Source organism: Papio anubis, chromosome 11 (assembly GCF_008728515.1).
Source record: "Papio anubis isolate 15944 chromosome 11, Panubis1.0, whole genome shotgun sequence".
NCBI lineage: Eukaryota > Metazoa > Chordata > Mammalia > Primates > Cercopithecidae > Papio > Papio anubis.
Window position 1 is genome coordinate 44,982,359 of NC_044986.1, and position 72,089 is coordinate 45,054,447.

Genomic DNA, 72,089 nt, shown 5'->3' on the forward strand with positions numbered 1-72,089 from the left:
TATTTCCTTATGGAAAAGGCTCAGCGAACTTGAATGATTGTGGAGGGGATGATTTTTGTCAAGCCGTATACTTCTGTTTTTCCATGTACACCAAGCAACAGTTTCATACTAGAATTTCCCATGTGTTTTATTATAGGAAAAGAAAACACTAGTCTGGCCAAATTACAGTTTTTGATAAAAATTATAAACATGTGTTTTGTTTTGTGTTCCGCATTTCCTTGTACATTTCAGTTGCATGAATCAGCATGTGTAAGTGCAGTCATTTCTGGGGCAGTGACAAGATCAGTGTCAGGATATGCCAGTCTGATATGCCATAGTCACCAAAGAGGTGTCTCCCTGTGAAGCCTTTGGTGCCCTGCCAGCCAGCCTTCCCCTGCCAAGACTCAGATATCCTTTAGTACCCTCCCCATTATGTCTACAGCCCCCTTATTTATGCCAGGAAATTCTTCATAAATGAGTCTTAGCCAAGTTTATATTAATTACATGTTGTAAAATACCCCAATTTCTGCAGGGCCCAATCAAGTGCTTCATAACACTTGACACTCCCAGTCACCAAACATATATTCATTGATCATTGACTCTGTGCCTGGGTGATTGTTTTCCAACCCTATATAAAGAAATAAAAACAAATTCAGCAATCAGCAATGCAAAACTCAATGTCTGGCATTCAATATAAAATTATTAAGCATGCAATAAGGCAGGACCCATAACCAGGAGAAAAATCAATCTATAGAACAAATTCTCCAATGACAGAGGTGACTGAATTAGCAGAAAATATGTGAAAATATTTTTAAAAATATATTTACTCAAGAATTTAGATCTATCAAACTTTTAACCAAAGAGACAGAATAATAATTACCATCTTATATTAATATTATATATAATTTTATTATAACAGATAACATATATGCAGTATATTACATATTTATTATACATTATTATCTAATCTTTAATACATCATAATTATATTTTAATATATTGTATATACTATAATTATAAATTATATATCATGTTATATAATTAATATAATCAAATATATAATTAATGTAATTGTTATACAATAATAACAAATAGTAGTAGTAGTTTACTATTGCTGATAACAAATTACCACAAACTTAGCAGTTTAAAACAATATACATTTATTATCTCACGTTTCTGTGGGTCAGTAGTCCAGACATGGTATAACTGGGTCCTCTCCTCAGGATCTCCCCAGGTTACCATCAAGGTGTTGACCAGGATGCTCGCGCAATGGAGGGTTACTAGGGAAGAATGGGCTTCCAAGTTTATTCAGGTTTGGGCAGAGTTCATTTTCTTGTGGTCATGTGACTGAAGGCCTTGGTGTTTTGCTGTTTTATCAGCTGGAGGCCACCCTCAGGTTCTAAAAACTATGCTCAGTTCCTTGTAAGGCAGTTTTCTCAACATATCTGTTTATTCCATCAAGCTAACAAGGAGAATAGTTTGCTCCAATCTGCTAAGATGACGTGCAGTGGCGTGATCTTTGCTCATTGCAACCTCTGCCTCCCGGGTTTAAGTGATTCCCCTGCCTCAGCCTTACAAGAAGCTGGGATTACAGGTGTGTGCCACCATATCCAGCTAATTTTTGTATTATTAGTAAAGACAGGGTTTCACCATGTTGGCCAGGCTGGCCTGGAACTCCTGACCTCAAGTGCTCCTCCAGCCTCAGCCTCCCAAAGTCCTGGGATTACAGGCATGAGCCACCAAGCCTGGCCGACTTCTTGTATAATGTAATCAGGATTGACATCTTATCACCTTTGCCATATGATATAACCTAATCAAGGGTGTGACATCTTACACCTTTGCCAGTTCTGTTGACTTGAACAAAGTCTCATATCCCACCCACGTTGAAGAGGAGGAGATTATACAAAGGCATAGATACTAGAAGATGGAAATCACTGGGGATCATTCTAGTGTCTGTTCATCTCATTATTGTTATGAAAATCCACTTGCTTAGAGAAAGGAAAGTACATTTAATTTTTTAAATATGCCTCCATCAATCTAATTAGGTCTTGATAAATTTCCTGAGGTGCATCCTCTCCAAGGTAAAAATCCACATGATTGTAGTGTGGAATCAACTTGTAATAAATAAGGTTGGCAATTTGAGGAAGTAAATTTTTGACATCCTTGGGATCAGCCACAATGTCCTGTCCACCATTCCATATTGCTGTTGGAACTTCCATCTTAGTAATGTTGTATAAAGGAGGTGTAAGCTAAATGCAATAAAAGAGAGAGAAAAAAGTTTTTACAGAAAATTACATTATAGAAGTAACATTAACTATCAGCTGTTGAGCAAGTTCTTTAAATGCTACAAGTGTACAATTAGTTTACACTTAATGGTATATAAACATTAAAATGTTAAAAATACTTGAAACCACTTTTGTGCACTAATATGAATTGTGAATCGAAAAAACAATGATTGTATTTCTGACTTGCACGTTTGGGAAAATAAGAAAAGATTCTAGAGGAAGAGGGTTCTTTTTTCCATGGGGGATCATCTTTCTAGTCAGCATTTGATCTCAGAATGTGACCTTTTCAAGCAAAATGTCGGATAGGATAAATATCCTTTCTCCTAGGCACAAATCTGGGCTCAGTGGCATTATCAATATTTGGGAATCAGCAGACTCTTCAGGGAGCATTGAGACCAATGCATGAAAGACATTTGAAGTATGATGTTAAAAAGGAGTCAGTCTGTTACAAATAACTAGTGACTATAGTACTCTATAAACTCTCAACAAATTTTCCCTTACTGCTTCTTTCTTGTATTGATTCAACACAATCTCTGGTCCAGGTAACCAGGTCTGGCCAGTTCGTCCTCCATTCTTCAGGCTACAGTGATTGTATGAGAGATAGGCATGTGACTAAAACTGGGCCAGAGGCCACTCTAGAATGCTTTGCCATAGCCATTGAGAATATAGTATCTTTTGGTGGAGGTTGGGGTGAGGGGGCTGTTGGAAAAACTATATGAACTAAGTACATCTAGTCACCACTGTTTTCTCACAAGAGACAACCGTATTCTGAAATAGTGTGTGTGTGGCATATCCCCACCCCACTCCTGCCACGTACATCTAACTATAGCAGCTGTGGAGAAAAGTCAGATATTTCACAAGAGTTAGAATTGAGTTATACATTTTCATTATTATAGTTGTTATAGTAGTTGTTATGGTGACATTAAAAATTCCCACATTAAAAATTTTTTGGCTGGGCATGGTGGCTCAAGCGTGTAATCCCAGCACTTTTGAGAAGCTGAAGCAAGAGAATCGCTTGAGCCCAGGAGTTCGAGATCAGCCTTCACAACATAGTGAGACCCTGACTTTATTTTTAAAGGTAAAAGAAAAAAGAAAGAAAAAAAAGAATTTTTTTCCCCAAATTTCTACATCCTAGATTTGAAAAACCCAAGTATCATTGAAGACTACTTTTTCAGTTTAAGCTCAGTCTATCGGCAAGAAGCCAAAATCATTATTGGATCTCCTCACACACTTGGGAATAAAATAACAATAACAACAATATACATTTCCCTTTAATATAAAACTTTCTCTTAAAGTTTTCATAGATCTGGTGACACACCAGATCGAAAGTAGTACTATTTGCTAGGGAATGGTGTGCCCTGGCAGATACTACTACTTCCTAAAAATGATACTTCTTACTTACATATTTAATGATCCAAATAATGGTATTTTTTAAAGTGGCTAGTAAATGACATCCTAAAGAACTATTAGGCAGTCCTAGTTATTAAACATAGATAAGAAGTCAGAGAATATACTTTAAAAACAAACATGTTTTTTGTTTGTTTGTTTTTTGTTTTTGTTTTTCTGAGAAGGAATAAGTGTAGTGGAGAAGACTAGACTTTAAATCCAGGAATCCTGGATCATATTCTGGTTGATTTTATTCCCCTTCCAACTTTTATTTTAGATTCAGGGGGTACACGTGCAGGCTTGTTACATAAGTAAATTGTATATCATGGAGATTTGGCTTACAAATGATTTTGTTATCCAGGTAATGAGCACAATACCCAATAGGTAGTTTTTCAATCCTCACTCTCCTCCCAGCCTCCTTCCTCAAGTATGCCCCAGTATCTATTGTTCCCCTCTTTGTGTCCCTGTAAACTCAATGTTTAGCCCCCACTTACAAGTGAGAGCATGTGATATTTGGTTTTCTGTTCCTGTGTTAATTTACTTAGGATAATGGCGTTCACCTGCATTCACATTGCTGCAAAGCACATTATTTCATTCTTTTCCATGGCTGCATAGTATTCCATGGTGTATATGTACCACGTTTTCTTTATTTGGTTCACCTCTTATGGGCATCTAGATTCCATGTCTTTGCTGTTGTGAATGGTGCCACAATGAAATACGTGTACATGTGTCTTTTTGATAGAACAATTTATATTCCTTTGAGTATATACCTAGTAATAGGATTTGTAAGTCAAATCACAGTTCTGTTTTAAGTTGTTTGAGAAATTGTCACATTGCTTTCCACAATGGCTGAATTAATTTACATTCCCACCAGCGGTGTATGTGCATTCTCTTTCTCTACAACCTCACTAACATCTGTTATTTTTTGACTTTTAAATAATAGCCATTCTGACTGCTGTAAGATGGTATCTCATCATGGTTTTGATTTTCATTTCTCTAATGATTGTTGATATTGACCATTTTTCATATGCTTTTTGGATGCATGTATGCCTTTTGAGAAGTGTTTGTTCTTGTACTTTGCTTACTTTTTAATGGCATTGTTTGGTTTTTGCTTGTTTGCTTAAGTTTCTTATAGATTTTGGATATTAGATCTTTGTCAAATGCATAATTTGAAAATATTTTCTCTTATTTTTAGGTTGTCTGCTTACTCTAATAGTTTCTTTTGCTATTCAAAAGCTCTTTAATTTAATTAGGTTCCACTTGTCAACTTTTTGTTGTTGTTGTTGCAATTACTTTTGGCATCTTTATCATGAAAGTTTTGCCAGGTCCTATGTCTAGAATGGTATTTCCTAGGTTTTCTTTTAGGGTTTTTACAGTTGTAGGTTATACATTTAAGTCTTTAATCCATCTTGAGTTAATTTTTGTATATGGTAAAAAGAAGGAGTCCAGTTTCAATCTTCTGCATATGGCTAGCCAGTTATCTCAGCACCAATTATTGAATAGACAGTCCTTTCCCCATTGCTTGTTATTGTCAATTTTGTTGAAAATCAAATGATTGTAGGTGTTCAACTTTATTTCTGGGTTCTCTAACCTGTTCCATTGGTCTACGTATCTGTTTTTGTACCAATACCATGCTATTTTGGTTACTGTAAACTTGTAGTATAGTTTGAAGTCAAGTAATGCCTCCAACTTTGCTCTTTTTGTTTAGGATTGCCTTGGCTATTCAGGCTTCTTTTGGGTTTCGTATGAATTTTAAAATAGTTTTTCTAATACTATGTCAGTTGTCATTTTTAGTTTGATAGGAATAGCATTGAATCTGTAAATTGATTTGGACAGTATGGCCATTTTAATGATATTGATTCTTCCTATCCATGAACGTGGAATGTTTTTCCATTTGTATCATCTCTGATTTCTTTGAGCAGTGTTTTAAAGTTCTCATTGTAGAGATCTTTCATTTCCCTGATTAGCTGTATTCACATTTTATTCTTTTTGTGGCTATTGTGATTGGGATTATGTTCTTGACTTGGCTCCCAGCTTGGACATTGTTACTGATTTTGGTATGTTGATTTTGTATCCTAAAACGTTACTGAAGTTATTTATCAGTGTAAGGAGCTTCTAGAATGAGACTATGGGGTTTTTTAGATATAGAACCACATCATCCATGAAAAGAGATAGTTTGACTTCCTCTCTTCCTATTTGGATGCCATTTATTTATTTCTCTTGTGTGATTGCTCTGGCTAGGACTTCCAGTACTATGTTCAATAGAAGTGGTGACAGTGGACATTCTTGTCTTGTTTCAGTTCCCAAGGGGAATGCTTCAAGCTTTTGCCTGTTCAGTATTATGTTGGCTGTGGGTTTGTTATAAATGGCACGTAATATTATTCTTTTCTTTTCTTTTTTTTTTTTTTTTGAGACAGAGTCTTGCTCTGTTGCTTAGACTGGAGTGCAACAGTGCGATTTTGGCTCACTGCAACCTCTGCCTCCTGGGTTTAAGCTATTCTGGTGCCTCAGCCTCCCAAGTAGCTGGAATTACAGGTGCCTGCCACTACACCCAGCTAATTTCTGTATTTTTAATAGAGATGGGGTTTCACCATGTTGGCCAGGCTAGTCTCAAACTTCTGACCTCAAGTGGTCCACCCGCCTCAGACGGGATACAGGTGCAGAATGTGCAGGTTTGTTACATAGGTGTACATGTGCCATGGTGGTTTGATGCTCCTATTGACCCATCCTCTAAGTTCCCTTTCCTCACCATCCAACCCTCAACAGGCCCTGGTGTGTGTTGTTCCCCTCTCTGTGTCCATGTGTTCTCATTGTTCAACTCCCACTTATGAGTAAGAACATGTGGTATTTGATATTCTGTTCCTGTGTTAGTTTGCTGAGGATGATGGTTTCCAGCTGCATCCGTGTCCCTGCAAAGGACATTATCTCATTGGCTGCGTAGTACTATGACTGCATAGTATTCCATGGTGTATGTGTACCACATTTTCTTTATCCAGTCTATTATTGATTGGCATTTGGGTTGGTTCCATGTCTTTGTTATTGTAAACAGTGCTGCAGTAAACATACATGTGCATGTATCTTTATAGCAGAATGATTTAGATTCCTTTGGGTATATACCCAATAATGAGATTGTGGGGTCAAATGGTATTTTTGATTCTAGATCCTTGAGGAATAGCCACGCTATCTTCCACAATGGGTGAATTAATTCACATTCCCACCAACAGTGTAAAAGTGTTCCTATTTCTTCACAGCCTTGCCAGCATCTATTGTTTCCTGACCTTTTAATAATCGCCATTCTGACTGGCATGAGATGGTATCTCATTGTGGTTTTGATTTGCATTTCTCTGATGATCAGTGATGTTGAGCTTTTTTTCGTATGTTTGTTGGGATGGCTCTTATTATTTTGAGGTAAGTTTCTTTGATGCTTAGTTTGTTGAGGGTTTTTAACGTGAAGGGATGCTGAATTTTCTTAAGAGTCTTTGCTGTGTCTATTGAGATAATCTTGTGGTTTTTGTTTTTATTTCTGTTTATGTGATGCCTCAAACGTGTTGATTTGCATATTTTGGACCAACTTTGCAACCCAGGAATAAAGCCTACTTGATTGTTGTGGACTAGCTTTTTGATGTGTTGCTGTATTAGGTTCTCTAGTATTTCATTGAGAATTTTTGCATATATGTTTATCAGGGATATTGGCCTGAAGTTTTCTTTATTTGTTGTGTTTCTGCCAGATTTTGGCATCAGAATGATGGATGCTGGCTTCAAAAAATGAGTTATAGAAGAGCCCCTCCTCCTCGATTTTTTGGAATTATTTCAGTAAGATTGGCACCAGCTCTTCTTACATGTATAGTAAAATTCGACTGTAATTCATTCTGGTCTAGGGCTTTTTCTGGTTGGTAGTGTTTTAGTACCGATTCAATTTTGGAACTTGTTCTTGATCTGTTTATGGTTTCAATTGCTTCCTGATATAATCTTTGGAGGTGTTATGCTTCCCAAAATTTATGCATTTCTTCTAGATTTTCCAGTGTATAGAGGTGATAATGATAGTCTCTGAGGAATTATTGTGTATCTGTGGGGTGGTGGTAATGTCCCCATTGTCATTTCTGACTATATTTATTTGAATCTTCTCTCTTTATTAGTCTAGCTAGCAGTCTATCAATTTTATTTATTCAGTCAAGGAACCAACTTGTGATTTTGTTGATCTTTTGTGTATTTCTTTGCATCTCAATTTCATTCAGTTAAGCCGTGATTTTGGCTGTTTTTTCTTCTGCTAGCTCTGGAGTTGGTTTGCTCTTGTTTTTCTAGTTTCTCTAGGTGTGATGTTAGGTTGTTAATTTGAGATATTTCTAACTTTTTGACGTTGGTGTTTAACACTATAAGCTTTCCTCTTAACACTCCTTTAGCTGTGTCCCAGAGATTCTGGTATATTGTATCTTTGTTTTCATTAGTTTCAAAGAATTTCTTGATTTCTGCCTGTATTTCATTATTTACCCAAAAGTCATTCAGGAAAAGGTTGTCTACTTTCCTTATAATTGCATGGTTTTGATGGATTGTCTTGGTATTGGTTTCTACTTTTATTGTACTGTGATTCATGAGTGTACATGGTATAATTTCAGTTTTTGTTTAATTTGTTGAGAATTGCTTTATGGTTGAGTGTGTGGTCGATTTTAGAGTGTGTGCCATGTGCACATGAGAAGAGTATGTATTCTGCTGTTGTTGGGTAGAGTGTTCTCCAGTTGTCTGCTCAGTCTATTTGGTTATGTGTCAAGTTTAGGTTCCAAATATCTTTGTTAGTTTTCTGCATCAAAGATCTGTCTAGTACTGTTAGTGGGGTGTTGAAGTCTCTCACTATTGTCGTGTGATTATCTAAGTCTCTTTGTAGGTGTCTAAGGGCTTGTTTTATGAATCTAGGTGCTCCTGTGTTGGGTGCGTATATATTTAGGAGAGTTGTCTTCTTGTTAAATTCAACCCTTTATCATTATTTAATGCCCTTCTCTGTTCCTTTTGATAATTGTTTATTTAAATTCTGTTTTGTCTAAAGCAAGATTAGCAACCCCTGGTCTTTTTTCTTTTCCATTTGTTTGATAGATATTTCTCCCTCCCCTTTCTTTGAGCCTACGAGTGTCATTGCATGCAAGATGGGTCTCATGTAGGTAGCATACAGTTAGTTCTTGCTTCTTTATGCAATTTGCAATTCTTTGCATTTTAAGTGAGGCATTTAGCCTGTTTGCATTCAAGATTAATATCGATATATGTAGATTTGATCTTGTCATTGTGTTGTTAGCTGGTTGTTATGTAGGCTTGATTGTGTAGCTGCTTTCTAGTGTCAATGGTCTATGTATTTAAGTGTGCTTTTGTAGTATCTGGTAACAGTCTTTCATTTCCATGTTTAGCATTCCATTAAGGACCTCTTGGAAGGCAGGTCTGGTGGTAATAAATTCTCTTAGCAATTTTGCCTGAAAAATATTTTATATCTTCTTCACTTATAAAGCTTAGTTTGTCTGTATGTGAAATTCTTGGTTGGAATTTCTTTTCCTTAAGGATGTTGAATACAAGCCCCTAGTCTCTTCTGACTTGTAAGGTTTCTGCTGAAAGGTCCACAGTTAGCCTGATGAGGTTCCCTTTGTAACTGCCCTTTCTCTCTAGCTGCCTTTAATATTTTTTCTTTCACATAGACCTTGGAGAATCTGATGACTGTGTGTCTTGGGGATGGTTGTCTTATATACTATCTTGCAGGGGTTCTCTGAATTTCCCAAATTTAAATGTTGACCTCTCTAGTGAGGTTAGGGAAATTTTCATTGTCAATATCATCAAATATGTTTTCCAAGTTACTTGCTCTCTCTCCCTCTCTTTCAGGAATGCCAGAGAGCTGTAGGTTTGGTGTCTTTATATAATCCCATATTTTCTCCAGATTTTGTTCATTTTAAAAATTCTTTTTCTTTATTTTTGTCTGACTGGGTTCACTGAAATAACCAGTCTTCAATCTCTGAGATTTTTTCCTAAAATTCTGCCATACTATTCTGCCATTAATACTTCTGATTATATTATGAAATTCCTATAGTGAGTTTCCCAGCTCTATCATATCAATTTGGTTATTTCTTAAAATGGCTATTTCATCTTTCAGCTGTTAAATTATTTTACTGGATTCCTTAGATTCCTTGGACTGAGTGTCAACTTTCTCCTGAATTTCAATGATCTCTGTTGCTATCCAGATTCTGAACTATGTATCTGTCATTTCAGTCATTTCCATTTGGTTAAGAACCATTGCTGGAAAAGTAGTGTGGTCATTTAGAGGTCATTTGCCTTTTCAAATTTCCAGAGTTCTTGCACTGATTCCTTCTCAACTGTTTTGGCTGATATTCCTTTAATCTTTGAAGTTGCTGTCCTTTGGATGAGGCTTTTTGCTCTTATATTCTTTGAAGCCCTTGCTATAAGTTGTGTTTAGTTGACTGGCTTCATTTCTGAATGACTTCAGGGTGCCAGGGCTCAGCTCAGCACTCCTGGGCTGTGTGCTATAACCTTGGTAGGTGGGACCATGTGCAAAGCTTTGTTCTCTGGCCACTACTGTACTGGAGAGGCTGAGATGTTCCTCATATGCTGGCAACAACACTCTGATGGGAGGTGGGGCAAAAGCACTTCATCGTAGCAGTGGTGGTGGTAAGGTTTGCACACATGCATGCTTTCAAAGCAGTCATGGCAGACTGCAAGTATGTTCACACTGGTAGGGGCACATCTGCAAAAGCTCCCCTATGGCTAGGCAGAATCTGCCAGTGAAGGAGGTATGGCAGTGACCACTGGGGAAGCACCCTGGTTGGGCATGTGAAGCTGTGCTGCAAGCGGGTGCAGCCAGGCAGGAAACCTGAGAGAGGCCAGCAGACAGGGATGTGCTGAGATCACACTGGCCCCATCCCATGGGTAAGATAGCCCTGTTCTGTTTAGGTTCAACAGTCAACAAAGGCCAATGCCACCTAGAGGAGCTTGGCGAGCCTTGGGGAATGGATGTCACTGTCTGTATTTCACTGCAACTCCTCCTGCACCAAACCCTCTTGGCTTTGCACAGGCGAGAGTCCTGTCCCTGCCAACTCTCCAAGCAGCTCTGCCTACTAGCTCAAATGTCTATGGGGGTTGTGGGGTGTCCTGCAGCTATGTCGATAGTAAGAGTGGGCCATTGCACTCCTATTTAACTCACCTCTTCCCCAGGAGCTACTCAGGGCCTGGAATGAGTCCTGGTACTCAGCAACCCTGTGCAGGCTTCTCAGAATCCTCCCTCTAGCCCAGGCTCAGCATCCTACCTCCATTCACTCTCAATGCCTTTCTTCTGAAGATCTGCTCAGAGTGTTCCAATCTTATTGATGGTCTTGTCTCTTAATGGGAGAAGCTCTTCCTGGCTGTGTCTAGTTGCCCATCTTGAGCCCCTCTCTCTGGTTGTTTACTAGCTGAATAACTCTGGTAATTTACCTACCCTCTCTGAACCTCTGAAAAAAATAGGGATAATAATATTTACTTTGAAATGTCCTTGTAAGAATTAGAAATAATGATGTGGCACATGGCAAGAACCCAATAAGCAGCTTGTGAGAACAGCAATAAGCAATATCCAGTGTGGTAAATGGAAGTGGCAGGTGCTTAATGAGTGGATACTATTTTTGTTAGTTCATTTGCAGCATGGAACTGATTATGAGGATTATTTTTGTACCTGGTGAAAGTGCATCATGTTCTGATCAGAGTTTCCCCAATCAAAAGCTTGGAGCCGACCAGAATTAACAGCCTAGAATAAAATAAACACATTAAAATAATATAAGAAAATAGTGTACATTTAAAGACAGTACAGAAGAAATATACAAAGAAGATTAACATCATGCCCCACTCTTTAGAAATGTAAGCTAAATTTCAATAAAGATTAAGAAAATAAGTAATAAAAAATGATAACTCTTACCGTAATTCACAGAATTGGTACAATCTTTTACTCATTCCTGTATCTTTCCAATGAAAATCATCAGATTTTTTCATTTAAATCCAATGCCTTTAAATGTTATCATGCTGCACACAGAGATATTTTTTAAAGATGCAAAATTGAATGATTCTTGAATATCTTTGCTTCAGGAATTTTAATAAATTTTTAAAGGCATTAACTATAAAATTCTTACATTTAAAAATTACTGCTATTATTATTATACAACTTTGTACCTTATCCTCATGATGTGGTCTAAGCTGTTATGATTATATTCCCTATCCTTAAACATTGTTTTCACTATTAAAAGAAATATTCACCTACTGAGCTTTCCCAGTTGTGTATGAGGTACATGGCTGCTGTCTGCCTCCCATATGCCAGGACAAGCCACCTGCTGTGATGTGCATAACGTAGCCATGGGCTGACTGAGACACTGTGCATGACTACTTTTGCATTTTGGTATTGAAACTTCAAGTATTAGAATATAAGGACATTCATATATACAGCATTTCATTTTTCTGTTATTTGCCACCCACGAAGGATCGATGAGGCAGATAACTTTGACATTTATGTCAAGCACTTCATTAAATTATTCTCAGACTCTTCTGTGTTTTCCTTTCTTAGCTTGAATCTCAGATATTTTTCCCACTTACTAATTTAGTCCTGATTTTTAGTTTAAAATTATTCCTATCATGATTTATATTCAGAGAGGCAGCAGTCTGCTGCTATTGAAATTCTGCGAGCTTTTAGAAATGGGAGGCAATAGGATGTAGTACTTAGGAACTTGGGCTCTAGGATCAAATCTGGTGATTCGGTTTGGCTCTGTGTCCCCACCCAAATCTCATCTCTAATTGTAACCCCCGCATGTCAGGGGAGGGGCCTACTGGGGGTGTCCCCACCCAAATCTCATCTCTAATTGTAACCCCCACGTGTCAGGGGAGGGGCCTAGTGGGAGGTGACTGAATCATGGGGGCGGGATTCCCCTTTGTTGTTCTCGTGATAGTGAGTGAGTTCTCACAAGATCTGGTTGTTTGAAAGTGTGTGGCACTTCCCGCTTTATGCTGTCTGTCTCCTGCGCCGCCATGGTAAGACGTGCTTGCTTCCTCTTCGCTTTCCGCCGTGATAGTAAGTTTCCTGAGGCCTCCTAGCCATGCTTCCTGTACAACCTGTGGAGCTGTGAGTCTATCAAACCTCTTGTCTTCATAAATTACCCAGTCTCAGGTAGTTCTTTATAGTAGTGTGAAAGACACTAATACACCTTGTTTGTATCCGGGCTTAATAGACTACTGAATCTGTGATTCAAAGCAAGATATTTGTGAAATGAGAATGATAGTAACACTATTTCTTAGGATTGTGAAGATTATGGTAACATCTATAAAGCATGTAGCACCTAGTAATACCCAACAAACAGCTTTTTTTCACTAGGATTACTACCATCATCATGATCATCACTTTTGCCTTAGCTGCCTATGTAACTTATAACCAAATATTTACCATGCCCCCACCATCCCCACTTATTTCTATCCTGAAGAGGATTTTCTGTCAAAGGGGAAAAGTTTTTCTTAAGTGAAGTCAATTGTAAAATGTATAAGGAATAGGCAGCCATACGCAGTGCTCACGCCTATAATCCCAGCACTCTGGGAGGCTGAGGTGGGAGGACTATTTGAGTCCAGCAGTCCAAGACCAGCCTAAGCAACAAAACAAGACCTCATCTTTGTACAAAGAATCAAAAGTTATCCGGGCATGGTGGTGCATGCCTGTGGTGCCAGCTACTCAGGAAGCTGAGATGGGAGGATTGCTTAAACCCAGCATGTCAAGGCTACAGTGAGCCATGATTGTACCACTGTACTCCAGCCTGGGTACAATGATAGTACCACTGCATGCTTTTTTGAGACCCTGTCTCAAAAAATAAATAAATAACATGCTATGACATTTGTAGAGTGGGGGGATATCAATGCCTTTACTAAAAAGTTGTCATAATAATTCAGTGAGACTGAATAAAATCACATGTATGAGCAGCAAGAAGAGCATATATTAAGTGCTCAAAAACTGTGAAATTAAACGTGTACTACCTGGAAGGTCATGCTCATAAGAGGACTTATCTGTCTCCTCATCAGTAGGAAGCCCTATATTCTGAACATCTTTCTTCTTAAAGGAACTTGAAGCCTTATATCCTGGAGGTCAAACTCTTCCAAGTATTTCGGAAATTCTCACCTAGTATTTCAGGCTATCTATAGTACTGATTGTCTAAAACAGGGAGCAAATTTGTTAGGGTATATATTAAAATGCAAATTCCTGGGGGGGGTCTCAGATATATTAAACCTTTAAGAAGACACCAACCCTCTCCCAGTCATAGAATTATTTATATTTTGTTCACTTTTCAAAAGGCGTTGTGACTGCCATCAGCCAAGAATATAGGCAAATATTACATAATAAACAAATGAATGTGTGTGCACATGTGTGTGCATGCATACACAAAGACACACACAAGGCTCAGAAAGTCAAACCAATTGAATTAGACTTATCTCTGAGCTTTCTGTGTATTGAGTAACAAAATAAAACAAATAAAACTTTAACTGAGGGTAAAAACATAAGCCATAAATCCATTTTAGTTCTTCCCTAGCTTTCAGTTTGCTCTGAATAAAGCATCATTTCCACATTCTCAAATTCCCCATATATTGATTGGAGGATGAACAGCTCTTTCTAGAATAAGATGCATCATTTTATATAAAGTTCTATTAGAGTTGATGACTTTCTGAAAGAGGAAATAAAAGCCTTCCCTTGAAATGCAGTTTGGAATAATCTAAGGATCAGAACTCAGTCAGAATATCTGAGAACCATGCTCAAAACCCAGACACTGAGGACAAGGAGAAGAAGTGGGAATGAAGTAAATAAAAATGAGGAGTTGATGCTGATTCCAAAAACATCAATGTGACAGTGGCGGGTGCCTGCAGAACCCTGCAGTGAGCTCTCTGAGAGCACTCCTTGAGGGTCTTGCAGAGGTATGTGTGCATCAAGCAGGAATAAGACAGAGGTATGTGTGCATCAAGCAGGAATAAGAAGCACGTACCTGGGCCCAGTGCAGCATATTCTGAACAGATGTTCCCGCAGGACTGTGTGACAAGTAAACATCCAAGCGACTCTGCAAAGAGATTACTTCTCATTTAGAGGCTAATCATATTATCATACCACAAGTAAACATTTGAGAGAAATTTAAAATGTTTTTTCTTTTCCTCTTTTCCCTTTCTTTATTTCTTTTTTTATTTTTATTTTTATTTTTGAGATGGAGTCTCGCTTGTTGCCCAGACTGGAGTGCAGTGGTGCGATCTTGGCGTGCTGCAGGCTCCACCTCCTGGATTCCATTCTCCTGCCTCAATCTCCCGAGTAGCTGGGATTACAGGCGTGCACCACCACGCCCAGCTAATTTTGTTTTTGTATTTTTAGTAGAGACGGAGTTTCACCATGTCAGCCAGGGTAGTCTTGATCTCCTACCTGCCTTGGCCTCCTCAAAGTGCTGGAATTACAGGTGTGAGCCACCGCGCCCAGCCTCTTTTCCCTTTCTTTAAGGAAAAAAACATGTACCATATAATCTGAAGACATATTAACCAAAGAAGCCCGTCTTAGAAGAACTTTTTCCTCCACAGACTCCGTCCTGTCCTCAAACCTACAGGGGGAATCCCACTGGGCAAAGACAAAAGGAAATCTTTTTCCAGACTCAACTCCCATAGGTTCAAGGGTATAGGAGATTAAAGGATAAAAACCCCAGTGATCTTCTCCTTCACCCCATGTTAAGTCCCAAAGGACTTTCAAAGGGAGCTGTTGACCCTAAGGCGCTAATAATAGATCTGAATGTTACCTTTTGTTTTCTGAATTTTAAAATGTGGTAAATATTCTACAGGACTCTGAAAGTTTGTGTGGCATAATTAATTCAGTCGGTTTATTTAGATATCTTATGGATAAACAACCACACACACACACAAGAACAAAAACAAAACACGCACACAAACTCTTGATTCTCTTATATTTTCAACTGCACTGTTTTTAAAATAAAAAGAGTTATTTTCAACCAAAGTAAGCATCAGAAACATCTTAGGGCTTTAAAAATATTTTAACCTACTTATTAAGCTATCCAAATGTACTGAATACAAATCAAAATCTCAAAGGTTGAGTTCTGGACATGTGTATTTTTCCAAAGTTCCACCAATATTACTTATGCACTCCTGGTTATGGTTCTTTGAAACAAATGTCCGTGAAGGTGCTGTAATATTCTGTAAGCCTTGCTTTTTGGCAGGAAGACAAAAGGTGATCTGAAAAAAGGTGTCCATATGGACAGCAAGGGCCAATGAATAGTCAAGGGTGTTATTTTGTGATGTCTTTCTTTAGCAAACTCTTAGGATATGCTGAGAGGGTGCTTTTAAAATACACTCGTTTGTGTTTGTTTCAAGGTCTTTTTACTCAGCTCTATCTACATGATATGCTTTCCCCTATATATATCCTTACATCTAAGTGATAGGCAAGCATAGTTTCCACTGTACATTGAGAAAGTGAGAGAGGAATGTAGAAAGGCAGTGGCTAAGACATGTTTTGCATAAAAAGTCTTTTATAAATCTTTCTTGAAAGCAAGAAATATTTTAAGCAGTGCTTTCCACTGACTGGAAGATTAGGCTCTGGGCAGAAGTCTGTGAGAGAGGTGGAGACCAACTTCAGCCTGATCCTACCTCTGGTTTTAAACACATCTCCTCTCTTTCCCTCCTCCCTCCCCCAACTCCTTGGGTCATCATGGAAAATATCTCAGTTAAGTTAGACATTACTTGACAAGAACGCTGACACTGATCCTTCTCAGTACCCCTTGAACAATAAATTTGTAGCTGTTGTTGAAGAACCATCTCTCCTTTTATCCCTTTGGGTTAAGGAAGTAAGTGGTTCATAAAATAACTTTCCAAATCAACTGTGAAAGTGGAAAATTGGTAAAAATAAAAATACAAATGTCTGGACTCATCCCTTGATATTCTACTTCAGTGAACATGACATAAGGCTCAAGCACAGCAAGATAAATATCAAACCCATAGCCTTTATCTAAGTAAAGGACGTTTCAGGTAAGAAGAGATGAGAATTGTTGGCAGTAAAGCTTTCTTCTCAAATCCTCCTGTGAAAGCAAGTGGACTCTCAACCCTCACTGGAAGCCATGAATGTACTGATGACATTCCAAAAGCAAAAAGGAAACCTCAAATTGCAGTTGCCATATACTCCAGAATGAACTTTCATCACCTCTGTGCAACAAAACAATGTTTTCCCAGACCCAATTACTTACACTTACCATATTTAAGTTTTGCGGATCAAATCCACTCAGAGTAAATAGGAAGTTGCTGCAAATACGATGGAATAGCTTCCGACTGCACACTTTGGTGGCAATGAATTTGTCAAACAATGTATGAGGGTGGAACATTTTGTCACCAAACAACACCTACAAGATAATTTAAAACCATCAAATCTTATAGACGTGGATATCAAAAGTGGAGAAAGAGGTAGTTCAAAGAAGGACTGCACAGTATTAGGTGACATCTGCTCAGTGTTGGTCCTTAGTAAAATCATGAGGCTTGTTATTAGGTATGTAATCCTTCCAATGCACCTCTTAATGGCTTTTCCCAAAAACCCTTAATTGGGGTGTTTTTTAGAATGCCCCTTGAGAAACTAGTTCCCACAGGAAATTTGTAAGGCTTTGGAGTGAGGCATACATGTGTTTCATTCTGGATTCAAACACATTCTATACCTTAGGAGAGTTTTAAATTTCTATTATTATAAATTTTCTCATCTATAAAATGGAAAAATGTTCTTATAGGCAGGGCTGTTGTAAAGTTAGTAGGTCATGTTTAAAAGACAATTAGTGCAGTTCCTAGCATCTAGTACACATGAAAATATTATTTAATTAAAATATAAATTAATGTAATTATTATTACTGTCATAATTAGTGACTCATACAGATTTGAGCCATTCCTTCCGGAATCCTTTAATGAATTCTTTCTATAGACAAAAGCTTAACCCACATAAATGAATCTTTACTAGTGGAATTTCAGGCAGTGTTGCCAGCAAGTTCCTTTGCTTCACAGCTACTAGTTTTATAATATTAGCATAATAAACTAGATATAAAGTTAAAAAGATATTTTTTAGTTCTTAAAACTTTGGAAACACCCATTTACAGTAAAAATAAACACACATTTCTTCTGGAATTCTTTATTAACCAGATATTACAACTAAAGAACAGTAATAACTAGCATTTATTCACTTAAAATCTAATTCACTTTAAGATCTTATACTATATCTAGAAAACTAGATCAAGTAAATTCCTACTGTTCATAGCTTATTAAATTCTGAGTTTAAAAATGATTGTCTTATATAGGCAGATATAATCTTTATTTAATGGAATATTTGATATTCCATGGAATATTAATGGAATATATGAAGTACCAAGATTTCATACTCCGCTTCATGCCCAAGAGAGGAAGAGAAGGATAGAGGCAGGGAAAGAGGAAGGGAAGGAGGGAGAGGGAGAGAAGATGGAGGAGGAAGAAGAAGAAGAGGAAGAAGAAAAAGGGAAGGGAAAGGAAGGACAACAATATGTTAAACTACTTCAAACCACACTTCTCAATTATTTAGGTCTGGAAAGTAATAATAAGCCTTATACATATTATCTAATTGATTCCAGACTCTTCTTCATTTTATCACAATCACTAGGACACTTAGATAATACCCTAGATAATTAATTTAACTTGCCAAATTGTAATTCTTCCTGTGTAAATGTCCCCATAATAATTTAATAATAGTAGCAGCATACACTCATAAAAGGAGCGTATCTTTTAAAATAATGTTGACATTTACTTCATGTTTTCAAGTGTGACAATTTAAATAGATTGTCAAATGAATAAATAAAGTAAAAGGCAGGATCTGACTTTAACCAGTAAACAAATTTATTTTTATTTATCAATAACTTAGTCATCCATGCTTGGCAAAACAAATCCATGTGAAAGAAAATAGCCAGTTCATAAAAGTAATCAACAATGAAAATGCAGTGTTAAGAAACAGGTGACATCTACCGTCATGGATTCTTGGTCCTCTGTTCTGAAACCTGGAGTTGGCTTTCCCAAATACAGAGTAAATTAGCAGGACATTCTCTGACTCCACTCTACCTCAATATCCCGTGACTCAGCAAAATTACTATGCATTTACCCAAAGGCGAATAATTTCTCCTTTACCCTAACCTAAAAGAGAGGATATTAATGAGGCCAGCCAGTAGGAGAGCACCCATGTACACAGTAGCAAACATGCCAACTTGTAGATGTAATTCCAAGTTGGCTCTGGAGGAGGCATGTTTGTCACATAACAGCAGGGAGCCAGTCTCCTTCTAGTAGCTCTTTTGGTATGTGTGAGAATTAGAAAAGGCACCTCTCTTTATGGCAACATGGCCCCATGCCAGGGCACATGGCTTGCTAAGCAGAACATGGGCTGGATTCAGCCCTCAACAGCCCACTGAGCTGGTCACCCTTGTTCACTAGCTTCTTCAGGTTGGCATTGAAAAAGTGGAAAAACCACCACATATAAAAAAGACCATTGGTTGGGTTGCCTGGTCACATCTGGGTTCAAATTCTGGCTCTGCCATCCATTTGCTGGGTGACTTGGGACAGGCTGCTTAGCCTCTCTGAGCCTCAAGTTCTTCTTTTAAGAAATGGAGCCGGGCGCGGTGGCTCAAGCCTGTAATCCCAGCACTTTGGGAGGCCGAGACGGGCGGATCACGAGGTCAGCAGATCGAGACCATCCTGGCTAACCCAGTGAAACCCCGTCTCTACTAAAAAATACAAAAAAACTAGCCGGGCGAGGTGGTGGGGGCCTGTAGTCCCAGCTACTCGGGAGGCTGAGGCAGGAGAATGGCGTAAACCTGGGAGGCGGAGCTTGCAGTGAGCTGACATCCGGCCACTGCACTCCAGCCTGGGCGGCAGAGCGAGACTCCGTCTCACAAAAAAAAAAAAAAAAAAAAAAAAAAAATGGAGACAGTACTAACAATCTTTAATGTTGTAGAGACATGTCAAAAGCAAAGGATCAAAGCAATCTGTAAGTCGGAAAGAAAGTAGAATGACAAGAACACCAAGGCATAAATGTCCAGGGACAAAATGGGATGTGAGGAAGGGGAAATGGATGAATGAATTTCTCAACTTAACAAACTCTACTCATTCTATCAATGTGAAAATTGAGGCTTGTCCAAGGTTACAATTGGCAGGAGGCAGAGGCAGAGTGTGAACCCAGTTTTGTCTGACTTAAATCTTTATCCTCTATACTCAATTCAATTCAACTCTCATGAATTGAGTTGAATGTAATAGAAATGGAGCAATTGAAAATACTGGCAGCGTCAATGAAAAAGGAAGTGCTAATCAGAGAGAGAAAAAAAGTTGTCTCAGTCCAGAAGCTCCCATATAAAAGGAACCCTTTCACCAAGCATTCCTGCGAGCATCTGGCTGATGGGAGAGGAGAGGAGAAATAAAGTCTCTTCCTCAAAAAGTCAAAAACATACCTAAACATTGTCTATCATTTCATTGTCATATCTTATAGATTATTTTTTGTTGCACAACTCTTGTTCCAATCCCCAGTATCTATCAACTGATGTGTTAACAATAACTCCATCATTATTCTCCTAATCTTTCACCTTTCTTGATGTCTTTTACCCCCATCTGCTTACATTTGGTTCCCAGGGGAATCTTTCTAAAAAGGGGCATTATGCATGTCATTCCTCTGTGCAAATATTTCCATGCTCCCCAATTACCTATAGAATACATTCCAAACTCATTAATTTCGCACTCAAATCCCTTTATAATCTGCCTCTACATTTCCAACATGATTTCTCATACTCTCCTTTACTAATACTAATATAAAACTCCAGTAAAGTGAGTTATGTGTGGTTTTCCATGGCCTGAGCTTCACCACTTCAATGTTGCTCATGCTTCCCTCTTGCTTTGGAAAGCCTTTCTATACCACACTCTATACTGAAATGTTATCCTTAAGTGCAAACTAAAATGCCATCTTATCCAAAAAGTCTGTTGTGATTCCAACAGCTAGAAGTATTTTTGCTTTTCTCTGAGTTTACCTAGCAAAGTTTTTGCTCTATCATTATAATACTGGAATTTCTACTAGGGATTAGTAGGTCATATGTGGCAGTTCTGTTGGTACTATAGTTACTCTATTGGAGTTATAATTTAGAAAGGGCTGAGAATGACGTTTTCCAGCTGCATCCATGTTCCTACAGAAAACCAAACACCACATGTTCTCACTCATAGGTGGGAATTGAACAATGAGAACAATTGGACAGAGGAAGGGGAACATCACACACCAGGGCCTGTTGTGGGGTTTGGGGAGTGGGGAGGGATAGCATTAGGAGACATAGCTAATGTAAACGATGAGTTAATGGGTGCAGCACACCAACATGGCACATGTATACATATGTAACAAACCTGCACGTTGTGCATATGTACCCTAGAACTTAAAGTATAATAAAAAATAAATAAATAAAACAATAATTTTGAAAGGGCAATCTTTCTAAAATTACAAATTTGATCAAGCCACTTTTCTATTTAATATTCTTCAATGGCCTCCCATCATTAACAGAACAAAGTCTAAACTCCTAGACATGACACTGCTTTCTTCCATTGTCTCCTAATACCTCCTTAGTTGAATCCCATTCTACTCTCACATACACCCTAGTTTTTACTCATGCCAATGAGCTGAAAAGTTTCCTTGTAGACATAGCTGTTTCCTAATGCCAGGGCCTTGAAATAGTAACTCCTAGATATCTTTTGGCTGAATTAACTTGTACACCACATCCTACACACGTCAGGGAATGCAGTAAGTTTAAAGACAGCTGTGCAAATGAAGAGGAATGGAAAGATCCCACTGTCCTAAAATATCTCTTAATTGTGTGGGAATACTGAAATAATTTAGCGAACAGTCTGACATTGTTTACTTAATAGCAGGAGCAGGCCAGAGTGAAGTCTCAATGGTATAAGAGGCCCAGGTACCAACAGGCAATGTAAGCATGTTTTGTTATTTTCAGGTGGTTTTTCTGCTACCCATCTTTCTGGGATGTATAGATAGGCACTTCAATCACCATAGACTAATTTGTTTAGCTCTCAACAGGAATCTTCTGTAAATCTTTGGGCTTTCTATCAGAATTGTTTCACTTTCATCTGCTTTCATTGAAATCACTGAACTGTACAATCACCACCATGGGAGTTATTACCGTGGGAGAAGCCCATGTTAAAATACAAGAAGAAAACACACCAACCCATGCAATGCAATTCACCTGGACTAGATAAACGATCAGATTAGTTAGCCGTCAACTAGAGGAGATCAGGGGGCCCAGAGTTTTGCCTGGGTTTTCGGAATTGTCAAAATGACAGCCTGTAAAGTGTCAGGAAATGAAACAAGGTTGGGCATTTAGTGATGGAGGAGGGTACGTTCTATAAAACTAATGATAGCCAAAACAATTGTTAACATTTATTAAAGGTTTACAGTATGCAAGACATTGTTTTAAAGGATATGCTGTATTAATTCACGTCGTCCTCATGGTAGCCCTATGAGTGAGAAGTATTATTATCCCCACGTTACAGATGAAGAGCACTTAAGGTCTTGACCAGATTTACCCAGCTTGCAAATCATACAAATGAGATTCAAACCCACACCATCTGATTCCATGCTGTGAACTCAACCACTACCGCCCCTAAAAAATTAGGGATCACCAGAAAAATTTAATCCGCTAAATTCAACAAACCAATCAATCAAATAAGCTCTCTCTATCTGTGGTTGAGAAATGATACAGGAGACATGTTTCTAGACATAGTTGAAGAAAGTAGGGTAGATTAACAACAGGGGGAGTTCCCTGAACTCTGCTAATAAGATTGCATACATCATCAGTGAACTTATATGGATTATCTTGAATACCTATTATTTTCTCAGAAGTTTGTAAAATGTCATTGGTTTTCTGTTGAAATCAGTGGAAATAAAGCTACTTTTAGTTATTTCAGATTAAAACTTGGGAAGTCACATACCTTGACTACTTGCCTGGAAAGAGTTGTTAGTTTTTTCATAGGACTTCGGGTATATTTCAGTGTGACAACTGGAGCCAGTGCAAAAAATATCTTAATCCTTTTAGCCAGTTCTGGGTTTGTAGAAAATGCTATAAAAGCTGAAATGGAAGAAGACACTAGTTCATAGTTTTCACATAATTATTTGTTCATTGTAAGTTGTAGTAAATGTAGCCATATTAAAAACAAAACAAAAAACAACATAGAATTATTACCATTTGTAGAGAAGAATTTCTCAATTTCTCAAGGGTGGAATTGGCTAATTCAGAATAAAGTGTTTCCTGTCCCTGGGGAGTGCAAGGAGAGAGGGTTCAAATATCTACTGTGGGGCATGTCTAGGTAAACTCCAAAGCCCATTCCAGCTTGACGATAGTTCTGGTATCAGACAAAACTGGGCTGTAAATTTGGCTTCCTATTTACTTCCTATTTCCTACTTCCTATTTACTTCCCTGTGTGAGTCTCGGTTTTCTCAGTCTGTAAGTGTGAATGGTAAAATCCTTATAGGATGATTTTTATAAAAGTCAAATGTATGTAAGTTATATGCATTTGACCTTTATAACCTTTGTGTCTGTAATCTTTATTAAAGATATGAAATGTAAGATGTTACTTGGGAATATCACCATTAGAACAGATTCCTCAATTCAACCATTTGTGGAGCATGGATGATAGTGGTTTCAGATGTTTGCAGTTTCCAATAAGAGAATGTATGTGAGATGTGTGATACAGTACAAGTATGTACAGACCTGCTTTACACCGGAATCCTGATTATAATTAAGATATAGAAAACGGACTGATGGAAATCCTGTTGGTAGTGTTAAGGCCTCTAGCCAAAGTGAGAACAGTAAGGGGACAAATAGGCCTCATAACACTGCCAACATAGCCCTACCCACATCTGGCCTACTCCAATGCCTCCCTGGCAACTAAAAGTCATACTGATTGTAGCATATAATTGCTGAGTTTTGTAATCTCTGCTTTCTTTCTAGTGTCCCTCACTAGACTGTGAGATCTTCAAGGAAAGAATGAATACCATATTTATCTCTGCTTCCTCAGCATATAACAGTGTCTGACAAATGTTTGTTGGTCGCACAAACGAATATATGAATAATTCTCCCTCTTTCAGGCTTATGTATCAATCTCCAAATTTAGTATTGAGGGAAAATTCTCTATTGTCATTCTTATTTTATTTACTCTTCAGAAATTAGCCAGAGGAAATGGTTTCCCAAGTCAAGCCCTCAAGCTAGAGATTGCACAGACAGAAGAAATACTGACCCCCTTCCATGAATATGCAAGAAGAGCCCCTGACATTCTCTGATCACATCTGCCCCAAACACACCTATGGTGGTGCCTTGTGAGTGACCCACGTAGTAGAGTCGCTTCTGTCCTGTTTTCTCTATGATAAAACTGATTGTGGCTGGAAGGTCATATTTAGCCATCTCATCCAAACTATCAAAAAGAAAGAATAACAAATTAGAAAAGTCCTCTCATTGTTAGGCCTAGAACATTTAAACACATTCAGTGAAAACATAAATACTTTGATTTTGTTAAATATAAGACTAGTGTCAATATATGATATTAGGCATCTACGCAACTTTAAAGGGTGCAACGCCTTGATTGCAAGTCAACATTTTTAAGAAACTGAAATCAGAAAAATTTGATTTGTCAAGGCCTACTGATGCTTTTCTTGCAAGGCTAGTCATATTCACTTAATTCTATAACAGGTTTACCAAGCTCCTCTGAAAAGAGCAATTACCTGGAATGCTTATCTAAAAGAATAATAAAGCAAACAGATTTGCAGACCTCAGCCGACTGACTGAATCAGAATTTCCTGGGAAGAGACCCAGTAATCCGCATATTTAACAATGACCTCAGTTACTTCTGATCCTGTATATAGTTTAATAAATACTTACCTAGGGAATTTTCTAGTCATTTGCAAGGGTGCAATGGATTATGGTTATAGAATTAGGAAACGCCAGTGCTTTCCAGAAAGAAGGCTGGCAATGAAGCCAAGGAACACAGGGTTTTCATGACCTCCAAGGCATGGTTCTTAGCTCCTATGCCAGTGCATGGGTTTGCTTCTGTAACCAGGTAGGCGTAGCTTCTGAAGCAGACAGCAACCCCTGGCGCTGCTGCTGGCAACACTGTTGCTTAGCCATTCTGTAATCAGGCTTTCTTCTTACTTCCCTTAGAACATACATACACACACTCACCCACACACAGATACCAGGAAGGAGGCAGGAATTCTAAAACAGTCATGCAATAATAGTGACAGTTCTTTAAAGCCTGTGAAGAAAGTCTGGGTAGAGAAAGAAAGGTTTGTTTCCTTCTTGTGGATTCCACTGCGTGCATTTGGACCCAAAAAGGGCAAAAATCACTAGGTGTTCATACATATACATGAGCAGAGTACACACTGTATTCGTTAATAGGTTTCTCCTTACCTGAAGGCCCAGTATTCTGGTGATTCGGGCGACAATTTAAGGTGTTTTCTGGACCAAGTGTTTCCTCGGCTGTTCCCCAACCACACATCATAGCCACTATCTGCCAGAAGGAAAGCCAGGCTGTTGTTGGGCAGGTTGCAAATCCAGTTACTGGCAGATGCAATTAAGCCATGCTGCAAATACACAGCAGGCTTTGGAGCTGCAAAACACAGGCAACAAGAATTTCATGTCTGAACTTCCTCAGTGCCTACAAGAAAAATCTCATTCCTGAATTTCTGTAGTATAGAATAGAGGTTAAGAGGTAAAATCTGATGCCAGGCAAATCTGGGATCTAGTCCCTTCTGAGCTACTTACTTGGGTAAGTTATTTAAGTTCTCTCGGTCTTAGTTTCTCATTTGTAAAGGGTTATATATAATGTATTGTATTATTTACGTGTGGAAGTTAGATTGCCCTAGTTCAAAATCCCTTCTGATATGCATGAACTCCTTTGTGCCTCAGTTACCCTATCTGTATAATGGGAAATAATAACAAATGCTATCTCCTCGTGTATTTATAAGAATTCATTGAGAACTTAAACATATAAAAGGCCATCTGGCACAGTAAATATTAGCTCTATTACTGTTATTTATATTAATAGCATTATATTTTTCAAGACTCATCTGATTAAAAATTTAAATTTTTTTCAAAATAACAAAAAATAATAAAAATGTCATTTGTTGAATGCTCAGTGAATGTCAAGCACTATGCTAATTTTTATAGGCACTGCTTCATTTCATTTGAATTGCAAAAAACAAGGATATAAGTAGAACTTTATAGTTTAAAATTGTTAATATGATACAAAAATCCTATTCCCAATGTCAAATAGGGACATTTTAACTAAGAAAGAGAAAGGAAAAAGAAGGAAGTGAGAAAGTGTTGAAAAAGAGAGAAGAGAGGGAAGAAGTTATTAGGCTTTTCCTCTGCTTTATAAATGGTTTGTGATGCTGTGTTGGTATCTCAGGACCCTACCTCAGGTCACTTTTGGAGCTAGAGTGGCTTCCTGAGAGTAAGTTGTACTCTCAGAGAGCCTTCAGCCACCGGGACCAAGGAACTAAGAGTCTATGTTCATTTTTCCACCTTTTGGAATAGAGGGAAAGAAGAGGTGTTACTGACTTTGCCAAAGTTAAGTACCATTAAATAGTTAAGTATCATCAGGCCTCTGTGATCTGAGTCTGAGACAGATCCAGGGATCTCAGATTAGAGAGACAGTTTCTCATTGTACAGCTTTTTGTCTCATGCATTTTGGGAACTGTGATAGAAATGACAAGAGAAAAGCTTGGAGAGACTTAAAAGTTCTCTCGAGTATTTACAAAGTTATTTGTAATTATGGAGTTATTTTGGGAAATGATTGGCTCTGTAAAGCCAGCAACACCATTATATCTTCCACTCTTTAAAAATTTAGTTTTTCTTTAAATAAGTAGTCTTTCTGATATTGAGAAGTTTTGTTATTCGACCTGTCAAAGTATAAAATGAACTAAGAAGAGAGAGAAGAAAACAAAAGCAAATCGTTTCTAGAGAATGAAATGCTCACTTTTTTCCACCTATGGATAGCCACCTGCATTGTAGGGAGCTAGAATTGACGCTTTAATGAAGTTTAAGCACAGAACTGATAGGAATGAATAGGGTCTTTTTTGCAGAGATTCCTAAGGATACCTGAGGCTCTATTTTAGAAAAAAACAACAAAAAAATAGAATTGGTTTTTTAATTGGAGGCAAGGACAAGTGGTGTACACTAGGCAGTAAACTATCCCTCTAGGCTGAGAGCTAGGGCTGAGCGTCAGGTGGGTCTCCAGTTGCCCATACTCCCCTGCACAGCTGCCTCCCCAGCAGGATGTGGGGCAGCCACAGGAAGGGTAAGCTGAGAAGTGCTGCCGTGGACATTCACTTGGGCAGGACATCAGAGGACTCAGATACCAGCTTCCCAATACAGGTCTCAGTCTTCTTCACAACTATGGCCCTGCAGGAGCTGGTGCGGCTGAAAGAGCCGGAGCCCCCGCCAAAGCCAAAGCTGGACTGAAAGGAGTCCAGGCCATAGCTGAGGCCAGAGCTTGTGAGGCCGAGCCCAGTCCACCGGGTTAGCCACTGCTGGTACTCCTATGGATACACCTGCTCTGCGTCCCAGACTCCAGCGGGCTCTCCTTGCCCTCCAGCAGCTTCCTGTAGGTGGCGCTCTCGATGCTCAAGGCCAGCTTGACATTCATCAGCTCCAAGTTCTGGTGAAGCTAGGGCGCCCGGTCCTGTTTGATCCGCTGCAGAGCGGCCTCCAGCTCTGCAGGCTCAGCGTTGAGTCCTTAAGGGCAAACTCCCCACGCTGCTCCGCATTCTCTGGCCTTTGAGGCCTTCAGTCTCATCCTGGAATCGGCTGATGTTTCGGTTCATCTGGAAGATCCTCTTCTTGCGATACAGCTCATTCTCAGCCTTCCCAGCCAGGGCCTGCAGTTCCTCATACTCGATCTGGTGGTGCATGCTGTCAGACTTGGCCCAGCTGCGGCTGGCGATCTCCTGGTACTGGGCGGATACCTCGAGATGATGCCGTCCATGTCCAGGACTCGGCTATTGTCCATGGACAGGCCCACAGATGTGACCGAGATCTGGGACTGCAGCTCACGGATCTTCTGTTCTCCTGGGGCAGCCCTTCTAGGCGAGACTACTTGTTCTGCGTTGTTCATGTAAGCGTTATCCACATCCTTCTTGATGAGGAAAATTCATTCTCCATCTCTGTATGCTTGTTGATCTCATCCTGGTACTTTTGAAGTCCTCCACCAGCCCCTGCATGTTGCCAAGCTCCACGTCCAGCTTCAGCTTCTGGTCCCATGTGTCCAGCTGCCGCAGAAGGTGGTTGATGGGGCTCTCCATGTTGTCCACGTTGATCCCAGCTGTCTTCTGCTGCTGCAGGCTCCACATGGTCTCCAGCATCTTGATCTGCTGCTCCAGGAACCACACTTTGTCAATGAAGGAGGCAAAGTTGTTCAGGGTCTTGATCTGCTGCTTCTCCTGGATGTTCACAGCATGGATGTTGGGATCCACCACCAGTTTTAGGGAACTCAGCAGACTCCGAGTCACAGTGATAACTGTGATGCCTCCCATACCACCAGCCCCAGCATAGACCTCACCCAGACCCATACTGGTGCCCAGGCCACCCAGAAAGCTGCTGCCCACCTGAAAGAAGCTCGAGGAACTGATACAAGCACTGGGTATACTCCTGTACCAACAGCTGCTGAAGGCAGACTTCTAGGTCACCCTGATGGACATGGTGGAGGCTGGAGTGAAGGAAGGTAGGCTCAACTAGATGGTGATTTGACAAGCTGGGAAGCTGTTGCTAGGTGGGAGCTAATAGGGTAATATTTACTTTAAACCATGAAATCACACAGACTTGGGTCCAGAACTGACTACAAATAGTTTAATACCAGTGAGAAGGCATCGTAGTAGTTGAAGAGATTATGTCCAAACCTGGGTTTGAATGATTATTGAAGCTAAAAGTTTTCAGACTAGAGAGAAATTTAGAAGGCAAAATTGATAGATGGCAATGTTAGGTTGCATGTAGAAGGTGAGGGAGAAGGTGGTATCAAGAATAACCCCTAGTTTTCTGATTTTCAAAACGGGACAGTGGTATCACTAGGGTAAGAACACGATGTGTTTTGGTGTTTGCTTGGTAGGAAGATGAAGTCATGAAGAAAAGGAGTGACCAAATAAACAGTGTATGTAAAAGTGACTTAAAACTTCAAAGTTATACTAATTAAACAGAGAGGTGGAGGGTGATGATTTTTCTCCTCTAATGGAAAGGACAGCTAAGGATTTCAGAACAGAAACTGCTTGACTTCTCCCAGGACATTTAAGTACCTCTGCTTTAAGTATTTTTCCTTTTATAACAAAATAAATAATACCTGTCCTCCCTGGGCATCCTCTTCCATGTGGAATCCTATAAATTCCAAGGATATAACCATCTTTTGTTGTAACATCATACTCTTCATAAGGATATCCCCAGTAAGAAATAATCTGGCTCTAAAAAGAGGAAAGGAAATATATACCTTCATTTTATAATCTCTTAATTTTTACACATGCATTACAATATAGTACTTTGTTTGTTTATTTGTTTGAGACGGGTCTCACTCTGTTCCCCAGGCTGGAGTGCAGTGGTGTGATCTCGGCTTACTGCAGCCTTCACCTCCTGGGCTCAAGTGATCCTCCCACCTCAGTCTTCCAAGTACCTGGAAGTACAGGCACCTGCCCCAATGCCCAGCTAAATTTTTTGTATGTTTTTATAGAGACGGGGTTTCACCATGTTGCCCAGGCTGGTCTTGAACTCCTAAATTCAAGGCATTCATTCCCCTGCCTTGGCCTCCCAAAGTGCTAGGATTATAGGTGTGAGCCTCCATGCCTGGCCACAATGTAGTACTTTAAATTGCACCTACTGCTTATCACTCTATGTGCTGTGACGGCATGTAATATTCCTATGAGCATAATTTAAAAGGGATTTCTAGGAGTTACATAAAGAGGCATAGGTAAGTGTGGGTGGGGTGACCCTACATTCTTGTTTGCTCAGGACACTTTCTGGTTTTGCCTGTTGGCCTGGTATTATTAAAGCACCCTAGTTTGTTTTGATGAAAAATTATATGGTTATCTAATGAGGGAAACCACAGGGAATTGTGGAGTACCCTGTGGCTAATAACAAGTGAACTATTACCAAACAGACTTAAAAGAAGAGGGGAGGAAGCAGTTACCGGAGGCCGAAAGGAGAAAGTCAAGCTGAGATAACCAAATTGAGGAAAACAGCTTGTCTAAGTTGACTTCACAGGGAGGAAGCCAGGACAATAAAAAATCAAACGTTACTGGCCTATTTCTTTCCATCTTCTGCTCACAATGTCCATTGGCTGAATTGAACTGAAAACCAAAAGGCAAGGTTGCTTGTTGACCTGTCCTTACAGTTCAGCCTCTTGGCAGACAGAAAGGTGTTAAAGAGCAAAGAGTGAGCCTAGAGGGGTCAGAGAAGATACCCCACCCACAGATGTACAAAGAAGAGGAGAACTAGTGATTATTGGTTATCTTCTGCATAGAGGTTTACATTCCTTGTCTCATTAACCTTATAAGAGGCCTTTGAGATAGAATTATACCATTTACAGTTGAGAAAACTGACATTCAGGTAGATTAACAATTTGTCCAAGATTATATACTAGGAAGAGATAAAAATCAGATTAATGCTAAAGTAAGTTTAACTCCAAAGCTTATGCCTTTATCAAAGGATTATGCATTTTCCCAAGTCAGACACAGAGATGCATGTATAAATTATGGGCTACATAGAGCAGCGGCGAAGAGCCCAGGCTCTGGAGACAGACTGTGACATTGTGAGGATTATATGTAATATGTGTAGAACAATGCCTAACATAAGTGCTTTATAGATGATTGTTCTTATTATCATTATAGAAGGATTAAAAGCTAAAAATCACTTATACTAGAGAGAGAAAAATTATGTGAGTTCAACAGTGTGGTACGAGATCAAGGGTACTTGCTTGATACTTTGGAGAGAGAAACAAGAAGAGATACTAATGAAAAAAAACTTTGGCAGTTTCATTATTTTTATGGTTCTAATACAACTTACGTATGGTACAGGAAATCAATTGTGCACCGTTTATATAGGAAAATGGAGTATATTATCAGAATGAATTCTGTAGTAGATATTTGTCATTTGGCCTTTTTTTCTTTGCCTAACACTATTCCATTCCACTTCTGATATGAATTCCTGAATGTTAAAACACTTTGGTAATAAACAAAAGAAACCAGCACTGGCTTATTAAACCAAAAAAGTGCATTGGGATAGTTCACAAAATCAAAGAAACTTCTCTATGAAAAACCGCAGGGAAAACTCAAAGATACTCTATAGAGATCACTGTATTGAGTCATGAACCTTCTCTTTAGGAAGCCACCACTGGATAGTAGTTCAAACTAGGAGATGGAATATTACTGCCCCAACTTGGGTCAGATCTTTGAATTCTTAGATTAGTTAGCCATATAAAGAAACAGGAGAGGAAGCATAGATTTAGTCATTGGAGGAATTGTTGAAAACTGAGAAGGCACCCCAGTTGTATTTCAAATGCTGAAATATGAATAATTCCTCATTTTAGCATTTTTTCTTAACAAATGACTTACAATATTCATATTAGCTTCAGGGTTTGCGTTGTTTCCTTTCTTATCATAACCATACATAGATCCAAGAGGAAGCATCCAGCATGCTGCCAGTAAAAGCTGCCACATTTGGGATCTGCCTGGGAAAGGAAATTTAATATATTTGTCATCAAAGATAAATTCTGTGAAGTGAAATTTGGTGTAATCTTTTTATAACACTGCTGTGAAAGAGAGCAGAAACATACTTCTAGGCTGTGCTTTAACCGGTAGAATACTGAATTATACAACATTCATTCCATGAAAAATCTAAAATGACTTTTTAGTAAGAAAAGAAAAGATAGAAGGAAAGAAGAAAGGAGGGAATGAATGGAAAGGAACAGAGAAAACAATCAATCAAGTTTCCAGTAGATAACTGGACGAAAGAGGGAATAGATAATTTGTAGAAAAGAAATATAATGGCCAATAAATTAATCAAAGCACATTTAGTATCTCTAGTTATTAGATAGATTGGTACTTTTTTCTGATGCTGGAGTTTGTCATTGGCAAAACCTTTATGAAAAAAATTTGTTAACGTGTCTTATAAATTTAAAAGTATTCATAACCTTCACTCAGTAATTTTGTTTTCAGGAATCTATCTAAAAGAAAAATGATGTATATATAAACACTCGGTATAAAATTATTTCTTATTGTATATATTAAGACAGTAAAATTTCCCAAAGTAAGAGACTGGTGACCTAAATTATGGGTGAGAAAAATGGAATTATTCAGTCATTAATATTATGCTTATGTGTGATATGTGAAAATTCCTGCTACATAATACATACGGAAAAACAGAATTCAAATTGTGCATATATTTTGAGTTCAATGATGACACGAACCATAATAGAAAAAAAAGCCTAAACATCAAATTTTAATTATAGTTAGATGATTATTTTCTCATTTTTAAAGTGTTTTTCACACTTTCTAAATTTTCTATATCCAGTATTACCTTATCATAAGACAGATATTATTATTTAAACTTTTTAAAAAATTGTGAACATTGTAGAGAGAAAAAGATTATGAGTATTTCTTATTTGTCTTTGAAACTACTTAAGTTTAAAGCAAAAAACAACTTTGCAAAAACAACCAAGGGGAACATTATTCAGGAGGGCTTCCTTTTACAGTGACTTATAAAATACAGATCTTCAAATTATTTTAGAAAATACACCCTCCCTGCTAATCTGTTTTGTTACTGTATAGTAATATAATATATTGACATCTAAATTAATATAGATTAATATAGCTTAATTCTGGTGCAACTCTATGGCAGCAATAATAATATCACCTTCAGAAGCAATAATTATTGCTATTGCAACTATGTATTGAGCATCTATTCTGTACCAAATAATGTGCCAGACATCATTATTTCATTTTATTCTCAAAATAATTCTAAAAGATAGGAAATGTTGGACTGGGCATGGTGGCTCATGCCTGTAATCCCAGCACTTTGGAAGGCTGAGGCGGGCTGATCACTTCAGTCCAGGAGTATGAGACCAGCCTGGGAAATATGGAAAACCCTGTTTCTAAAAAAATACAAAAAATTAGCCAGGCATGGTGACATGCACCTGTAGTCCCCGCTACTCATGGGGCTGAGGTAAGAGGATCACCTGGGCCCAGGAGGTTGAGGCTCCAGTGAGCTGTGATAGCACCACCACTGCATGCCAGCCTGGGCGACAGAGTGAAACCCTGTCAGAAAGAAAGGAAGACAGAAAGAGAAAGAGAGAAAGAAAAGAAAAGAAAAGAAGAAAAGAAAGAAGAGAGAGATTGAGAAAGAGAAGAGAGAGAGAGAGAGAAAGAGAAAGAAAGAAAGAAAAGAAAGAAAAGAAAAGAAAAGAAAAGAAAAAGAAAAGAAAAGAAAGAAAAGGATGGGAAATATTGTCCCCATTTTATTTAAAATAAAACTGGGTCTTACAGAAGTCAAGTAATTTGCCCAATATCAAACAGATGGTCATGGAGGCAGAATCTGAACTCAGGGTGCCTGACTCTCGGAAATGCATACGAAGACTATGCTCTTAACCACTCAGTCCATTCAGGCTGGTTTTATGGGGGTCCTCTGGCTTCTATGTGTCTAATTAGTGTTTTTCTAAGTATGGCCCATAGACCACAGGCGTCATAATCACCATGAAAAACACTGAAGACTCTTAGACCTCCCACTGAAAACTCTTAGACCTCACCACTGCCCAGCTGAAGAAGAATCTATTGTGGAGTGCGTGGCCCGGGAATCTGCATTTTAAACCATCATTACGAGTGGTTCATACACATTCTAAAGTTTAAAAAACAGCCAGACTGGTTGGATTCTTTCAAAAGAGAAACTTTCTCATTTTCATTTCTGTTTCTCTGAGACCTGGCATGGAGGTTTTTATAAATGCCAATAAAATGGATGGATGAAGGAGGAAATGAATACATTATTTAATTTTTTTTTTTTTCCCCTGAGACTGAGTTTCACTCTTGTTGCCCAGACTGGAGTATAATGGCGCGACCTTGACTCATTGCAACATCCACCTCCTGGGTTCAAGGGATTCTCCTGCCCCAGTCTCTGGAATAGCTGGGGTTACAGGCGCAAGCCGCCACACCTAATTTTTTGTATTTTTAGTAGAGACGGGGTTTCACCATTGTGGTCAGGCTGGTCTTGCACTCCTTACTCCTGGTGTTCCACTCGCCTCGGCTTCCCAAAGTGCTGGGATTACAGGAGTGGGCCACCGCACCTGGCCATGTTATTTAATTTTAATGACTACGCCAAATTGACTCACTATTTTATATTACATATTGCTTCACTGGTTTGATTTTATTCCACTTCATCATTCCTCACCGAGAGTAAGCTTTGAATGTTGATCAGGTCCTTACCTTGGGATTATATTTTATGGCAAAGTAGTAGCGAAATGTGTAAAATTTGGTCTTCTCTCTCAAGGCTTTGACAGTTTACATGCTCTCATTTCTGCTGAGTGGTTGGGATTTTGAGGCCTCTGAATCACAATCACTGGTTAAAAAAAAACCTGGGGCCCTTGTGCTGGAGCAGATCCAGCTCTCTTCCAAAATGGCTAAACCTGTGGGTGTTCTCATGTTGCAGGGGAAGAGGGCTGTGAGCTAGCACAATGTGCTCCTTATAGAAAGAGCTGGGATCCAGCCCCAAGGGATGGCACAAGGATATACTAGCCATGACAGATTGCCTTTTGTAACCATGACATACAGCCCATCAGCTGCCTTTGTTTTGCTCCCCTGTGTTATATGGATCTGGATATAGAAGGATGACACACCCCAGCAAGAGGAGTCTCTACGTGTTCCATTTAGGATGGAGTGTCAAGTCGAATCTAAACAGCCTGTCTTCCAGCACCTCTTATGAGGGGTGTTCTGACCTGCTTTGCCTATCCAAGCCTTATAGTAGTAACTATAATTGTTGGGTAAGGGTGCTTGATTCAGGAACCTCTCTTAATAATACTCTGAGTTTTTTAATTTATTTGACCTGTTTCTGTGACAGCTCCCTGATGAGTATTGCCTTCTTATGTGTCCCACATCGACATTCTGCTGGTTCATATATCCTTATATTCTATATAATATCATATATCCTTATATCCTGGTTCACATATCCTTATATGCATTAGCATACTAGACTAAGAAATATAAAGATATTAGACTAAGAAATATAAGGATATTAGACTAAGAAATATAAGGATATTAGACTAAGGATATGCTAATGCATATAAGGATTTTAGAGTAAGAAAAAAGCAGACATGATAAATTCCAGGGGATTCTCAGTTTGTAAAGATGAGACCCTTGGTTGCAAGTACTCAGATTAAATCACAATAGATTATATTTATTGTATATTTTATTATAAATGTAATCCATAATAGATTATATTGATTTATCACTCTAAATCCACTTTTCACATTGCTGTCTTACAAAACATGACTCCCATAAAATGCTATTTGTATAAAGAGGCCATGGGTAAATATATGTTAAACTATATATGTGTGTGTACATATTATATATATGACTTCCTTGGAGACTCATAGACTCTGTGTGTGTGTGTGTGCATAAAACTTGCTTGGATATTCAGACTACACACACACATACAGGCACATGTATGCAGATAGACTTATATAAATGCTATAAACATCACTTATTTGGAGAGCCTTAGTTTATAATTAAGGTTTGCTATAGTCCTGCAATCAAGACTCTATTTAACTTTATTTAACCTACTTTTCTGCAGTCTTTTCTTAAACTTTTATTTTGGATTCAGGGATAGATGTGAAGGTTTGTTATATACATAAACTTGTGTCATGGAGGTTTTTGCACAGATTATTTCATCACCCAGGTACAAAGCCTAGTACCAAATAGTTATTTTTTCTGATCCTCTTCCTCCTCCCACCCTCCACTCTCAAGTAGGCCCCAAGGTCTGTTGTTCCTCTCTTTGTGTTCATGAGTTATTAAATGCTGATTTAATATTTCTTTCTTTCTTTACTATACCAAAAAATTTTATATAATGAAGGAAAGGCTAAAATAAGTGGGCAAAAATTGGAAATTTCTCCTTCAAAAGTTTCTTCAGGCAGATGCTCTACATGACTGTGTAGACAGCTGCTAGTTTTACTCAAATTTGGTTGGAATTTGGTTGGGAAAATGTACATTACTTGCAAGACCCTCTTCCCATGCTCAAAAATCTTACTTCTCCAATAGTTGCTTTTTGTCCTCTCCCTGCCCCCAACCCCTCTAGCTACTGCAGTCAGTAGGAAATATGAGACTTTCAAAAGAATGTTGCCTTGACGCATGTTTGATTTTATATTGGGTTCATATATTGTACATCAAATGCATGTTGATTATATGTAGGCAGTTCTCATAAGTAATGCATTTTGCACTGACAAATACCTTGATGGTGAAATCAAGTATAGCAATTTCTCAACAAAAGAATATCAGAAGTAATAGAGACCTTAATTCCATTTTTCTTATTGCCCCGTAATAGGAACTATCAGGCTCATCAAGCAAACACTTAACAACAACTTATGGCAATGGTTGGAGAGCATTCTTAACCAGTCCCCACCCTAATTCTTCACTATATTCGTAAATGGAGGTGAGAATTGGCCAGAGTGTTCAGGTACAAAGACCCCACAGAAAACTCTAAGCTCTAAGTTTGGAAAACTCTTAAGTTTAGAAAATGCAGAGAGGTCAGTTTCTACAGATGAATTTCAGTTTGATCAATGGTAAAATAAAGCTAATGATGAATCCCTGAAAGCTTTGTGGAGAATTCTGAGTTAAAATTCTAACTCTGTCCTTCAGAAGATATGGCACCATGAGATTGCAGCTATCAGAGCTTCAACTGTGGGTAGCAAAACTGGCTATGAGCCACAGCTCCTGTGTCTCAACTCCATCACTAGCTTCCCAATGAAGCCACACATTGTAGACATTTCCTAACTATTGGCTATCACTGTTTTATTATTAGTTGTGTGATTGCTAGGCAATTAAACGTCTCCGAAACTTAATTTTCTTATCTGTATAGTGATATAACAACACCTACATGTATAACAACACCTACATGTAGGGTTGACTTAAGATGATAAAGATGTGATAAATAAGATGATAAATAATGTCTATAAAACATCTAACAATGCTTGACTCTTAGTAAATGGTAGCTATTGTTATCACATGTCTTCTATTTCTGTGATTATTTCAGTTGTATGTGTTGGTTCAAGAACCACATATTATACTTTATGTTATAAATACAAATGCTTCATATTTATAACTTTTTAAATCTTTTGTGTCTGTAGTTTTGTTTATACTGAATATGGCACAATTATTTCAATTGACTTATGAAAAATAACAGCATATTTTGTACCAACACTTCTCAAATAGAATAAGAGCAGTCAAGAATTTCTGTTTACTTGTTAATTCTACTAATAATTTTCATTCTTGACTGTATAGAGTACTTTGCCTATTTAATCTATAATTTATATATCATGGACTGAGCATCTATATGCTTAATCATTATTTTTCCACCGCTAGCAAATGTAAATGTCAGTTTAGAATTTGAACAATATCTGTTTTATTCAATTTCTTTTCACTGAGTCTTACTCCCCTTATGAAAATATTTTCAAAGTATTAATAGAGGTTAGAAGGTTTGGGAACAGTGTAACTCATTGGAAGATTACAAGAGAGGAACAATTTTGTCTTAACAAATTTGAGTGACAAAGTAAAAAATAGGATAGGGCCCAGAAAAGTGAAAATAGAAAATATCTTGTATATGTAGGTTACCTGGTAAACAAATAAAAGACACAAAACAAAGCTGATGTCAACATGCACAATAAAATGTAAGCAAAATGTGTGACATCCTCACAGCCCAAGGAAGATGTGACAAATGGGATTAAAATTTACATACATATAGAATTTTCTAAAGTGTATATATATATAAAATTTTTATCCTATATTATATTTGGCTTCCCTCTATATATACACATATATATACATCTATATATATATAATTTTCTAAATAATATGTATGTATATGTATAGAAGGAAACCAAGAATAATATTAGTGAAAGACATGAAACCATATCTTGCCTGTCATCAGTTATGGCATACATTTTTTATTTCATCTTTTCTTGATTAATGAGCTTAGAAAGATATGGAAAAGAAATGTGGGAATGGAGAATGTATGGGAGGAAGAAAATGATTATATAATAGATCATTATTTGGACAAAAGAATAAAAGGTCCATGTTTACAATGAATCAATATTATGATCTTAAGCAGGCTAAACAAAAAACTGAAAGAGCCAAATTCAGTTTTTTGAAACTGAAGGATCTTTTTCTTCAGGAGAGGGATCTTTCTGTATAAGGTTGCTTTAATTCTTGTTATTTGTAATACAAATTAAAAACATGTTTTCAGTTACAAGAGGATTTTAAAATAAACTATGATGTATTAATTTAATCTTGTAGATAAATCCATTAAATAATTTTTAAAGACTATATAATAACATGAAAACATACTCATAACATGATTTTAAATTGAGGAGAAAGTTGTTGGGCAAAAGAATTGTATATACCAATAGTCTATAAAGTATACAATAATTTTCAAGAAATACACAGGCACATATGTAGTTTTAAAAGAATGAAATTCTAGACCTTTGACTCTCATCTATACTCTTTTGTAATACTAATTTGGCCTGAGAATTTCTGGTTTGAAGCAGATTCTCCTTTTCTAACTTTGCAAAGGAAAAGCCCAACCCTCTCCTTTCCTGAATCTTACAATGTGAAGTGTTCCAGACTGAGACTCCATAACAAGGGAATAATTGACAATATTGACATTAGTATTGGGAAAGGAACGACTTTAATAAAATAGCAATCCCTTTCCAAGGGCATTTAACCTCTGCAAGTCAGTTTCCAATATCTTGCTTTGAAAAAAAAGGTAGAAAAAGGATGCACTTGAGTGGTTAGTAGATAGATCATAAAAAATAATTTTTGTGTCTTGGCTGGAAACCATAATTCTCAGCAGACTAACACAGGAACCAAAATCCAAACACTGCATGTTCTCAGTCATAGGTGAGAGTTGAACAATGAGAACACAGGGAGGGGAACATCACACACCGGGGCCTGTCGGGGGCTGGGGGACAAGGAGAGGGATAGCATTAGGAGAAATATCTAATGTAGATTACGGGTTGATGGGTGCAGCAAACCACCATGGCACATGTATACCTATGTAACAAACCTGCACGTTCTGCATATGTGTCCCAGAACTTAAAGTACAATAAAAAAAAAAATAATTTTTGTTGATGCATCACTATGTGATTTGTGACACAGAGCTTCATAAAGAGCTCAAAAAATTGTGGCATTATGTAAACATGGTTTCTCAGCACTACTCACATCTATTCAAAAAATGAAAAAATTGATGAATTTTGTTTCATTCTGTCAATAAATAATAATCATCAATGGATGCAGAAATTGAAAGGAAAAGATATATTTATGTCATTAAGAAAAGCATTGCCAATCCAGTTTTACTCCCGATGCTTAATCATTTTTCATTAAACTTTTAATGTGTTATGATCCTTTGGACAATTATATACAAATAAAAATTAAAACAACACATCATTAAAAACTTTTTAAAAAATGCAACCTTATGATCACAGGAAATGAAAACAATTTAAGTTTTAATATATATGGGCCTTTTAGTTGCAGAGAATAATCTACTGATCAATAAAAGAAATAATAACACAAATATGTTATATTAAAATATATTTGTAAGAATATGTAAAACATCTGTAGAAATGACTGGAATGAGAATATGAATAGAAGGAGAAAAACAAAAGAAGTAAAACTTCAAATTCATTAAATAAGGGAATTTTTAAACGGTTGATATTAGGCATCAAATCATTATTCTATTGGATGTGTTTTGAAAATTGTGTAACAATTTAATTTTAAACTATTAATATTTACAATGTGCTATAAAGTGCATCCTTAGCAACAATTTAAAAATATGACAGAAATTTTATATGCCAACTAAAAAATGTGCAGTCACTTACAGAGTTTTGCAAACTTTGGGGCTATAGAAGCAAAAATAATATTTAAGGAACTGTTACATATTTTTAAATTTTTATTGCTTTTAAACTTCTGAAACAAATTAAAAAAAAAAAAGGGTCTTCAAAAGACTACAAAAATTACCCCAAAATGAAAATATTTACATTTGATCAATGGGAATAAACATTTTCCCTCTTCCACTAATTTGCTTATAGGTTATATATTTTCCTTGATGAATTTATTAGCTTGAATTATCCTTATAATAATAGCAAAGGTTATGACATTTATAAATAATTAGGTATAAATTTAAACTCAATGACCTCTAAGTAAATGTCCTAGATGTATTCTTAGGGGCAAAGTTCAGAAGTTTTAGTACTTACATCTTGTAATAATCATTTCAGCAGTATCCCATAGTTTTTGTTTATTAAAAGATTCTTGGCAGCCATACAAATGACCGGGTTTGCCAGAAGACTGTTGTTTATCAATTTGAATGTTTTGTCATCGGCCACATTTTTCCGTTTTATCTAACATTTTAAATCTAAAAACCCAATGGGTGTTCACAAAGATTTAGGATCTGTCTTGCTCCTACCTCAGCGTCCTTCATAAAGCTCTAATACTTTTAACCTCTTACCAAAACACAGTAACTCACAACTATTAGTGGTCAGGTTTGTCAGAAACTAGATTTAAATTGCTTCCCTGTTTTCCCCCACCCACAGGGTGAAAGACAATGAATCAGGAAGAGTGAGGAGACTATTAACAAGTGAATGAAAGGAAATCTTTACACAACAGGATATCCAGTCCTAAAAATTGTAGATTTGAGAATTAAACACCTAGCACATTTGAATCAGGAAAAAGGACTAGGCAACTTTGATGGAATTTTCAAATAGGTTAAGATGCCAGTAGCTCCGTGCTCTAAGCCTAGAGGCAAGCAGAAAAGAACAAGAGTCTTAGGACGAATGGGAAATAAAATGCCAAGGCAGAAAAAAAATGAATAACAAACATATTTAAAGAGCATTGTATTTCACATGTCTTCTGTAATATGAAGGACAAAGCACTTGTCCTGCCTGGCACAATAGGCTCTGAACGATTGTTGCTTCAAATTGAAGGTAGCAATTAAATAAAATAAACCACAAAGGAAGAGCAGTGAATGAAATAATTTTTCCCTCAATGTCCTTACAAAATAAAGGAGAGACAGGATAGGCCAACAAAGGAATATGAAATCAAGTCATATTAGAGTAAAATGGCACTTTAACTTCACATTGTTATTCCAAAATTCAGCTCCATACTCTCATATTTACAGTCTGAAGTGCTAAGTGTGCCAAGGTGCTATATTTTTGAGTTGGTTTCTGTTTTCAGACATGAAGAAAGCCTGGTAAAACCTGCTTTCTTATTTCTAGAAAAAGGGTAACTTATTTCTAGAAAAAGGATAACAAACAAAAACTAATAACAGTTTGGCTTTGACACATAGAATTAAAGAATAATGATTTAATCTCTCTATGTCTAGAGGGGATATTAGTCCATCCAATTGACTCCTCTTCATCTTTCTAGCGTCCAATCAGGTCTGCAATTAAGAGGGTGACAGGAGCATGTTACTCTTAAATATCATCTATATTAATGTGAACCACATTTTCACTCCTAACCCAGTAAAGCTATTTATTACAAAGCAGCAGAAAAACAGAATGGTGTGTCTTCCACAAATGATTAAGTTCATAAGCAGTAGTGTCACTCTTGACAGTCACTTTGCTTCATATTCCCCTGCAGATGACTGTGATCATAAAAAAGAATATTCATACTCAAGGCCATTGGAATGAGAACATTAAGAGCTTTCTGAAAAATAATAAATGGTTTTGAAAACATTATCCAAACATTATTTCCCAACCCCCTAGATGCAAGACTCAAAAGAGAGGTTCATGAAAAGTATCTATTGCTAGATTTTTCCAGGTGTAGGCTTGTGATACTTCCTCTCACTGAGATTCAAATATGGTGATGCCTGCTTTCTAAATGCTATAGCTTTCTGAAAGGGAAAACTTGTCATAACATGCCTAGAAGACTTTCCATCTGAAGTTGTCACATTATACTCTTGCTGTGTCTTGCTTAACCTGATAGAATCAAAATCCAATATTCATCATCAACATGTAAAGTTCTGTCCCTCTGAAGGTTTCCCGTGTCTCACTAATATACTATGATTCAGGCTCTGCAAATAGATGAAAAACCATTACCTGATCCAAGTCTTTGGAGGTCTGTCTTCGAGTCCTGGGAGCTTCAGGTGCATTCCAGATTCTTCCAGAGGCAACTGTCAGTGGAACATGCTGTGTTCTAAACAGCTCAGAAGATGTTGCAACTAGAAATTTCTCAACTGGAAGCAGATTAATCATGGTTTCAAATATGGCAGATGCTACTAAGTTAACCTTGTCAGGTGAGTTCTTAGCCAGTGATGAAAAAGAGTGTGATTGAGACTAAAATTCTTACTCCTGCCAAGCCAATCCTCGTGTTCTATGCCTCAAGGGTCAGATGAACTGGAAGATTCTCAGCCGAATCTGAGACTCTCTACTTAGAAAATAATAGACTCTCTACTTAGACTCTCTACTTAGAAAATAATTTCCACCAAGGGTGGATGAAGTGACCCCAGTCATATGAGCATCTCTATAAAATGCCACATCCTCTTGCCTCATCCAGCTGCAACACTTCTAATGCTACCACATTCCCAATGATTGCTTTGGCTTTTCTAAATTTCTTTTACCTTGGTATGTAAATTGGGCGTTAGAATTGGCAGGAAATAGTATATCCAATTCTTTCAAGATCTCTAGCTAGCTAAAGGCAAATAAACACAAACAAAACAGGCTTTTATTTTATTTTTTTCTACTCTCAAACCATTCTCTTTCTTGCCATGTAAGCAGTCTTGTGTCTGCACTCCATGAAAGTTTGAAATCAGATAATCTAGAATTTCAGAACTGCATACAGTTCTATTTTCAGTAGAGGGCCTTTATATTATGGAAAATTACAAGGGTAATTACAAGTCCAGTTTGGGTAAATTACAACAACCAAATTCCTAAAATGATCTCAAAACTAATATTTTACATGCTTCAAAGTCATGTAAAATATGACTTTGAAGGGTAAGAGTATTCCTGAATTAGTTCCTGAAAGTTCATCATTGGTTCAGACATGTCTATGTACACTCAGAGCATAGGAAACAATTGCAAACACACTTGTATCAGAACATGAATTTTAGTCAGGCAGGACTTAGTGGCATGAGGTTAGTTTAAATACCTTCAAGTTTCTTTGGATTGTTGTCAGTTGCTAATTAGATTCCATTAGAGTCAGTTTGATTGGAAATTATAGTTGGAGTTGGCTTTGCTTCCGTTACTATAATAGTTTCAACCACTTAATTAAAATTATTTACAGATTCACTTAATTAAAATTATTTACAGATTTACTTGATTTATTAGAAAAGTTTGATATTCCTATATTTTTAATGTATAATTCCACTTACAGTGTAGTACATTCTACTGGCATGCCATTTGTGTCTCTGAAATAAAACGTAACAACTGGAAAGATAGTTCATGTGTTGGCAATATACAGACTGCTGGAATCTAGTCTATGCTAGCAAATACAGACATTTCCATACTAGAAAACACAGATATTCTTGGGGGGAAAAAAAGAAAAAAAGATGGAATTTTCAACTATTACATAGTTGATCTTGAACTATTTTGCCAAACATTCTCTGCAATGCATTCCTACCCACAGGAAATCCAAATCATTGTACTTTGGGGCACTTTTACACTGAATGGATTATTCATCCATATAAGGGCCCTTTATTGCTTTGTTTACTCTTATTTTATTTAATTTATTTTGACCTTTGTCCCTGATCCCACTTTCATTCAACCTCCAGTTTATCCTAAAGAATGACCATATTATTGTAAAGTATATAGCATATATGAGATTTTCATATATTATTTTGTTATAAACCTCATTGTTTCCTACTTTTCTTACTGTACACTATGCCTGTGAACTGGATTGGCTGCATAATTTGTGGGGCCCAGTGCAAAATTGTAAATATAGGACTTCTTATTAATAATAATTTAAAGATGGTGACAGCAAAGTGGCTAAGTGTGAGGGCCTTCTAACCACACCTTCTAACCCTCTGGAGTTGCATATTTCACACATCTATAAAGCAGGTTCGACTTGTGAGAATCCAACATGTTGCATTAAGCATATGTTGTTTGTTACCTCTTACTGTAAAACCTCCTCCTTTAAACTATCCTATTCCCCAATGACCGATAATTTCATTTGCTTCAATTCTGCACCATTAAAAATGTCAGCATTTATATGCTCCACGATGGAATAGTGTGCATGCCATACATCTAGGAATGAGAATTTTTTGGTCATAGGTCATATAGTTGCTCAGTTTTACTATATATTTCCAGATTATTCCAGAAATAGGCTTTGCACTTCCATCAACAGTGCTGAGTATTCATTTCCCACTCAGTTTGCTAGTCTATTTCTGTCAATCTGTCATTTCTCTTTTCTTTTTCCTTTTTTTTTTTTTTAATGTAGTTTCGCTCTGTGGCCCAGAGCCACTGGAGTGCAGTGGTGCAATCTTGGCTCACTGTAACCTCCACCTCCCAGACTCAAGCGACTTTCCTGCCTCAGCCTCCTGAGTAGGTGGGACTACAGGTGTGTGCCACCATACCCGGCTTATTTTTCTGTGTTTGGTAGAGACGGGGTTTCGCCGGTCTCAAACTCCTAACCTCAAGTGATCCACCAACCTCAGCCTCCCAAAGTGCCGGGATTACATGCGTAAGCCACCACACCTAGCCATTTCTCTTTTCATTTATGATTTAATTAGTTGAACAGAAATCCATCTCTGTTTACACGCATACTTGTATAGTAGTATTTATGATTTTAGGGTCTTAAAAAAAATTATTTCTCCAACCCTAGAACACAAAATAAAAGGGCAAAGGGGCTTTCCCTTCTCTGGTCTTGGTAGTGGCTTTAGGGCCCTGCAGAAGGGTGGGGCCCATCTTCTCTTTCACTCCCTCTCCTGGCCTTATCATGCAGAAGGGGTAGGTGTTTTTCCATGAAACATTTCATCTCCTACTTCCATCAAGGTGTCTAACACCCCCAAGGTATTTGGGCGAAGCAAGAGAAAGAACCTTGCCCTCTAACTGACTCATGCTGCCCATACCACATGGCCAGGATATTTACCCAGCTGCTTGTGTTCTAGGTGTTAGGGAGTTGTTATAGAGAATGCAATCTACTCATCTGACAAAGGGCTAATATCCAGAACCTACAAAGAACTCAAACAAATTTACAAGTAAAGAACAAACAACCCCATCAAAAAGTGGGCAAAGGATATGAACAGACATTTCTCAAAAGAAGGCGTGCATACAGCCAACAGACACACGAAAAAATGCTCGTCATCACTGGCCATCAGAGAAATGCAAATCAAAACCACAATGGGATACCATCTCACACCAGTTAGAATGGCAATCATTAAAAAGTCAGGAAACAACAGGTGCTGGGGAAGATGTGGAAAAATAGGAACACTTTTACACTGTTGGTGGGATTGTAAACTAGTTCAACCATTATGGAAAACAGTATGGCGATTCCTCAAAGATCTAGAGCTAGAAGTACCATATGACCCAGCCATCCCATTACTGGGTATATACCCAAAGGATTATAAATCATGCTGCTATAAAGACACATGCACACGTATGTTTATTGTGGCACTATTCACAATAGCAAAGACTTGGAATCAACCCAAATGTCCATCAGTGACAGACTGGATTAAGAAAATGTGGCACATATACACCATGGAATACTATGCAGCCATAAAAAAGGATGAGTTTGTGTCCTTTGTAGGGACATGGATGCAGCTGGAAACCATCATTCTCAGCAAACTATCACAAGAACAGAAAACCAAACACCGCATGTTCTCACTCATAGGTGGGAACTGAACAATGAGATCACTTGGACTCAGGAAGGGGAATATCACACACTGGGGCCTATTATGGGGGGGGGGGATGGGGGAGGGATTGCACTGGGAGTTATACCTGATGTAAATGATGAGTTGATGAGTGCTGACCAGTTGATGGGTGCAGCACACCAACATGGCACAAGTATACATATGTAACAAACCTGCATGTTATGCACATGTACCCTAGAACTTAAAGTATAATAATAAAAAAATTAAAAAAAAAACAAAGAGAATGCATCCTTTAGAGTGGAGCTGAGCTGAGTCTCTAATCTACACACATTTTAAAATCTGTGCCTTTAGGTCTGAAACAGGAATTTATTGTTTTCTTAAGGAGATTAAATTCCTTGGTATTTCCATAACAACTAGTCTTGTTTTGGTTAATTAGTTTGGAGTACCATCCCCTGAGGTTTGCATTTTGTGAGCCTGTTGGTAGGAACCTAGGCTATCGCTGTCTAAGGTTTAAAATCTCGAATTTAGGGTATGTGATTCTTCAATGGTGTGCGATGAGGACCTTTTGTAAGTTCACATATGTATGCAAACCTGGTATTTTGAATGGCTGGAGTATACTAGAGCTTATGAGTCAGAGGAAAACAAGGCCCACAGACAAGACAAACATCAAAACTTACTCCCTTTGCTAATGACCATAGCAATTTATTAAGGCATGTGGATTTTCCTAGGAAGGGGGTGGTAAATTGGAAAACGACTGAGGAAGATATTATGGCATGTTATTACCCTAAGATGTCCTCATTTGTAAAATGTACCATTGTATTACATACTCCTAGACAAGAAAAACGATGCCAGTTATATTTTTAAGACGTCATCAATTTTAAGGATTACTCTGAGTAGAGATACAAAACAAAGTAAAAAAAAAAATGCACTTTGAAATCAATGAAAGGTAGTTTATTCTAATCCAAGGACAGTTAACTCCTTGTAATGATTTATTTTATGATTCAGATCAGTTAAAACACTCACATGCTTTGGCTTATGATAAAGTGAAATCACTTAGGATTTTGCAAGGCCCAAAGATTTCTTCTTCAAATTTTGTAGGGGCTTTAAGAGGCCACAACTACTGGGAAAAGGGTCTTGAGACAGGTTATCTGTTAACTCTAATTGTTACCCACACTTTTCACAGTAGGTGCATAATTTCCATTTTGCAGGTGTGGAAACTGAAATTCACAGAAGTTATAGCATGCTTAGAGAAGCCGCAGATGAAGGCTAAATAATATAACATAGAGCCCTTCACTGAGACCTTGAATCCATAAAGCACCAAATGCCTAGTTGCCCTACTATGTAGATACTTGAGATTTTGTTATAGGTCTCATAGTCCAAATGGCTACCTGTACATGTTTTGGAATGTAGAAATTATGTTCCCTTTCTTATATAATAAGAAATACAATTTATAACTTAGTCCAAATGAGGTCTCTAAGTCAATATTATTTATGTTCATGTTATTATCCAATAAGTTGCATGTGTAAACAGGGTATAAATCTGTTCCTCCTACAAAATGGAAGGGGGCAAAATAAAATTCCTCCTCCTCTCAAAATATTTTCTCCACAGACCGGTTATGTATAATACCTGTCTTTATAGACAACTTAAGAATTCATATTTTTAAAGGAAAAAAATACATAGGAAAATAGAAGAATTAATACATATGTTCAAGAGGCAATTCTTTGGATAAATGTTAACAGTTATATAAAATAAACAGAAAAAGTAATGTACAAGATTCAGACTAGGAAAAGGAATTTAATTCTTTGTGCAGGGACAATTTGAAAACAAATTTAAGGGAATGCTTTAAGACAGTGTGTTAGCATTTTTCAAAGTGTATAACTTAGAGAAATATTTGTACAAAAGAATGAGTTAAACAGCAACATGTTCTTGGACAAAAAAAGTTTAAAAACACTACTTTGTGCTCTTAGAGATTCTTAATGCATATCAGCTTTACAAATGCTTCTGGATGAAATGGAAAACTTTACTGGGAAATAATAAGTGATCAACATCAACTCCAGAGGTCATAAAAAACCTGAAGAAATCATTGAGAAGTTTAAAAGACAATAAAACATCTCTTCATGAAAAATTCATCAAGCTTAACGGGGTTATAGATTATAGTTCTATCAAGTCATCAAAGAACAGACAATTCTTATGCTATCTAAACTATTACAGAGGATTTAAAAATGAAATTTTCTAATGCACCTGACAGGCTAGAATAATCCCGATATTAAAAAATTTAAAAGGTCAGAAACAACTACAGACCATGCCTACTTATAAATTGTGATACATTATTGCTAAATAAAATATTAGCAAATATAATCCACCAAGTAGGGCTCATTCTAGCTGTGCAAAGGTAGAATAATATAATGAAATCTTCCAACATAAAAATGCATTTTAATGCTAAGACTTTAGAACACAATAAAGGTTTGTTTAAGATTTGTGGGTAGGCCGGGTGTGGTGGCTCATGCCTGTAGTCCCAGCACTTTGGGAGGCCAAAATGGGAGAATTGCTTCAGTCCACAAGTTCAAGATTAGCCTGGGCAATATAGCAAGACCTCCATTTCTACCAAAAAAAAAAAAAAAAAGAAAGAAAGAAAATTAGCTAGGCATGGAGTGGTGGTGCATGGCATGGTCGTGCATGCCTGTAGCCTCAGCTATTCAAGAGGCTAAAGTGGGAGGATTGCTTAAACCCAGGAGTTGGAGGCTACAGTGAGCTATGATGGTGCCACTGCATTACAGGATAGGTAATAGAGTGAAGTCCTGTCTCTGGCTTTTTTTTTTTTTTTTTTTAATTTGGGGAATTGATAACTAAAAATTAGAGTCTTTATTAGCATTCAAACTGTGGCTACAATGAAGTATGGAATAGTCTTAAACAAATTCTAAGTCCCTGAAATGCCATGCCATACTTTTTCTGTTATCTATGTATCATTTATTTATTTGCAAAGCAAAATACTAGCATAGTCCTGAATATTTGTCTTCCTTAACAGCAGCCATGGAGGTGATGCCACCAGCCATGACTGGTGTTGCTATTTTTACCTTTTTCCTCCTCCTCTTCTCCTTCTGTTTCTCCTCTTTTTTCTTCTAACTCTTCCTTTTCCTCCTTCTCTTCTTCTCTCCAACTCCTCTCCTTCCTTCTTCTTAATTTTTTTACTATGATAAAATACACATAACATAAAATAAATCATTTTAACCACTTTTAAGTGTGCACTTAATGTGTCATTAAGTACATTCATGTGGCTGTGCAAACTATCCCTGGTAATTTATTGATGTCCCATCCTGGAACCCCTAAACTCAGGCTGGGGCTAGCATAATCATTGCCAATGTGCTTGAAAAGTGGAGAGTGTAGACCTCTGAAATGCAGCTGGGTCTTGCTGGGCAAACCCTTCTGGAAGCTGTCCTAGTGCAGCTCAGCCATCACCTCCATGGACTCCTGCTATGCCGGAGCTCTCCTGCCACCACTGTCCCAGCTGCATAGTCATTACTGTGTAAGTGAAATAAGACTTGAGCGACTCTTTTCTTATAACCAGTTGAATAATTCTCCATTTCCTTAAAAATATTTTTCTTTCTGAATAGAGAGTGCTCCCTCATTAATCCTGCATCCCTATACTAGCAGTCCTGAAGCTTTTCCTAAGTGCTCAACTGCCTGTTGAGGCATTGCACATTTTCAAACGCATTGCTGTTTATTGATACAATTATATATTCTTTTCTGGATCTACATTTTCTGTGAGCTTTCCAGCTTGCTCCACCACTTCTGAGGTTGCTGGGTCAGGGGTGCTGTTTTCTAGATACATCAGGCAGACTGGTTGTTTCTGCATCTCCCTCAACCTTGTGCCAGCTTGCTTGGAAGCCCTGCTTTTCCACATTCAGAAAGGCACCGTCACAATCTGGCTTCCATTTTGAGAAGCTAGTGTGTAGGTATTTATCTGCTTTGCCAAGGGACTCCAGCCCCTTATTTCTCTTTTTGCACTACCATATCCACATGGGCCTGCATGGTGGATGAGAAAGCCTTTTTCTTTTCCTTTTGGCCCCTGACCAGCTGACCAGAAAGAGTTCTGGTCAGCTATTCATAGGCTTTTCATGTCAGACATCATCAGTTTACTTACTCATGGTCTCTCTCCCTTATTTGAATATAATCTCTATGTCGACTTCTCAATCACTGTGTCCCATGCCTGGCACATCACATGAAGATAAAGAGGTATGCAGGGAGAAGGGGTACAGAGCTTCCAAGCCCTTCCTTGTGCCCCAGTCTCTAGGAACCTCCAGATACTCAGCTATATAGATGCGTCAAGATCCTGTCTCTTAAAAAAATTTTTTTAAATGAAAGATTTATGGGTAAAGGATGAATTATTTTTTGGATAACATTAGAAAACTGACTAAATATTTGGAACAAAATTAAGCTAAATACTCCATTTGAAATACCAAAGAAATTCCAAGTAAATTAAGGATTTAAATATCAAACAGAACAATATCAAAACCTGAAGAAAATGTAGGTACATATTTATATATCAGAATGAGGAAGGGCTTTCTAAATATGATGCCTAAGGCAGAATTCATGACAATAAATCATTAATAGATTATATAAAACTTTCAATAGTTTTACATTTCCATAAGTGTCATAAGCACACTTCAAAAGCAATGAATTCAGTTGATAATTATATTAAATTTTCACTTATTCCCCTCTTTGCCTGTGTCTCTTCAGTTGCTTCATGAAATTTCCTCATAGAATTGTGGAATTTTAGAGCTCCTGGGGTCCTTAGAGATTATGTATGCATGTTGCTTTATTTAAAGGAAGCCTACACTTTTAAGAAATTAAGATTGACTGAAGGTTTGTGGCAGAACTAAGGTTAGAATTGATTTCCTGCCTAGTATTAATTTTACTACATTACTGTGTTCTTTAACCAAAAGTCATAAAGAACTTTGTATTTGTATAAGTAAACACATATATATATAACTGTGAACACATACACACTCAAATACGCAGATTATTCTTGAGCAGTATTATACTCAAATATGCAAATTCTGAAGATTACAAGGTGAATATATATTTGAGGGGGTAGCATTTTTCTTTTCCAGCCAACTACAAGCACATAGATAGATGCTATAGAATTGGTAATCTTTTCTTCTCAAGTTGGGTGTGCATTTAGGATGTTCAATTTATATTTTACAACTTAAATATGCTCCCTATATTCTTTTGAATATTTCAAATATCACACCACAACAATTTTTTAAAAGGAAATTTACCCGAGAATTACACAAAGGGTAAGTTTAGTTTAGTGGTAGATGTTTCAAATGTATGCAAATAACTATAACAAAGTTCACAAAGTGACGTTTTGTTAGGTTAAGTGCTATAGTGGCTCAATGAAAAGGAACTTATAAAAACGTTTTGGCCCATTTATAATGAAATTTCAACTTTTGAGTCAGAGATTCCTTCAGTGAATTTTGGAGATAAATTAATTGTATTATTTAAATTTGGGCATTTTCATGACTAATATTTTCATTGAAAAGTGATTGTGATGTGCAAGCTTTAAGAACTTCATCAGTAGACAAGTTGAATGTTGGTAACAGGGCCCAAGCGTTCTGAAAAGGGTGTCAGGGACATAGGAGTGTGCTGACAATTGTAGGCTCTTGAGTCTATGACATTAATTTGCACAAGGGCAGCGAGAATGGCCAGATCTTTCCTTCTCTCCCCTAGTATTTGGAGTAAACAAAATGAGGAGCACCATCTTATCTGGACCTTGATTGATAAGGAATTATATTTATAAAACAGTGCTTCCTTAAGTTTCAGTGTTACAAATATTTCTAAAATATATCTTCCGTGTTTGCCTTAGATTTATGTATTCAACAGATATTTACTGAACTTCCGCAATATGTCAGGTACTTTTCCAGGGAGTGGAGATCCAGCTATAAGCAAACAAATAAAAGTCCCCTTCCTGCTTGGACTTACGTTCTGGATATACTGGACATGTGGCTAATTTTCACTCTCAATTTAACCAAGTATAACACTACCAAAAAAGTAAATTAAAAAAACAAGTACTATAGAGTTGTGCTTCTTGAATTTTAATGTGCAAACAAACTACCTGGGGATGTTATTGCAATGCAGATTCTGATTTAGTCGATTTTGCTGAAATGCAGATTCTAATTCAGTGAGTCTGGAGTCTGAGATTCTCCATTTCTAGGAAGCTCTTTGGTGATATAAAAGTACTACTGGAAATTAGATAAGACTTTGAGTAGCAAGGTTAGGATGGAGGCATTGAAGTTTGGAAAAAAGCACCTAGATTTGAATTTTGACTCTGTTGCTTACGAAGTATTTGAGCTTTTGCAAGCTTCTCTGGCAATTTTTGAAATAAAAACTATGGTAATTGTAATGATGTAGCTACCATTTATTGAACATCAGCTATGGGCCGGGCACTGAGCTAAGGGTTTGACCTGTATATTTTAATCCTTAGTACAAGCCTACAAAGTATGAATAGTTGCCCTCACTTACAAATGAAGACACTGTGCTTGGAGAGATTAAACACTTCATTTAAAGTCACTCATCCGGGTCAGGGTGGAAACTGTGCTCTTGCTGTTTCCACAGTAGGTTTTCATCTGTAAAACATAGACAAAATGTGAATGTGATGATGCATGCAATGTGCTTAACACAGTGCGTGATGTTTAGTAGATGTTAAATAAATGTCAATCCCCTTTCCTCTTTAGGCAGGATTTAGGTTATATATTTAACTATGGTAGGAAAAGATGATATGCTGAGTTGACAAGAAACGGAGGAGGGGCACTCTGGAAAGGCAATATCCTGAAATCCTGTATTTCTCCTTCCTTTTAGGTCCACTTCACTTGTCTGGGGGTTCGTTGTGATTGGTGACCACATTCTCTCACTGTTAGAGTCCCATGGAACCTGTAGTCACCAAAAGAAGCCCTAATCCCAGAGTCTTTCCTCTCCTACCTAATCCTTCAATAAGGCAGCTGCTGATACCTCCTCCACACAGTACATATTTCTTAAACTTCTCCCATTGCCAAAATCTTTTTTTCCTACTCGGGCCCAGTAGCCTTCACTCTCAGGGTCTTTGTTGCCTCTCTTGATAGTTGACTGAAGTCTTGTGAAGTGGAGGAGATGCTTCATGTGATGGTGTAGGAGTGGGTGTTTTCATTGGGGATTATAACTGAGACTGCAGTTGGAAAGGATATATGTTCCTGGAATTTTCTATTGTAGTTCTAGTGCAGATTTAGATTCTACTAATATGATATAGTAGTATATGATGACTTAAATAGACTTAGGTGAGCTGATGTAGGAATTCGGCCATTGTATAGAGCAGTGCTACTCAAATTGTGGTCTGTGGACAGCACCAGCAGCAGCAGGAGCTTGTTAAAATGCGGTTTCCTTGGGTTGCACTACCAATACACTGAGTCAGGGTCTCTGGACTTGGGTCTGTATGTTTTACCAAGATTTCCAGGAGATTTCTGAGCATGGTAAAGTCTGAGAAGCTCTGACCTACAGCACCATTTTCATAGCAAAATGTGTTGCAAGTTTCAGAGTAGCAATTTAGAAATTAACATTTATAGACAACCCATTATTAAGTACAGGCATGGCTGACTTTATAAAAATGAGTAGAGGGCTATTGACACTGTCTCCAAGGAGTACATCAGATAGTAAAACCTCTCTTTCCAGTGTCTTCCACCCTTAAGACCATGATTCATTTGTACATCTTTGGCCAACATAAGGTTTCCACACACACCTGATTTGTGATAACAGAAAAAGGCACAGGTATGCAGAAAACCTGACGTTTGGCTGAAACTTTTAGAATTTAGGTTTATTCCTGCCCCAACACCCTACCTCAGCAATCGTATTTTCACTTACATGTTGCCTGTATTCAGAAGGACAGACTGTTGATAAGGTTAATCAAAATACACATTCTTATGTATGTTGTGCTCTATTTTCAGCTTAGCTCAATTAACCAACTATCAAGTGCCACTTCCTACCCAAACCTGACTGACCAAAGGCAAAATTCAGATTTATAGGATTGCATATTCCAAAAGCCTTTGACACGGTTTTTTGCACATAGTAGATTGAGTGCTAATTGATTAATAGATGCAATTTTTTTTCCTTTTCAAAGAAATGCTTGAGTTTTGTTTTAGAAAACAAACAGTTCCATAGTTTTTTTAAAAAAAACTCCTAGAGGTAATAAAAATATTAAATTGATTCTATGAAAAAAAATTGAACCCAATAGCCTTCTTTTGCTTCAGTGCAACTTAACATTGCTTTTCTCTCCAATCCTGAGGGTGATAAATTATCAGTAAGGGTGGGTACAGCTCTGATATGGTTTGGTTCTGTGTTCGCACCCAAAACTCATGTCGAATTGTAAGCCCATGTGTTGGAGGAGAGACCAGCCTGGTGGGAGGTTATTTAATCACAGGGGCAGACTTTCCCCTTGCTGTTCTCATGATAGTGAGTGAGTTCTCATGAGACCTGGTTGTTTGAAAGTGTGTAGCACTTCCCCCTTTGCTCTCTGTCTCTCTCCTTGCTTCCCTTTCACCTTCTGCCATGACTGTAAGTTTCCTGAGGCCTCCCCAGTCGTGTGGAACTGTGAGCCCATTAAACCTTTTCCTCACAAGTTACCCAGTCTCAGGTATTCTTTATAGCAGTGTGAGAGCTAATACAGGCTCTCTTCTAGAAGATATATCAGAATCTCTGAGGGTGATATGAATACAGTTTGAATAAACTCACTGATAATTTTGAAACTCCTCTGTTGATAGTCACATTTAAAAACAAGAAATAACTAGCTAGGATATATGCTTAAAAAATCTAATTTATGTTAGCAATGACATTACAAAATCCCTAGAAATACCTTGAATAAAAAATGAGGGCGACCTATATGTAGGAAACAGCACAGTTTTACTGAGGGATATAGATTAAAAAAAAAAAAGGTAAGTCATTCAGTGTTTTGAAGGAGTATGAGCTTTGAAAAATGTTCAACTCTTAAATTATTAAAAAGGTTTAATGCAATTTCAATTAAAATTCTGGTGAACTTTTTCAAACTTATTGAAAATATAATTTTATCAAGAAGAAAAGGGCAAAAATATTTAAGAATATTGATTTAAAGCAGAATAACAAAATAGGAGTTACCCAAGTGTACACACACACACACACACTTACTATATATATACACACCCAACTATCAATCTATTTACTTGCCCCATATATATATATATTCTCTATATATGTACCCTATATATATTATACATACATATATAAGTAGATATATAGAGATATACAGATACCACATATATATATGGTAAGTAGATATATATATCCACTTACTATAGATTTATATATATAGGGTAAATATATATACTTACTATATATAGGGTAAGTAGATAAATAGATAAGGTAAGTAGATAGATAAATACACTTACTATACTAGATACATATGTATACACACACATATACATATATACTTACCCAACTATTTTTTATACATATATATGGTAAGTAGATAGATATAAAATATATATATGTGTGTATATATAGTAATTGTATTTATCTATCTACTTACCCTATATATATATTTTAAATATTAATATTAAATATTATATATTTGAAAATATTTTAATGATCAGGATTCTTTTATGATTTCAAATCTTTGTTGTGCTAATAGGATTTTCAGTTTTTTTCATCTCAATTACTTCAGACTTACAGTGCAATTACCGGGATTAATTGCTCAGTAATCTGACTAAATTATGTATGTATATAATATATAATACATATATTTATATTTTTTAAGATAGAGACAGGGTTTTACTATGTTACCCAGATTGATCTCAAATCCTGACCTCAAGTGATCCTCCTGATTTAGCCTCCCAAAGTGCTGGGATTAGAGGCTTGAGCCACTATGCCTTGTGGCAATAACGTTTTAAAATGAATTTTAAAGCTAAACATTTTAAAAGTATATCAGAGAGCAAGAATTGACCACAGATCTACAAAAGTGAAAAAGAAAGGTCACAAACAATTAAAAAATAGCAAAATGTAGTATATTGCATACAATATAATAAAGAGCATATATATCAGCCGAAGAGAAAAGATTAATGTTAAGGATAAATGTTAAATTGGAAAATAAATTAGGTAGGTTTTTGTGGTCTTACAGCAAATATGTTGCACCTAGCAGGAAGGAATAAATATAAAACAGTTTCAGATTTTGAGATGATAAAAAACCTTTTCAAAAATTGACACCATTAGTTATAAATTGCAACCTGGATTCAGACTGAACTCTATTTAAAGCCTGTGTTCCACTGCTCTATATTGGAATACAGGAGGAAAAAAAGATAAGGAATAAGCGGTGGGGGGTGGGAGGTGTCTTTTATTCAGCCTATATTTATATCTTCTATATAAACTAAGACTTTAAGATCAAGTATTTTAAAATATTTTAATGATCAGGATTTTTTATGATTTCAAATCTTTGCTGTGCTAGTAGGATTTTCAATTTTTTTTTTCATCTCAATTACTTCAGACTGACAGTGCAATTACCTGAATTAATTGCTCAGTAATCAGACTAAATAAATTCCCTAACTGTGCTATGTATTGACTTTGGGTTTCTAATACAGGGAAAGTTACATTTTGAGCCATTTGCAGTGAGGTTCCAAATCATACTTTTGAATAAAGAGATTTACCTTAACATCTTGGGAACAAATAAGTATGACTGTGCTGGTGGTTCTCAAGCAACCACCTTACTCTGTCCTTGTTGATCAGAGCTCCTCTGGACCCAAATGTTTTTATGATTCCACCATGCTGTTCATTAACAGGATATAATAGAGATTTCAGAAAGAGCTTTTAGTTGTTAATGAGTAAGCAAACAAGTCTGGGAAGAAAAACCTCCCCATCACATACTAATTTTTCTTGAAGGCAAACTTTGATATTTTGATAGGAGAGTGGAAATCCAGGAAATGATAACACCTTCTTAAAAATATAAGGATATTTATAATCATATAGACCTATCATATCATGACTGAAAAAGACCATTTAAGAGAAACTCAGAAATAAACTTGATGTTAATTTAGGAATTAAGCCCTCTCTTGGTTAAATCAAAAGCTACAAATGTGAGAGACTCTCTGTTGGATTTGACGAGTAGAGATGGCACGACAACACTAAAGCTTAGACATTCCAGCTCTCATATATGAAGTTGAGGATAGGAGCCTTATAGTTTTGATGTTATATGGGAGGAGATGATGGAAGGAGGGAGTAACATTTTATTAGGGGTGTAAATATTTGCATAGACTGAATTTAAAACGGGCCCTTTTGGGAAAAAAAAGTTAAATGTTAAAAGCTAAAATGGAAATATAAGTTAGATAGAGCTGATTGTCTTAGAGCAAAAGAATAGCCCTTGGCAAAAATAAATTTGAATAAAGTATTCTCAAAGATGGATCATATTATCAGGACTGAGGAATAGCATAAATAAATAAATGGTGAAAAAGAAAACCAGGAGGAAAGAGCTAGTATAGAGTGAGTCTTATGATACCTGTAAATCAAATATGATGCCTGACACTATTTATATCCTGATTTGGACAAACTCATTTAAAAAAACCACACATTTATGAGATAATCACGGAAATTTGAACAATTGCCTGCATATTTGATATTATTTAAAAAGTTTTGATCTACTTGGTTTTTAGGCATGATGTTTGTGTACTGTGATTATCTTTAAAATCTCCTATGTTTTAAAATTACATTATAAAATATTTTCAAAGGAAATGATATGTGTCTGGAAGTTTGCTTTAAAGTATTTTATTGCCAGCTGTGTTAGGGTATAGATAAAATGAAATTGACCGTATGCTAATAATTATTGAAGCTGGAAAATGGGTGCTTCGGGTTATACTGTTTTCTTAATTCTTGTGTGTTGGAAAATCTTCATAATATAAATTTACGAAATAAATAACAATGAAGATGATAACGTAAATCAAACTCAGAGAACTAAAAGTTTTGTATTAAGTTTGGGAATACTTTTTAATTTTGTGGGTACATAGTAGGTGTATATATGGGGTACATGAGATATTTTGATACAAGCATATAATGAGTAATAATCATATTAGGGTAAATGAAGTATCTATCCCCTCAAGCACTGATCTTTTGTGTTACAAGCAATTCAACTATACACTTTGTTATTTTAAAATGTACATTAATTTATTGACTATAGTCATTCTGTTGTTCTATCAGATACTATATCTTATTTATTCCATATTTTGTGCCCAGTAACCACCCCACTTCACTCCCCTGCCCCTTTACACACAAAACCCTTCCCAAACTCTGGTAACCACCATTCTAGTCTTGATATCTCCATGAATTCAGTTGTTTTAATTTTTAGCTCCCACAAACAAGTGAGAACATGAGAAGTTTATCTTTCTGTGTCTGGCTTATTTCACTTATGACATGACATCCAGTACCATCCAGGTTGTTGCAAATGACAAGATTAGCTACTCTCTGTCTTTTGATTGGAGAGTTTAGTCCATTTACATTCAATGTTATTATTGATAAGTGAGGACTTACTCCTGCCATTTTATTATTTGTTTTCTGGTTGTTTTGTAGTCTTCTCTTGCTTCTTTCCTTCCTTCCTGTCTTCCTTTTAATGATTTTCTCTGGTGGTGTATATTAATCTATTGCTTCTTTTTGAGATGGAGTCTCACTCTGTCACCCAGGCTGGAGTGGTGCAGTGGCATCATCTCAACTCACTGGAACCTGCAACCTCCACCTCCCAGGTTCAATCGATTCTCCTGCCTTAACCTCCCAAGTACGTGGGATTATAGGCACTCACCACCACACCTGGCTAATTTTTGCATTTTTAGTAGTGATAGGATTTCACCATTTTGGCCAGGCTGATCTCTAACTTCTGACCTCAGGTAATCCTCGTGCTTCAGCCTCCTAAAGTGCTGGGATTATTGAGCCATCACACCCAGCCAATTTATTGCTTTTTTATTGTTTGTGTAACTGTTGTATGTTTTTTTATTTGAGGTTTCTACAAGGCTTGCAAATAATATAACCCATTATTTTCAACTGATTACAACTTAACACTGATTGCATAAACAAGCAAAGAGAAAATGAGTAAAAATTCTACACTTTAACTTCATCGCCTGCTTTTAAACTTTTAGTTGTTTCTATTTATATCTTATTGTACTGTATATTTCTTGAAAATTAGTTGTAGTTATTATTTTTGATTGGTTCTTTCAGCCTTTCTACTTATAGTTTAAACACGACAATTACAGTGTTACAATCTTCTGTTTTTCTGTGTACTTACTATTACCCATGAGTTTTGTACCTTCAGATTTCTTATTGCTCATTAATGTCCTTTTCTTTCAAATTGAAGAACTCTCTGTAGTATTTCTTATAGGTCAGGTCTGCTGTTGATGAAATGTCTCAGCTTTTGTTTGTCTGGGGAAGTCGTTATTTCTCCTACATGTTTGAAGGATATTTTCACCAGATACACTATTCTAGGGTAAGAGGTGTTTTTTTTTTTTTTCTTTCCTTCAGCACTTTGAATACGTCATGCCACTTTCTCCTGGCCTGAAAGGTTTCCACTGAAAAGTCTTCTGCCAGACATACTGGAGCTCCTTTGTATGTTCTCTCTCTCTCTCTCTCTCTCTCTGTGTCTCTCTCTCTCTCTTGCTGCTTTTAGGATCCTTTCTTTATCCTAGACCTTTGGGAGTTTGATTATTAAGTCTTCTTTGGGATAAGTCTGCTTGGTATTCTATAGGCTTCTTGTACATGAGCACTGATAACTGTCTCTAGCTTTGGGAAGTTCTCTTATATCCCTTTGAATGAACTTTCTACCCCTCTCTCTCTCTCTACCTCCTTTTTATGGTCAGTGACTCTTAAATTTGCGTTTTTGAAGCTATTTTCTAGATTTTGTATTCATGCTTTTGTGCTTTGTTCTTTTTCATTCTTTTTTCCCTGACTGTATTTTTTTTTTTTTTCTTTTTGAGACAGAGTCTCACTCTGTTGCCCAGGTTGGAGTGCAATGGCATGATCTCAGCTCATTGCAACCTCCGCCTCCCGGGTTCAAGAGATTCTCCTGCCTCCGCCTCCCAAGTAGCTGGGATTACAGGAGCCCACCACTACGATCGGCTAATTTTTTTGTATTTCTTTTAGTAGAGATGGGGTTTCACCGTGTAAGCCAGGCAAATTGCTTAGATTACAGGTGTGAGCCACCACGCCCCACCCTCTGGCTGTATTTTCAAATAGTCTATCTTCAAGCTTACTAATTCTTTCTTCTGCTTGTTCAATTCTGCTAAGAGACTCTCATACATTCTTCAGTATGTCAACTGCATTTTTCAATTCCAGAATTTCTGCTTGATTTTTTGTAATTATTTCAATCTCTTTGTTAAATTTATCTGATAGAATTCTGAATTCCTTCTCTGTATTGTCTTGAATTTCTGTGAGTTTCCTCAAAACAGCTATTTTGAAGTTTATATCTGAAAAGTCACATTTCTCTATCTCTCTGGGGTTGGTCCCTGGTGGCTTATTTAGTTTATTTGGTAAGATCATATTTTCCTAGATGGTCTTGATGTTTGCAGATGTTCGTGAGTGTCTGGGTATTTAAGAGTTATGTATTTGTTGTAGTCTTCACAGTCTGAGCTTGTTTGTACCCATCCTTATTGGAAGGCTTTCTAGGTATTCAAAGGGACTTGAGTGCTGTGATCTAAGTTTTTGGTCACTGCAGCCATATCTGCATTAGGAGGCACCCTTAGCCCAGTAATGCTCTAGCTCTTGCAGATTTATAGAGGTACCACTTTGGTGGTTTTGGATAAGATACAGAAGAATTCTCTGGATTACCAGGCAGAGTATCTTGTTCTTTTCCCTTACTTTCCCCCAAACAAATGGAGGGTCTGTCTCTGTGCTGAGCTTCCTGAAGTTGAGGGGCGGGTAACACAAGCACTACCCTGTAGCCACTGCCACTGGGACTGTGCTGGGTCAGACCTGAAGCCAGCACAGCAATGGGTCTCGCCCAAGGCCTGCTCTAACCACTACCTGGCTACCACCTATGTTTTTTCATGGCCGTAGGGCTCTACAATTAGCAGATGATGAAGCCAGCTAGGCTTGTGTCCTTCCTTTCAAGGTGGTGAGTTACCCTCAGCCCCAAGCGGGTCCAGAGATGTCATCCAGGAGTCAAAGCCTGGAGTTGGATATCTTAGGAATCTACCTGGTGCCTTATTCTACTGCAGCTGAGCTGGCACCCAAACCACAACTCAAAATCCTTCCCACTCTCCCTTCTCCCTTCCATAAACAGAGGAGTCTTTCCTCATGGCCACCACCACCCCAGGCTTGTGGTGTGTATTGCCAGGCTACCTACAGTACTCACTCAAGGCCCAATGACTCTTCAGCCAGCTTGTGGTGAGTGCTTCCAGCCCTGGGACTCACCTTTCAGGACAGTGGGCTCTCCTCTGGTCCAGCACAGATCCAGAAATGCCATCCAAGAGCCAAGGCCTGGAATTGGGGACCCAAGTGCCTGTTTGGTACTCTACCCCACTGTGGTCAAGTTGGCACCTAAGCTGATTTTTGCTTCTTCTGAAGGTGCTTGTTTGTGTAGATAGTCGTCAAATTTGGTGTTCTGGTGGGGAGGATGGTCGGTAGGGGCTTCTATTTGTTCTTTTGCTTTGACGATCAGTAGAGGCATCTATTTGCTCTGGCTTTCCATCTTGCTCTGCCTCCCTAGAACCGTGGATCTGGGACTACGTTTTGTAATGATTAAGCCAATCTCTCTCAAGTGTGTTTGCTACTTAAATATAATTTTAAAAATAATCTGACACATTAAAGAACAAAACAGATTATCGACAGGGAGAAAAACAATTAGTTGTTAAATTATTTGTTCATAAGGCATTTATTATATAGGCACATAATAATAAGCTTCAATAATTAAAGAAGAGCTCCCATGTGGATGGTTGCCATGCAGTAGAGGACATATCATGAGGTGCAGCATGGGTTACCTGAATTTACAGAGTTCAGAAATCTCGAAGCAAGGATAAAAACACATCACACATACGCCAACTATAGAAAACAAACAAGTAAGATTGATAACAAAGGTAACAAATGTACTGTTTAGCAGGCAATCATATGAGAGTTTATTTATATTACGGCTTGATTTGATCTGTTAATGTGGTATGTTGGACAAATTTGGGTTTTTGAGTCAGGAAGACCTGAATTCATAGCCTGGTTTCACTATTTTCCATGAGAATTTGCACATATAATTCATTCTACATCTCCTTACTTTACATGCTCTAATAAAAAATTGGCACACTATGCCAATATTATATATTATTATGTATATATTTGTATAATTAACATAAAATTGGCATAATATTAACTTTATAGTACTTTTGTGGGTATTAAGTGTTATTCCATATATAAAGTGCTTAGCAGAGTGTTAGCTTTTCCTATCTTCCATCTGGGAACTTCTCTAAAATTTAATTCCTGATTAGGTTTTACTTATTCAGAAAGTCTTTTTTCTTTTTTTTTCACAATTTTTAATAAAGGGGCTGACATGCTAAGTAAAATGAGTACAGACACCATCTATTGACTAAATAGAGTAAATGCCCTCAGATTAAGAGGAAAAACAGAAGCAGCCTCCAAACCTAACCTACCCTCTAATGGCAAATCTGGATAACTGCAATTTCATCGAATTCTGTGAAAATAGATTGTGAATGTAAAAATGTTGTTTTAAATAACAGTAAGTGGTTTTTTTTTAATAGGGTTATTGGCTGCATGTCCTTGTTGGGTCACTTATGGAACTAATTCCAAAAAGCAGTTAAATTTTAGAGCTGTGGAAACAAAACACTGCTAGATTTGCAGCAATTCTGATATAATCACAAAGCATAATTTCCTTATTAATGGCATAGATTTCTGGACCTGTGTGTAATTTGAGAAAGCTAAATACTATTTGGTTACTTAAACTCAATTTTGACTTCAAACGCTTTTTAAAGATGAAGAAACTGAGTATGTTATAGGGATAGAAAATAATAATGAGAGAGAATAAAGAAAATTATCAACACTCTTTAAATGATACACATCATCTGTGCTTCAGCCGGTGCATTTTGTAGCTATAGACCACAATGTCATCAATACTAACGTTAGATACAAGGTTAATATTACAATTATTATGATACCCTCAGAAGGAGGATTTTTTCTCTATTATTTCAATTGTCTCCTTTATTTCATATCTGGATAATCTGAAGTTGATACTAGCAAAGGTTTGTCTGGGGAAGAAATACATATGTCAATAAGCTCAACCACAATGTAAGATATGAGAGTTGTCTCTAATAAGAGATATGTTATTCACTATATTTAATGAAATCAAAGATAATAATAGGCCTAAGTAATCTAGAATTGTGAGTTGCTGATTATAAAGTACGGCCAAATGAAAGCAAATCAACAATAGTGCCACAAAATGTGATCTGTTTAATAGACTCAAAACAGTAATTCTCAAAGTAGAAATTCCTGACCAGTGGCATCAGAATTGGCTGGGAACTTGTTTGAAATTCAAATTCTTAGACAGGGCCTAAACCTACTAAAGCAGGAACACTGGAGATGGGCAAACTCCAGGCGATTCTGGTGTATGCTAAATGTTGATGTTAGGAGACTATTCTCCAGGGCATTTCTTCATATCTCAGATCAGTTTTTGTCCCAGACTATCTTTTCAATGATGTGCATTTAGTGAAAAGCCTTGAAAGACAGAAGACCATCTCCCTCCAGTGTAGAGGGTAGATTTGTTCCTAACTAGTATAGTAAAGATGTCTTCATATGGGGCAAAGATTGGACAGTTTTGCTGACAGCCCCTTTATAAGATTGGAAGGTTCTTAAACTTGGAATTCTTCACTGTGACATAGGCTTATTGTATGTGCAACATCCACCTGGGTCCACTTCTGCATCTTCTCTATGGACTTGTGGAACAAGGAGAACGTAAAGGTGATGAGGTCCACTGTGATACAAGTCCTTTGTCTTTGACCCAAGAGTTTCCTGTCTCCTGCCAGCATCTGTGAAATTGTGGCAGGCTACTTTGTTAGCCTGTAAGACTCTTTGTGGTCCTTTGCAGTTTAGAACTACGGGACCAGAACACTCAATTAAAATGGATCTTTCTCACTTTAGTCACTTCTCTGTTCAGGTGTCATTTCCCAGGGGAGCTTTTCCTGACCACTCTATTTAAAATAGTATCTTGCACAGAAAACGGATTTCTCACATTTTCACTTATATGTAGGAGCTAAAAATGAAAAATATTGAACTCACGGAAATGGAGGGAGTACAATGATGGTTACCAGAGGCTGTGAAGGGTAGTGGGGACGTGGGGATAAATTGGAAATGGTTAATGGGCACAAAAATACAGCTCGGTAGAATGAATAAGATCTAATATTCTGTAGCACAATAGGGTGATATAGTTAACACAAATCTATTGTCTATTTAAAAGAACTTTACAGTTAGAACTGGAATGTTACTAACACAAGGAAGTGATCAATGCTTGGGTGACAGATACTCTAATCACCCTGATTTGTACACATTTTCTGCCTGTATCAAAACATCACATGTACTCCATAAATACACACGATTATTATGTACCCATAATCATTCAAAAAAGAAAAACCAAATAGTGCCTTGTGTCATTCACTTCTACTCCACAACCTAGTGTATTTTATCAGCAATTATTCTTACCTAATATAATAATATATCTGATTATAATTATCAACCTCCACCACTAAAATGTAAAGCTCTGTCAGGACAAGGGGTTTGTCTTTTATTCCTAGAACAAAAAGAACAATGTTTGTTTTGATAAATATTCATTAGACATAAATATTAAACAAATATCAGTATAATATATATGATTTAAATTTATCAAATGAATGCATCTTTTCCAAGCAGTGCAGATTTAATAGGCCAAGAAGCTTTTGTTTTTTTTTAATTCAATCAGATCAATTTTTGGCCTGTTTTGTTAGTAAGTTCAGTCACATTTTTGTATCATTGCCTTGATGTGCATCTGGCAGAAGGCATATTAAATAGCCCCAAGATATATAATTTCCAATGCCTTCTTGGCTGATTTTTGGTTTGAACTCACTTTAGAGCCCAACCATTTGCAGATCTTCTAATCTTTTAACCTCCTTTGCTGATTTGACCTGTTTTGAATTCAAGTAGCTTTTGGAATTCTAAAGAATAGTAAGTATTTGCTGTGAGGTGCTGCAAAATGAACGCATGAAGCACAGAATTCTAAATTCACTAGAATGCACATTTATGAAGCTCTCAGAAAAGGAATTTTAAAGCTTAGATGATTGAAATTATTTGCCAGAATATTTATTGAAAGAAATGTAATTCTTTTTCTGACTGTGTGCCTATATCTGTATAAACACATTCTCAGTAAAAGTATATTTATTTGTAAATGTGTATTTACAAATATATAGTGTATACACACACACGTAGGTACACTCACATACGAGTATACGTTCTTTATCTTCAGTGTCTTATAACTTTATCTAAAATATTTGAGATAAGGATTCACAAAGCGGAGCCACTCAACTCCCAGTAAATATTATTGGATCATACCTTTCCAATTAGTAGGTAGTGACTGAACAGTAAGATAGTAAGTCAGGTAATCTACCGGCACACATGAATTGGGTTTACTCCAATAAAGAACAACAGATTCTTAGCACTTATAGGAAGACTTTTAATTGAGGAAATTTAGAAAAGCATAGATGTTTTTCTTAAATATTGAACTCACAGATATGGCAATTCATATCATCCAGCTGGCTCTCCAGATCAACCATATCGGTGAGTTCAATATTTAACTCACACATATTAACCGGATGATATAAACAGATGAGAAGAGAGCTTGGGCAGAATGAGCAGGGAAACCAAATGAATACAGGCATACAAAAATTTTCACATGCTCTCGGTCTTGACAACAAACCTTGAAATAAGTACACAAGAAAGTTAAAATTCAGAGAAATATGATTTACTAAGTGCCAAAATGTAAATATTAAAATAAAATTATTAAATGGAAGCTGACTGGCTTCTCAGATTTGGCCTTACTTGGTTCAATAATTGTATGTAAGCTTTGGCTTTGCACACTTATGAATATGCTTTTATTAGGTTACTGAAAGGTAATCAGGCTTCTAGGAACTGATTTATATGAACCAAAACCACAAAGAAGACCTGATAAGCCAGAGTATCAATGTTTTATGTGAGCAGAGAAATTATCCATTGTTCTGTAATCAGATACTTACATAGGCTGTTCTAACAATTTCCCACTTAGGAGATGAGTCTAACTTGACTCACCTACTATAAGTTATAGTAACTTATAATAGCCTTTAAGTTATTATAAGAAGATTGTTTAATATGTAAGAGCAAAGGAATAATAATCCTAATAACTAATACCTTGCAGTTATAAAACCAATAATGGTGGGTAATATTAATTAAGCAATACCACAGATCATGCACTAATTATATTAAAATGCTCAATATAAAGAAGTCATTTAATAGATATTTGTTCAAGAAATAAACACAAAAATCCTCACAACTCTGGGAGTTAGACACTCACTGTTCACTGAAGGAAATTGAAGCTCATGAAGTTAATAACTTTCTCCATTTATTAAATGGCTGGCCAGGAACTCGAATCCAGGTCACTCTGACTCTCTGTGTTCATAACAATTTTGTTAAATGGGTTGCTTGAAAATGTATGTATTCTTCTCTACCTTCACACTGGCTAGAATACTCTCAGTTTTAGGCTTTCATTTATCCATACCTACTATAGATTTTATTATGAGATTACCTCATTATGATGCTTTGCATTGTTTAATAGTTTATTTTAGTGATAATTTAAAATCCTTGAGGAAATTTTGGACTCACAGTTATCATCAGCAACCCACTTGTAAACTACTTTGTACGGTGGGTTATTTCAGCAAATAGTTAATCTCATCTGTTTGTTTGTTTATTTATTTATTTTGAGACAGAGTCTCTGTTGCCCAGGCTGGAGTGCTGTGGCACTATCTTGGCTCACTGCAACCTCTGCCTCCTGGGTTCAAGTGATTCTCACGCCTCAGCCTCCTAAGTAGCTGGGATTACAGGCGTGTGCCACCACACCCTACTAATTTTTGTATTTTCAGTAGAGATAGGGTTTCACCATGTTGACCAGGCTGATCTCAAACTCCTGATCTCAGGTGATCCACCTACGTCAGCCTCCCAAAGTTCTGGGACTACAAGCGTAAGCCAGCACACCTGGCCTCATCTGTATTTTTATTTGTTCTTCAGAATGTTACTTTCAAAAGAAAATTCTAGAGTGGCATCTTTCTTGTATGCTTTAAATACTTTTTCTGGTTTGGTTTAGATTATATATAGCTTTTAGAATTTTTCCAGTAGGGCTAGGATAATGGTCAACTGAGATATGCAGGTAATGTTTGCACCTGGAAGCTCAAATTCTTTTCTGTGTCTTCTAATATCTTCCTTTCTTTACTTCCTTCTTGCCTCCATTCCTCCTTTTTCCTTCTAATATCTAACTGCTACTTCTCACTTTTTCTCACACTTTCAGAGAAAGCTGACATTCAACTGGCATTTTCCTTTTATCAGATTTCTGTGTACACTCTAGAAGCTGAGATACTCAGTATTACCCTGAATAATATTTGCTAAAACCCTTAGCAACCCCCCTTCCATTTTCTCCCTCAGACAACTCTAGTAATATTTGACACTGTAACAGAGCCATTCGTATCAGCCTTGTGCAGCAAAAGGCGAAGAATACTTGGATTAGGAGATGTTGATTCCATCCCTAACACTGCCAGCTGTATGACCTTTATCAAGGTGCTGAACTTCTATTAACTTTAATGTCCTCACTTGGAAAATAATAGGATTAGACTAGATAATTGCTCAGATCTCTTCAAATTCTAAAATGCCGCGATTTTTAAAAATGTAAGTCAAGTTATTTCTAGTGGGTTTTAGATTGCAACACAGTTCTCAGTTCACATATATTGATTTTCATGTGAGTTATGCACAAAAGCATAGAAAACTACCTGCAGCCCCAAGACAAGTTACACGGAATTTTGGAGGGAAATGTGAACAACAATATGATGACACAAGTTTAGAGGTGCATTTGAGGCATAATAAAGAGAAAACTTGACTGTAAGGGAGACTACTAGTTAAGGTAGTTGGAAAAGAGATAGTATATGTAAGTAACCAGCTTTATGAGGATTTTACGTGGTAGGTTGAACAATTTGAACTTAGGTGGAGCAATGAAGAGGATTTTAGGAATCAATTTGGAATGTTAAGCAGAGACAAGAGAAAGGTAGACCATTTAAAATGCTACTTTAACAGTTCAAGCATTGTGTGTTGACAGCTGTCATGATGGAGAAGGAGATGAAGAGCTGACGTATTTTTTATCTGACAAACAAATAAATATGAAGTACTGATAAATCTTATCTCAAAAAGAAATTCATACGTCTCTGCATTGAAAAGTCCTACAAGTAATGACCTAATAACAATGATCATCCTCACCTATAGAACATGATCTTGTAAAATTCCACATTAAAAAGGAATTGGGACCTCTGAGGGAAATAATTGAGCAGAAGCAGCATACATTCAGGATGACAGCTTTGGTAGAAGAACTTTGGAGCCAACTTATAGAAGCTCTCACAAGTAACAGAGGGTATAATTTTCATTATACCATTAGGATTATTATCCTTACTGATTTGAAACATCAAACATGCATAGAACCATATATTTATTATAATGCTAAACAAAGAAAAATCAATTTTGGAAATTCGTAAAGGGAGAGAATCATGCATTTTGGATAACTAAAAGATGCGTGAGAACAATTCCTCTTTATGGAAGTATTCAGTTAATAAATGAAGAACTGATCAAATTGGAATGCCACCATTTTTAATTTCCCAATTAACTCTTGGGTTTGTATATTGAAAAGCAGTAGTCTCTGACATGCTGAAAAAGAGAAACAGCTGTGCATTATCAGCCTCGTTATGGAAGAACACTATATGGTCTATAAAATAAAATTTTAAAAACATCTTAATCTGATTAAGGTTATAATTTACAATACTGGTTCTTAACTGAGTAGGGTGGGCATTTTGCCACCAAGGTGATATTTGGCCATGTCAGGAGACATAGTTGACTGTTACAACTTGGGATGTGTGTGCTATCGGGATCTAGCTAGAGATATTGCTAAACATCCTCCAATACTCACGACAACTCCAACAATAAAAAAATTACCTTGAAGGTTGAAAAATCACCTATTGGGTACAACGTTCAATATTTGGGTGATGGGTGCACTAAAAGCTCAGACTTCACTGCTACGTAATATATCCATGTAACAAAACTGCACTTGTACTCCCTGAATCTGTAAAAATAATAAAAAAGGATATTTGATAAGGGAAAAAAATGACCTTACCAAAAATATCAATAGTGTTGAGGTTAAGAATGCTTGAGTTACGGGAAATATGAAAGGCAAGGAACGTGAAATATAATCAGCAAAATTCCAATGGTATGAAACTACAACACAGACTACAGCTTCTTCAACAACAAAAACAACAACCAGGCCAGGTGTAGTAACTCATGCCTGTAATCCTAGTACTTGAGAGGCTGAGGTGGGTGGATCACGAAGTCAGGAGTTCGAGACCAGCCTGGCCAACATGATGAAACCACATCTCTACTAAAAATACAAAATTAGCTGGACGTGGTATTAGGCGCCTGTAATCCCAGCTACTGGGGAGGCCGAGGCAGGAGATTCGTTTGAACCCCAGAGGCGGAGGTTGCAGTGAGCTGAGATCATGCCACTGCACTCCAACCTGGGTGATAGAGCAAGACTCCATCTCAAAAATAAAAATAAAATAAAATAAAATAAAAAGGGCAAGGGCAAAGGGACCTATATATGTAAAGAAACACGAGAAAACATCAAGTAATAAAAGATAAAGGCCTTACTTGAATTTCAATTTAAACAAACTATAAAACATTTTGACATTTATGAGATAATTAGAAATTTGAGCACTGGCTAGATATTTTTAAAATTTTAGATGTAATAACAGTATTATGTTAAAAAAGAGACTATCTTTTAGCAGTTCATCCTGAAATCCTCATGGATGAAATATGTGATGCTTGAGATTTGCTTCAAATTAAGATGAGAGGACAGAAGTGGCTAGAGATACAGATAAAACCAGATTATGAAATAAGGCTATGTGTTGATAATAGTTGAAACTGAGTAATGGATACAAAGGGGATTATTAGACAGTTTCTATTTTACAAAGGGAAAGGGTAACTAGAGGAGAGGCAGTAATCGAAGTTGATGCGAGTCTCACTCCCTGGTTACTCGGAGAACTTCATTAACTTGACACTTATTTGGCTCAGAGATGTGGGGATGATGAATTTGAGTTTGAAATGATTGAGTTTGACATGGCAGGAGGTTGCCCAAGGAGTGGTTACAGCAGGCAGATAGAAATAAACTCTTAAAAATTAGCTGATATATTGACAGCTCAAATTAACAAATGAGAAATAGCAAAGCTGCTGTGGGAGCAATAAGACAGTATTTAATTGTATTCAAAATCCAAACCAAAACTGCATGTAGATGCTGAGTACCGACTAAAAGAAAGGCAGTTAGCTGAAAAGCATGGGAGACTGCAAGAATGTAATGATTGTTCTTTTCTCTAGGAAGTAGAGTTGATAAAACATCTGAGTCCTTAACTGTTTCCACCACCATGAACATTTGTAACTAGTCACCGACATGTTCATGTCAGCTTAGTAAAGTCTGCCAACAAAGTTACTGAAATATTGAATAAAGCCTCCCAAGTTATCTTCTTTTAGCAATTTCTTGCTTAAAACAAATAAGTTTGGGGCTTCCTAACAAAGGTTGAGGGATGTGACAATATAATAAACATCGTTAACAGGTTTTTGTGAGTACTCACTATGTTCTATACACTATGCTGGGTACAAGATATTCCTTATCTCATTTATATTTTATACATCGAACCCTAACATAGCATAATAGGTGTGCTCTGAATAACTTAATTCCATAAAATGAGTTCACAAATTTGTGGGGTTAATAAAATTTCCAAGGTAAGGCTGTGTGTGTGTGTTTTTCGAATTTCAAAAGCTTGGGTGAGCCTTTTTTTTTTTGGTACTGATGGCAGTTGTACATCCTAACTTATATATCAACAGGGATGTTTCTGGATCCTGTGGTTTCCAGCACTGTGGCAGAGATTTCAAAAATAATTTGGTTAGTTGGTGCCTATTTGGTGGTTAAGACCCAAAAACATGAGGGCAGAACAATAATAATAATAATACAGCGTACCCTTTTCATCTCAAATTCCTGAATCAGGGTTGACGTCATCTGTTGCTTCCCAAACTACCCTTGCTCTCCACTCCCTAGGAAGTGAAAGTGAGTTGATCCAGTTTACATCCCAATTGGCCTTTCCATGGGATTAAATTTGCAAAATAGCAAGTGATAGGCCCCACTACACAGATGGAAAGACTCGGCTTCATCAACAACAGAAAGCCATATACTCAGCATCAAGCGTACATAAGCAGAGTGAATATGAAGCCAACACTGTCCTTTGGTAACACTTATGGCTCACAGCTCATATATAAGTGAGTTCAGAAGAGAAACTGAATGGGAAAATGAGAAGAGAAGTTTCACCTCCCCAGAAATACGTTCTCTCAAGTATTTCTACATAAATTTCCAGGTGAAAATCAAATTTCTTTAAATTAAAAAAATTCAAAATGACAAATGGAAGTTTGTTGATGCCAATATATTTCTAAAGTCAGAATTACAGAAACAAGCACTGCATGTCAAACATTAGGAAAATACTATGTATGAGACAATAAAGTATTTTGGAAAAACAAATGGATAATTCTTTAAATCCAGAACTACTTTTCATCTTCGGATATCATAGAAACAATTTCATTGTAAACTTCTTGAGGGGCATCCATTGCCCAGATAAAATCCAAGTGATTGTAAAAAGGAATCTCCTTGTGGTAAATAAGATTGGAGAGTTTTGGAAGCAAAAGGCCAACGTCTTGGGGGTCAGCCAATAGGTCCTCGCCACCGCTCCACACTGCAATTGGTACAGTCATGGCTGTCACATTGTAGTAGGGAGGCTGGGACTAGAAAAGACAAGAGAAAGAACCAGAGTTTAGGTAAACACACTTTAAACCCAGTACTTATTCTTCAAGTAGAGTGTATAACACTAACTGACAGTTTTATAAGTGAATTCTAGCAATGATTGCACAGAGAAAACCACCTTTATCCACAGAGCAAAGTGAATGCAATATGTTTTAGATC

The 72,089-nt window shown here is 37.1% G+C and overlaps 2 protein-coding genes across 2 annotated transcripts in view; both read right to left on the reverse strand.

Annotated features, from left to right (window-relative positions):
- Positions 1-1,629: 1,629 nt before the first annotated feature.
- On the reverse strand, positions 1,630-32,553 carry LIPK (lipase family member K). Its single transcript, XM_021943461.2, has 9 exons — positions 31,336-32,553; positions 29,076-29,193; positions 25,154-25,352; positions 24,052-24,161; positions 22,683-22,819; positions 16,913-17,059; positions 14,666-14,737; positions 11,341-11,412; positions 1,630-2,228 (listed from the first exon to the last, which is right to left on the reverse strand). Exons 1-9 carry the CDS (start codon positions 31,438-31,440, stop codon positions 1,989-1,991), a joined length of 1,200 nt encoding a protein of 399 aa, XP_021799153.1. The 5' UTR covers positions 31,441-32,553; the 3' UTR covers positions 1,630-1,988.
- A 38,988-nt stretch (positions 32,554-71,541) lies between these two features.
- LIPF (lipase F, gastric type) overlaps positions 71,542-72,089 on the reverse strand; it is an 11,354-nt gene continuing 10,806 nt past the window's right edge. Inside the window, exon 9 of the mRNA XM_021943460.2 lies at positions 71,542-71,911. Within this exon, the coding sequence (XP_021799152.1) occupies positions 71,675-71,911 (237 nt within the window). The 3' untranslated portion in view covers positions 71,542-71,674. The remainder of the gene's footprint in view (positions 71,912-72,089) is intronic.

Coding starts and splice junctions, on each gene's coding strand:
- LIPK (XM_021943461.2), bottom strand. CDS start 31,440: ATGTGGCAGCTTTTACTGGCAGCATGCTGGATGCTTCCTCTTGGATCT. Junction 22,820..24,051: donor CTCACAAGGCACCACCATAG/GTGTGTTTGGGG, acceptor CTTCCATTTCAG/CTTTTATAGCATTTTCTACA. Junction 2,229..11,340: donor ACATGATGCACTTTCACCAG/GTACAAAAATAA, acceptor TATTGCATTTAG/CTTACACCTCCTTTATACAA.